The sequence below is a fragment of the Lolium perenne genome, chromosome 4 (genome assembly GCF_019359855.2).
Source record: "Lolium perenne isolate Kyuss_39 chromosome 4, Kyuss_2.0, whole genome shotgun sequence".
Classification (NCBI taxonomy): Eukaryota; Viridiplantae; Streptophyta; class Magnoliopsida; order Poales; family Poaceae; genus Lolium; species Lolium perenne.
The window spans coordinates 241,985,936-242,058,024 of NC_067247.2; the positions used below are offsets into that span (position 1 = coordinate 241,985,936).

Consider the following 72,089-nt stretch of genomic DNA (forward strand, 5'->3'; position numbering starts at 1 on the left):
CGCCCAAAACCGCCAGTATGCCGCTCGCGTCGCGACCATGCGCGCCATGGACGCGCACTGGCCACGCGCCACCCCGCCAGTACACGCAGCCCCTGGACCCCCTGCGAGCACCTTGAGCCTCACCGTGACACCGCGATGCCGTTGGACACGCCCTCGACCACGACCCGCACCCGCCGTCGCCGGAGAAGCCAACCCTGGTCCGCCGCGGGCGCGGCAGACACGGACACAATCCCACGCCATACCACGCCGCCCGACCGTGCCAACACCACCCCTAGCTTCGCCTGGACGAGGAGAACCCGACAGCATCGCCGCCTAGCTCGACAGCTCGCCGGAGATGCCGCGCGCGTGCCGACTTCTTCTCTGCCCCGCAGCACCCTCGCGTCGCTATAAATAGAGCACTCCTCTGAGCCATCTGAGCACACCATCGTCTTCCCCTCTTCTCACTCGACCACCTGAGCCGCTCCACTGCCTCGATTAGCCACCGCCGCCGCTCAATTGCTACACCACTACCCGTGATCGCCGCCGAAGCTCGCCGTCGATTGGAGCCGCCCCAGGACGAGCCGCCGGTACCAGGAGAACCGCCGTCGTCCACATCTACCTCGCGCATATTGCCATCCCTTGCTGGAGCCGCCGTAAGCTCTCCCACCCCCTACCTGAGCCGCCGGTGAACTCCCCTCTCGCCGGCGGGACGATGAACCTCGGCCGTTAGATCTTGATCTAATCCTACGCCCCAGCTTCGCCCATACCGTTTCGGGTTTGAATACCCACTGACGGGTGGCCCCCGCTGTCAGGCAGCCCGCGCGGCACTGGACCGTGGCTGGGCTGGCCTTGGGCCGTTTTTAAATCTTTGAGCCCACCTAGCTTTCCCGCCGGCCTTTTAATTCAAATTCGATTCAAATAATTCCCAAACAAATTCCTTACAGCACGAACTTTGAATTTAAATAGTTCCAATTTGGCTAAACCAAATTTAGTGAACTTTATATTGTTGGAAAGCTAGAGAAATGATCTACAACATGCCACTGGTCCCCTGACCAGATTCGTTGTAGAATTAATGTGATAAAAATAACAAGGCAGGGACTTTTCCCTATTCAAATAATTATTAAAAATCAACCAAAATAGATATTAAGTTAATTCCACCTCTAATAGCTCACATTTGACTTACACTAATTGTTTCTGCAATAAAATGGTGTGGTCACTTTGCATGATCATGCCCTTGTTTAATTAATGGATCATTTGACTAGTTTAACTAGTTGATATTGTCCAAAACTATTAGAGTAAAATATGTGGAGTCTTACACTTCATTTAAACTTGTCTCACATGAATTCATGGGATGTTTGGACCCCTGGTCCCAAACTCTCTTATATGAATTACTTGAGATTTAAATCAAATGTAGTGTTATTTAAATAGTATGAGGTGATCTACCTCATTTAAATCATTTTCCCAAATGATGATGATGAACATTTGACTTAGGTCAATATGAGTTCATACATGATTGTTTGAGAAATTAAATCTTAAGAAGATTTCAATGAGAGGAAATTATTTCTCAAGAACCCTATGGAAACTATCATTTACATATGAAATACAAAGAAGTGAATTCTATTTAAACCCCACAACCCATGCACCTAAGTAGATTATTTTGTGTGCATAGAATAGTTTGTGTGTTTATATGTGATGTGTGGAATAGCTATTGAATTAGTGAGTAATTATACTCGTATTCAAATTTAGACGGTAGCACCGGAGAGTACGCCGAAGAAGAAGGTTGCTACCAAGAGGAGGAGGAGGAACAGTTTGAGAACTACCAAGGCAAGCTAATATTCTTGCAAAGTGCAAAGCCCCTTGGGGCAAGGCACCATGTTTCTTATCTTTTCTTACATGAACCCATCCCAAGTTTTTACTTTACAAGTTTTTACTCGTTTTCTAAATGAGTTACTTTTATAGTTAACTTTGGTCAAAGTACAAGTTGGTTACTAGAGTAGTGAGTTAGTCTCTTCCAAGCAAAGCAAGATAGCACCCCTCATGAATTAGAGCTAGTGCTAATGAACTAAACTTGACTACTCTAGATGGGAACAATGTGATTTTGAAATGATTTTGAAACCTTGGAATGATGATGCATTCCATTGAATGATTTATGAAGGTGAATGTGAACAAGAGAACATGGTGATTTTTGATAAAACAATGGTGTTGGTTTGAATGCGATACCTTTCCAATTATTAAGTACCCCCACAATACCTGATTATGGGTAGGGCTTAACTGGAAGTTTACGCGTCTTAGTATGGGTTCCCTCTAAACAAGCGTCATCGGGGTTATGCCGAAAGCTGCCTCTACAACAAAAGAAATGATATGATGCGAAATGAGGTGAATGTCCGGCCCAAGCCTGTGCAGTTCCCAAAGTTGACGCTTGGTCTTCACTGGGAGGCCAAGCTCATGGGGAGAGGTGCTCATACTAGGATTTGTAAGTGAAAGGTTATGGTTGATGATCCGCGTACTGTGTTACGATGATTCGGGGAAATCCCGGCGGATGAAATCAAATGTTGTGGCACAAGTGTGCAACCTCTGCAGAGTGTAAACCTATTCGAATAGCCGCGTCCACGGTTACGGACGGTTGGAAAGGCCATACAGTTTCCGATGCCATATCTTTGAAAATGATGTTGAAAGATGATGGTGAAATGACTTGTGGTGGATTGAATTGAAATCACCACTTGAATGGTGGGAATGACACTAATGTTCCCACTTGAGTTAGTTAGCACTTGAATAAGCTTTTCTCCAACTTTGTGAACTAAAACTAGCTTTATGCAAATAAACTAGAGCTTAGCAAACAATACTAGAATGTCTAGCACTTACATTAGTATTAGTTTGCGAGTACTCAACGTACTCACGGCTTTGTCCCTGGCTATTCAAATGGCCAGAGTATGAAGATGACCAAGGAGATGACCAGCAGGACGCCTACGACAACTAAGCGCCTTCCGACGTCAAGCGTTGGCCTGTGGACTAGAGAGTCCTTGTATCTTACGCTTCCGCTATGTTGAACTATGAACTTGTGTTTGTTCGTTGATGAATAGATCAACTATTCGTGTAATATGGATCATGTGATTCCAAATTTGTAAGACTTATGGGTTGTAATGAATGATGACTGTGATACTTAACTATTATGCCTCGCAACAACAATATTCCTGGGATTGCGATGTATGACATAATAGGCATTCGGACTTAAAAATCCGGGTGTTGACAAGTTGGTATCAGAGCCATTGTTTGACCTTAGAAGACCTTAGTTAGAATGGGCGTTCTGAAAAACATAACTTTGAAAGCAAATGAAAGAAAATATTTATGAAAATTTACTACACTCTTGTCTTGGAGACTTTGCCAAAATTTGATGAATCATGTTCTATCTTATTTGAATCAACTTAAAATTTTGCCACACTTTGCACTCTCTAACTTACTCATCCAATTCTCTTTCAGATGGAGCCGAATGAACCCATCAACACCAAGTTTTATCAGCTTGGGAACGGAGGAAGCTTGATCTTCGAGCGCGACCTCAACGCCGTCTCTGACTTCCTTGGGCGCCCACACCCCGAGTTTCACGGGGTTCAGCTGGACGACACGCCCGGAGGAGAGTTGCAGTGGGTGATCACTGCCGACTTGAGGGGCAAGATGGAGCCTCCCACTTCGGAGAGGATCCTCTTCTCCTTCCGCGAGAGCAACTGGCTCGACGGACTCGCACGTGGCCTACAGGAGGCACTTGCGCGCCTCTGTGGACAGAACGTGGTGCGCCTCCTCGCCTCTCGCTACGCCCACCTTGTGAGGCGTGATGCCACGGGAGTGCCCATGGAGCTGCAGCCGCACCCGGAGTTGAGGCACCATGCTGAGCACCTGGACTTCATGCTCTACCAGACTCAGAAGGACCTCGACGCCTCCCACGCTTACGTGAACCAGACCCATGCTCACATCACCGAGCAGGGTGAGGCGATCAAGCTACTCAACAACGACCGCAAGAGCCTTCGCCAGCAGCGTGCCAAGAAGGACGCTACGATTCGTCGCCTTCGCGCCCGGATCGCGTCACTTGAGGCCACTGTCAAGGCCCAGGAGAATCAGATTCGTCAGTTGGAGGATGATGATGGAGGCATCGACATTCAGGGAGGAGACGCCTTCCTGAGCGACGACAACGACTTTGAGGATGACGAGAACACCGAGGAGGAGGACTACGAGTTCCTGGAGGCAGGACCCGACGACTACATCCCGATCGATGTCGATGATGAGGAGTAGTTGCACTAGTTCCACTTATAGTAGGTGTGAGTTGTATCCCGTCCCTTGTATCGTAGCCTGAGTATGGTTCTTAAAACCATGGGAGTATGTGGTAGTTTGTACTATGTGTTGCATGAATGAATGAATGTTATGTTTGTCATGAAAAGATTACAAGTTTTCAAATGTTTTTCAAACTTAACCAAAATGAACCATAGAATGTTCCCTCTTATCTCATCATCTTCTACATCTTCAGATGGCCCCTCCGAATCGCACCAACGACGCGATGCTGCAACTGCTGCAAACCCTGCTTGCGGACCGGGAAACCGAAAGAGCCGAACGCCAAGCTAACCTCACCGCCTTGCAGAACATCGCCAACCAAGGCCATGGAAATCATGACCACCCCGGATCCAAGCTCAAGAACTTCCAAAACACCAACCCTCCGGTATTTAGCAAGACCGAGGAGCCCCTCGACGCTAAGGATTGGCTCCAGACTATGGAGAACAATCTGGAGGTAGCCGGAGTAGAAGCCAACGAGAAGGTTTTGTTCGCCACTCACTATCTCGCTGGACCAGCCCGCGCTTGGTGGACAAGCACCCGTGCCATGAACGGAGGTCAATTCATGACTTGGGAGGATTTCAAACTCAAGTTCAGCAAGTACCATGTACCCCCGGTCTTATCAAGAAGATGAGGGATGAATTCCGTGAACTGAAACAAGGTCGCATGACGGTGGTTGAATACCGCGACAAGTTTCTCACTTTGTCGAGGTATGCCCCTAATGAGACCGACACCGTTGAGAAGAGGAAGGAGAGATTCCTGAACGGACTGCATGATGAGATGCAGACTGTCCTCGTCAACATCCCCTTCGCCGACCTCGAAGCCCTTGTTGACTCCGCCATCCAGATGGAGGGCAAGTTAAACCAAGCCAATGAGAACCGCAAGCGCCGCATGGCGAATCAGAGTGGATCAAGCCACCCCCAAAAGTTTCGCCCTAGCTCAAGTGGAGGTTTCACTCCGAGAAACAACAAACCCCAGATGCAGAACTCTCGCCCCGGTTATCAGAACCGGAGTGGAGGAAACTCCAAGCCAGGAGGCTACAACAACTACAACAACAACAACAACTATAACCGCGCTCCACCCCGAGCCCCTAACAACAACAACACCAACACCAACACCGCTCCCAGAACCGGAAGCAATGCCGTTCCCGTTGCGAACAAGCAGGACAAGACCACTATCACTTGTTATGAGTGTGGTGTAGTGGGGCACTACTCCAACGAGTGTCCCAAGCGTCTTGCCAAGCTCGCCGGCAACACCGCTGCACCTGCTCAGCAGCAACGCCGTGTCTCCACCGGCAAGAAGTTCGCCCCCAACAACCGCAACGGCCGCCTCTACCACATGAACGCTGAAGAAGCCCAGGAAGCACCAGATGTTGTACTGGGTATGTTTTCTGTCAACCACATCCCTGCCAGAGTGTTGTTTGATTCCGGAGCATCTCATTCCTTTGTCACCGAAGACTTTGCATCAACAAGTAAAATTCAACCCCTCAGCTTGAAGCATGTTATGATAGTTCAAATCCCCGGATCAACCACCAAAGCCAGAAAATTTTGCAAAAATGTGCCAATCAAAATCCATGATGTAGATTTCTATGCCAATCTCATCATACTTGGAACCAAAGGTTTGGAAGTTGTCCTAGGAATGGACTGGATGTCCAAGCACAATGGATTGATAGACTGCGCCAAGAAAGCCATAACCATGACTAGCAGCACCGGTATCGTAGTTGAGCACGTCTCTGAAAAACTACCCAGAAAATTTACCTGCAACCAAAGTGTATCCAAGCCAACTCTGGATCAAATCAGGGTCGTTTGTCGCTACCCTGATGTGTTTCCGAATGATCTACCCGGTATGCCCCCGGATCGGGATATCGAGTTTATCATCGAGTTAATCCCCGGAACTGGACCCATCGCCCAGAGAGCCTACAGCATGACCGCAACCGAGCTTGTGGAGCTGAAGAAGCAAATAGATGACATGTTAGCCAAACGTTTGATTAGACCAAGTGCATCCCCCTGGAGATCCCCCGTCTTGTTTGTCGACAAGAAAGATGGTGCAAATCGTTTATGCACGGACTATCGTAAGCTTAACGATGTCACCATCAAAAACAAATACCCCCTACCCAAGATAGAAGACTTGTTTGACCAACTCACCGGATCCAGAGTTTTCTCCAAGATTGATCTTAGAACTGGATACCACCAACTGAAGATCCGAGCCACCGACATTCCAAAAACTGCCTTTACCACCAGATATGGGTTGTATGAGTACAATGTCATGTCGTTTGGACTGACCAATGCCCCCGCTTATTTCACGAATCTCATGAATAAGATCTTCATGAACTTTTTGGACAAGTTTGTCGTTGTATTCATCGACGACATCCTCGTCTACTCCAAGTCCGAAGAGGAACATGAACAGCATTTGGAGATTGTCCTAGAAACCCTTAGACAACACAAGTTATATGCCAAGTTTAGCAAATGTGAGTTTTGGCTGGAAGAAGTTGGATTCCTGGGACACATCTTGTCCGCAGGAGGAAATGCCGTAGATCCCGCCAAAATCAAAACTGTTATGGAATGGCAAGCCCCAACCACACAAACCGAGGTCCGCGCTTTTCTTGGATTAGCCGGATACTACCGCAGATTTGTAGAAGGTTTCTCGAGCATTGCTCGACCAATGACCCAACTGCTGAAGAAGGACAGAAAGTTTGAGTGGACAGACAAATGCGAAGAGAGCTTTCAACAGCTCAAGAGTAGACTGACAACAGCCCCAATACTGATCATGCCAGATATCGCAAAGCCCTTTGACGTATATTGCGACGCCTCCAAGACTGGACTTGGATGCGTGCTTATGCAAGAAGGCAAGGTTGTATCCTACCTTTCAAGACAACTCAAGTAACATGAACAGAACTACCCAACCCATGACCTCGAGCTTGCAGCCGTGGTCTTAGCCCTGAAAGTTTGGCGTCATTACCTCATGGGTAATCGATGCGAGATCTACTCCGACCACAAAAGCCTCAAATACATATTCACGCAGAAAGAGTTGAACATGAGACAACGCTGATGGATCGAATTGATCAAGGATTACGACATGGAGATTCACTACCACCCCGGCAAGGCCAATGTGGTAGCGGATGCTTTGAGTCGACTGCCGTGCCAGTTGAACTCCATGCTCGCAACCGAACAGCCCAGCTTGCATCAAGAGTTTGAACAGTTCAGACTTGAACTTGTTAGTGAAGGTTTCCTAGCCAGCATAGAACTGCAACCCACCTTGGTTGATCAAATCAAGGAAGCCCAGAAGGACAACGCTAGCATCGACGGAATTAAGAAACAGATAAGCGCAGGAAAAGCCCCCGGATTCACCGTAGACGAAGCCGGAGTTCTTTGGTACAAAGAACGTCTCTGCGTACCATCGGACTCTGACTTGAAACAAGTCATTCTGCAAGAAGCCCATGACACCCTTTATTCAATCCACCCCGGAGGTACCAAGATGTACCAAGACCTGAAAGAACAATTTTGGTGGCACGGAATGAAGAGAGAGATCGGTAGCTATATCGCTAAGTGTGACATCTGTCAGAGAGTCAAGGCAGAACACCAACGACCCGCCGAACTGTTACAACCCCTCCAGATTCCAGAATGGAAATGGGACTCCGTAGGAATGGACTTTATCACCGGACTGCCCAAATCCAGCAAAGGCAATGATTCCATATGGGTAGTGGTCGATAGATTGACCAAAGTCGCCCATTTCATCGCCGTCAAAACCACCTATCAAGGCCCAAAGTTAGCTGAACTTTACATCTCCAGAATAGTCGCTTTGCACGGAACCCCCAAATCGATAGTATCAGATAGAGGATCACAGTTCACCTCAAGGTTCTGGCAGAAAGTGCATGAAGGACTAGGCACTCGCCTAAATTTCGGCACCGCCTATCAACCTCAGACCGACGGACAGGCTGAGAGAGTAAACCAGATACTGGAAGACATGCTTAGAGCATGCGTACTGGAATACGGATCCAAGTGGGAAGACTGCCTACCTTACGCAAAATTCTCTTACAACAATAGTTACCAAGCCAGCCTACAGATGGCCCCCTTTGAAGCCTTGTACGGAAGGAAGTGCCGTACCCTCCTGAACTGGTCAGAAGTCGGAGAGAGCCAAGTTTTCGGCCCAGATGTTCCTCGTGAAGCCGAAGAGAAAGTCCACAAGATCCGAGAGTACCTCAAAACGGCGCAATCCAGACAGAAGAGCTACGCCGACAAGAGACGTCGGGAGATGACCTTTGAGATCGGAGACTTCGTCTATCTCAAAGTATCCCCCTTGAAAGGAATGCAAAGGTTTCAGCTGAAAGGAAAGCTTGCACCCCGGTATGTCGGACCTTTCAAAGTCCTCAGTCACCGAGGTGAAGTATCTTATCAACTGGAGTTGCCTGAAGAAATGTCGGCTGTGCACGACGTGTTTCACATCTCACTTCTCCGGAAATGCCTTGAAGTCCCGGAGAAGACCGAAGTGTTCAAGAACATCGATCACCGATCGGTGGATATCAACAAGGATCTGACTTACCGCGAAGTGCCGATTCACATCCTGGAAGAAGCTTACCGAACCACCCGCACCCGAAGCATCAAGTTTCTGAAGATCCAATGGAGCAATCATACCGAGGATGAAGCCACATGGGAACGCGAAGACTTCATGAAGAAGGAGTACCCAGATCTCTTTAGTACCTAACTTTCTTTTCGATCTCGGGACGAGATCTTTTGTAAGGGGGAAGGGTTTGTAACACCCCAAATTTCAATAAAAAGAAAGTTAGAGAATTCCAGAAAAAAACAAAATTTCAAACCAACAAAAACTTTTCTTTTTGCATATAGTACCATGCATAGGACTTGTGCATTTGAGTGATATGCCATGATGATTGTTATTACTTGTATTTGATACTCTAAAACCCTAGTGTGATCATATGAAGATCACCAACCAAATAAATCAAAGAGGAAGAAATTCCATTCAATGGAAAACCCTAAAAACCCTCACATATGCCCTATGGCATTTTTATACATTTTGACCCTAGACCTATTTGGTCTTCACCACTAGTTGAGTAATTTTATTAAACACTTACTACAACTTTTGGAATCAAAGATTCACAATTCAAATGGATTTCAAACACAAATCCCACTCACATATGATAATGGTCAATTTTGACAATTCTAGTCTGATCACCACTTTGAGCCCTTGCCATTCAATTTTCCCAAACCAACCCTGGCTAACCCTTTGCACCATTTCAAAGTCAACATCAAGGTGAACAACTTTGGTGAAGAGCACCATGCCAAATTCATCTTTGATCACGAGCAAGGCTCATCCAAAGTTCCAACTTTCTCACATATGCAACATTCCCCACTTAGCCAATTTTGCAAATTTTTGAATTCTAAAATTTCCACCACCACCTCTACTCATCTCTGGTCAAATACAACTTATCTAAACCCACACATTTCAAATAGATGCACCATTTGAATTAATTCAAATTTAGACATTTTTCACAATTTCCAAATATGGCACTATTGACACACTATAGCAAATAGTGATCTAACCCAACAAATCTACCCTAACCTACACCATTTGGTCCCCTGGTCCCCTCTCACTCTCAATGCAGCATAGAAACCCTAGAGGGGCAAGCATAGCATGCATGTGCATGGCCATGCCGGCCATGCCACACACGTTGAGCTCTCCCCTCCCCTCTTCTTCCCTGGCCGTGGCCACCTTGCCAAACCGCACTAGCACACCACCCTAGCGCCGCCTAGCACCGCCCTGTTCGACGAGGACGAGGACGACGCCCGGAACACACGCGCCCAAAACCGCCAGTATGCCGCTCGCGTCGCGACCATGCGCGCCATGGACGCGCACTGGCCACGCGCCACCCCGCCAGTACACGCAGCCCCTGGACCCCCTGCGAGCACCTTGAGCCTCACCGTGACACCGCGACGCCGTTGGACACGCCCTCGACCATGACCCGCACCCGCCGTCGCCGGAGAAGCCAACCCTGGTCCGCCGCGGGCGCGGCAGACACGGACACAAACCCACGCCATACAACGCCGCCCGACCGTGCCAACACCACCCCTAGCTTCGCCTGGACAAGGAGAACCCGACAGCATCGCCGCCTAGCTCGACAGCTCGCCGGAGACGCCGCGCGCGTGTCGACTTCTTCTCTGCCCCGCAGCACCCTCGCGTCGCTATAAATAGAGCACTCCTCTGAGCCATCTGAGCACACCATCGTCTTCCCCTCTTCTCACTCGACCACCTGAGCCACTCCACTGCCTCGATTAGCCACCGCCGCTGCTCAATTGCTACACCACTACCCGTGATCGCCGCCGAAGCTCGCCGTCGATTGGAGCCGCCCCAGGACGAGCCGCCGGTACCAGGAGAACCGCCGTCGTCCACATCTACCTCGCGCATATTGCCATCCCTTGCTGGAGCCGCCGTAAGCTCTCCCACCCCCTACCTGAGCCGCCGGTGAACTCCCCTCTCGCCGGCGGGACGATGAACCTCGGCCGTTAGATCTTGATCTAATCCTACGCCCCAGCTTCGCCCATACCGTTTCGGGTTTGAATACCCACTGACGGGTGGCCCCCGCTGTCAGGCAGCCCGCGCGGCACTGGACCGTGGCTGGGCTGGCCTTGGGCCGTTTTTAAATCTTTGAGCCCACCTAGCTTTCCCGCCGGCCTTTTAATTCAAATTCGATTCAAATAATTCCCAAACAAATTCCTTACAGCACGAACTTTGAATTTAAATAGTTCCAATTTGGCTAAACCAAATTTAGTGAACTTTATATTGTTGGAAAGCTAGAGAAATGATCTACAACATGCCACTGGTCCCCTGACCAGATTCGTTGTAGAATTAATGTGATAAAAATAACAAGGCAGGGACTTTTCCCTATTCAAATAATTATTAAAAATCAACCAAAATAGATATTAAGTTAATTCCACCTCTAATAGCTCACATTTGACTTACACTAATTGTTTCTGCAATAAAATGGTGTGGTCACTTTGCATGATCATGCCCTTGTTTAATTAATGGATCATTTGACTAGTTTAACTAGTTGATATTGTCCAAAACTATTAGAGTAAAATATGTGGAGTCTTACACTTCATTTAAACTTGTCTCACATGAATTCATGGGATGTTTGGACCCCTGGTCCCAAACTCTCTTATATGAATTACTTGAGATTTAAATCAAATGTAGTGTTATTTAAATAGTATGAGGTGATCTACCTCATTTAAATCATTTTCCCAAATGATGATGATGAACATTTGACTTAGGTCAATATGAGTTCATACATGATTGTTTGAGAAATTAAATCTTAAGAAGATTTCAATGAGAGGAAATTATTTCTCAAGAACCCTATGGAAACTATCATTTACATATGAAATACAAAGAAGTGAATTCTATTTAAACCCCACAACCCATGCACCTAAGTAGATTATTTTGTGTGCATAGAATAGTTTGTGTGTTTATATGTGATGTGTGGAATAGCTATTGAATTAGTGAGTAATTATACTCGTATTCAAATTTAGACGGTAGCACCGGAGAGTACGCCGAAGAAGAAGGTTGCTACCGAGAGGAGGAGGAGGAACAGTTTGAGAACTACCAAGGCAAGCTAATATTCTTGCAAAGTGCAAAGCCCCTTGGGGCAAGGCACCATGTTTCTTATCTTTTCTTACATGAACCCATCCCAAGTTTTTACTTTACAAGTTTTTACTCGTTTTCTAAATGAGTTACTTTTATAGTTAACTTTGGTCAAAATACAAGTTGGTTACTAGAGTAGTGAGTTAGTCTCTTCCAAGCAAAGCAAGATAGCACCCCTCATGAATTAGAGCTAGTGCTAATGAACTAAACTTGACTACTCTAGATGGGAACAATGTGATTTTGAAATGATTTTGAAACCTTGGAATGATGATGCATTCCATTGAATGATTTATGAAGGTGAATGTGAACAAGAGAAGATGGTGATTTTTGATAAAACAATGGTGTTGGTTTGAATGCGATACCTTTCCAATTATTAAGTACCCCCACAATACCTGATTATGGGTAGGGCTTAACTGGAAGTTTACGCGTCTTAGTATGGGTTCCCTCTAAACAAGCGTCATCGGGGTTATGCCGAAAGCTGCCTCTACAACAAAAGAAATGATATGATGCGAAATGAGGTGAATGTCCGGCCCAAGCCCTGTGCAGTTCCCAGGTTGACAGTTGGTCTTCACTGGGAGGCCAAGCTCATGGGGAGAGGTGCTCATACTAGGATTTGTAAGTGAAAGGTTATGGTTGATGATCCGCGTACTGTGTTACGATGATTCGGGGAAATCCCGACGGATGAAATCAAATGTTGTGGCACAAGTGTGCAACCTCTGCAGAGTGTAAACCTATTCGAATAGCCGCGTCCACGGTTACGGACGGTTGGAAAGGCCATACAGTTTCCGATGCCATATCTTTGAAAATGATGTTGAAAGATGATGGTGAAATGACTTGTGGTGAATTGAATTGAAATCACCACTTGAATGGTGGGAATGACACTAATGTTCCCACTTGAGTTAGTTAGCACTTGAATAAGCTTTTCTCCAACTTTGTGAACTAAAACTAGCTTTATGCAAATAAACTAGAGCTTAGCAAACCATACTAGAATATCTAGCACTTACATTAGTATTAGTTTGCGAGTACTCAACGTACTCATGGCTTTGTCCCTGGCTATTCAAATGGCCAGAGTATGAAGATGACCAAGGAGATGACCAGCAGGACGCCTACGACAACTAAGCGCCTTCCGACGTCAAGCGTTGGCCTGTGGACTAGAGAGTCCTTGTATCTTACGCTTACGCTATGTTGAACTATGAACTTGTGTTTGTTCGTTGATCAATAGATCAACTATTCGTGTAATATGGATCATGTGATTCCAAATTTGTAAGACTTATGGGTTGTAATGAATGATGACTGTGATCCTTAAGTATTATGCCTCGCAACAACAATATTCCTGGGATTGCGATGTATGACATAATAGGCATTCGGACTTAAAAATCCGGGTGTTGACAGTCGACCCGCGCCTGTGTTGCTGTATCTCTTGCCGTGCTTGCTCTTGGAGGGTCCTGTACTACCACTGTGGGTCGTGGACTATTTTGCCTTGGAGCACTTTCGGGAGGTGTACTTGTGCTCGCGAACGCTGTTCCCATAACTCCAACTCCTGTTATAGCCATGTTGTACAATGCTTCTCTTGGATCTCCTAGAGGTGGCCTGTTCGCCAATATAAAGGCCTGAGTCGCAGCCTAGACCTTCCCCTATTACGGGCTGCTCTGTGATTGGATTTTGAAGTTCCTGAATGTCGGCTGAGCTCTGCCCTTCTTCGGCTTGACGCAGAAGCTGCGGCCCTCCTCCTATCAAGCTCGGCCTTCTGTTTTTCGAGTTCTCGTCCAACACGGGCGAGTTTATATTGGTACGGTTGCAACTCTTCGGCTGTGGCAGTCGTAGTCATCGGCTCTGTGCGATCCATGGCTTTTGCCGCTCTGTCCCAAGCCGCTTGCGGAAGTTACACCATCTGTCTCGTTGCAGGCCCGACATACTTGGTGCCTAAACCTCGCATAAGATCAGCGGGATCGATGTATGGATTTCCCAAATCATCGAAAGCCTCTGACGTCTCCTCCTGTGGGCGATTCGTTTCTCCAATTACATAAACTTGATGATATTTTGGAGTTTGATTTCCATCGGGGTTGGTGACACCGTCGCATAGATCGGTGAAGACCTCCCGACCATAAGTAGATTTATTGATGAAGTCGAAACTGTCGACGATGTCTAAGTCGCTACTTATATTGGAGTCCGCAGACGACCCGAAGGACATGCTGCCGAAGATCTTGATGAGTTTTCCGCTTGTCGCAGACTTGACGAAGCGTGGCGACGAGATTTCCTCGGCGCCCATTGATACGCGTTCAACACGCGTCCGTTGGGAACCCCAAGAGGAAGGTGTGATGCGTACAGCGGCAAGTTTCCCTCAGTATGAAACCAAGGTTATCGAACCAGTAGGAGCCAAGAAGCACGTTGAAGGTTGATGGCGGCGGGATGTAGTGCGGCGCAACACCAGAGATTCCGGCGCCAACGTGGAACCTGCACAACACAACCAAAGTACTTTGCCCCAACGAAACAGTGAGGTTGTCAATCTCACCGGCTTGCTGTAACAAAGGATTAACCGTATTGTGTGGAAGATGATTGTTTGCAGAAAACAGTAGAACAAGTATTGCAGCAGACTGTATTTCAGTAAAGAGAATTGGACCGGGGTCCACAGTTCACTAGAGGTGTCTCTCCCATAAGATAAACAGCATGTTGGGTGAACAAATTACAGTTGGGCAATTGACAAATAAAGAGGGCATGACCATGCACATACATATCATGATGAGTATAGTGAGATTTAATTGGGCATTACGACAAAGTACATAGACCGCCATCCAACTGCATCTATGCCTAAAAAGTCCACCTTCAGGTTATCATCCGAACCCCCTCCAGTATTAAGTTGCAAAGCAACAGACAATTGCATTAAGTATGGTGCGTAATGTAATCAACAACTACATCCTTAGACATAGCATCAATGTTTTATCCCTAGTGGCAACAGCATAACACAACCTTAGAACTTTCTGTCACTGTCCCAGGTATCAATGCAGGCATGAACCCACTATCGAGCATAAATACTCCCTCTTGGAGTTACAAGCATCTACTTGGCCAGAGCATCTACTAGTAACGGAGAGCATGCAAGATCATAAACAACACATAGATATAACTTTGATAATCAACATAACAAGTATTCTCTATTCATCGGATCCCAACAAACGCAACATATAGAATTACAGATAGATGATCTTGATCATGTTAGGCAGCTCACAAGATCCGACAATGATAGCACAATGGGGAGAAGACAACCATCTAGCTACTGCTATGGACCCATAGTCCAGGGGTAGACTACTCACACATCACTCCGGAGGCGACCATGGCGGCGTAGAGTCCTCCTCGGAGATGAATCCCCTCTCCGGCAGGTGCCGGAGGCGATCTCCTGGATCCCCGAGATGGGATCGGCGGCGGCGTCTCGCAAGGTTTTCTCGTATCGTGGCTCTCGATGCACGGGGGTTTCGCGACGGAGGCTTTAAGTAGGCGGAAGGGCAGGTCAGGAAGGGGCACGAGGGCCCCACACCCTAGGTCGGCGCGGCCAGGGCCTGGGCCGCGCCGCCCTATGGTGTGGCCTCCTCGTGGCCCCACTTCGTCTCCTCTTCGGTCTTCTGGAAGCTTCGTGGCAAAATAGGACCCTGGGCGTTGATTTCGTCCAATTCCGAGAATATTTCGTTACTAGGATTTCTGAAACCAAAAATAGCAGAAAACAAAGAATCGGCACTTCGGCATCTTGTTAATAGGTTAGTTCCAGAAAATGCACAAATATGACATAAAGTGTGCATAAAACATGTAGATAACATCAATAATGTGGCATGGAACATAAGAAATTATCGATACGTCGGAGACGTATCAGCATCCCCAAGCTTAGTTCTGCTCGTCCCGAAGGTGTAAAACGATAACACGTATAATTTCTGGAGTGACATGCCATCATAATCTTGATCATACTATTTGTAAAGCATATGTAGTGAATGCAGCGATAAAAACAATGTATATGACATGAGTAAACAAGTGAATCATATAGCAAAGACTTTTCATGAATAGCACTTCAAGACGAACATCAATAAGTCTTGCATAAAAGTTAACTCATAAAGCAATAATTCAAAGTAAAGACATTGAAGCAACACAATGGAAGATTAAGTTTCAGCGGTTGCTTTCAACTTATAACATGTATATCTCATGGATATTGTCAACATAGAGTAATATAACAAGTGCAATATGCAAATATGTAGGAATCAATGCACAGTTCACACAAGTGTTTGCTTCTTGAGGTGGAGAGAAATAGGTGAACTGACTCAACATTAAAAGTAAAAGAATGGTCCTTCATAGAGGAAAAGCATCGATTGATATATTTGTGCTAGAGCTTTGATTTTGAAAACATGAAACAATTTTGTCAACGGTAGTAATAAAGCATATGAGTTATGTAAATTATATCTTACAAGTTGCAAGTCTCATGCATAGTATACTAATAGTGCCCGCACCTTGTCCTAATTAGCTTGGACTACCGGATCTTTGCAATGCACATGTTTTAACCAAGTGTCACAATGGGGTACCTCCATGCTGCCTGTACAAAGGTCTAAGGAGAAAGCTCGCATTTTGGATTTCTCGCTTTTGATTATTCTCAACTTAGACATCCATACCGGGACAACATGGACAACAGATAATGGACTCCTCTTTTATGCATAAGCATGTGGCAACAATTATTATTCTCATATGAGATTGAGGATATATGTCCAAAACTGAAACTTCCACCATGAATCATGGCTTTAGTTAGCGGCCCAATGTTCTTCTCTAACAATATGCATGCTCCAACCATAAAGGTGGTAGATCTCTCTTACTTCAGACAAGACGGACATGCATAGCAACTCACATGATATTCAACAAAGAATAGTTGATGGCGTCCCCAGAAAACATGGTTATCGCACAACAAGCAACTTAATAAGAGATAAAGTGCATAAGTACATATTCAATACCACAATAGTTTTTAAGCTATTTGTCCTATGAGCTATATATTGTAAAGGTGAATGATGGAAATTTAAAGGTAGCACTCAAGCAATTTACTTTGGAATGGCGGAAAATACCATGTAGTAGGTAGGTATGGTGGACACAAATGGCATAGTGGTTGGCTCAAGTATTTTGGATGTATGAGAAGTATTCCCTCTCGATACAAGGTTTAGGCTAGCAAGGCTTATTTGAAACAAACACAAGGATGAACCGGTGCAGCAAAACTCACATAAAAGACATATTGTAAACATTATAAGACTCTACACCGTCTTCCTTGTTGTTCAAACTCAATACTAGAAATTATCTAGACCTTAGAGAAACCAAATATGCAAACCAAATTTTAGCATGCTCTATGTATTTCTTCATTAATGGGTGCAAAGCATATGATACAAGAGCTTAAACATGAGCACAACAATTGCCAAGTATCACATTACCCAAGACATTTATAGCAATTACTACATGTATCATTTTCCAATTCCAACCATATAACAATTTAACGAAGAAGAAACTTCGCCATGAATACTATGAGTAGAAACTAAGGACTTACTTGTCCATATGCTACAGCGGAGCGTGTCTCTCTCCCATAAAGTGAACTAGGATCCATTTTATTCAAACAAAACAAAAAACAAAAACAAACCGACGCTCCAAGCAAAGCACATAAGATGTGATGGAATAAAAATATAGTTTCAGGGGAGGAACCTGATAATGTTGTCGATGAAGAAGGGGATGCCTTGGGCATCCCCAAGCTTAGACGCTTGAGTCTTCTTAGAATATGCAGGGGTGAACCACCGGGGCATCCCCAAGCTTAGAGCTTTCACTCTTCTTGATCATGTTGCATCATACTCCTCTCTTGATCCTTGAAAACTTCCTCCACACCAAACTTAGAACAACTCATTAGAGGGTTAGCGACAATAAAAATTAACATATTCAGAGGTGACACAATCATTCTTAACACTTCTGGACATTGCATAAAGCTACTGGACATTAGTGGATCAAAGAAATTCATCCAACATAGCAAAAGAGGCAATGCGAAATAAAAGGCAGAATCTGTCAAAACAGAACAGTTCGTATTGATGAATTTTATTAGGCCACCAGACTTGCTCAAATGAAAATGCTCAAATTGAATGAAAGTTGCGTATATATCTGAGGATCATGCACGTAAATTGGCTTAATTTTCTGAGCTACCTACAGGGAGGTAGACCCAGATTCGTGACAGCAAAGAAATCTGTTTCTGCGCAGTAATCCAAATCTAGTACTTACTTTTCTATCAAAGACTTTACTTGGCACAATAAAACACTAAACTAAGATAAGGAGAGGTTGCTACAGTAGTAAACAACTTCCAAGACACAAAATAAAAACAAAGTACTGTAGGTAAAAACATGGGTTGTCTCCCATAAGCGCTTTTCTTTAACGCCTTTCAGCTAGGCGCAGAAAGTGTGTATCAAGTATTATCAAGAGACGAAGTGTCAACATCATAATTTGTTCTCATAATAGAATCAAAAGGTAACTTCATTCTCTTTCTAGGGAAGTGTTCCATACCTTTCTTGAGAGGAAATTGATATTTTATATTACCTTCCTTCATATCAATGATAGCACCAACAGTTCGAAGAAAAGGTCTTCCCAATATAATAGGACAAGATGCATTGCATTCAATATCCAAGACAACAAAATCAACGGGGACAAGGTTATTGTTAACGGTAATGCGAACATTATCAACTTTCCCCAAAGGTTTCTTTGTAGAATGATCAGCAAGATTAACATCCAAATAACAATTTTTCAGTGGTGGCAAGTCAAGCATATTATAAATTTTCTTAGGCATAACAGAAATACTTGCACCAAGATCACATAAAGCATTACAATCAAAATCTTTAACCTTCATCTTAATGATGGGCTCCCAACCATCCTCTAGCTTTCTAGGAATAGAAGCTTCGCGCTCTAGTTTCTCTTCTCTAGCTTTTATGAGAGCATTTGTAATATGTTGCGTGAAAGCCAAATTTATAGCACTAGCATTAGGACTTTTAGCAAGTTTTTGTAAGAACTTTATAACTTCAGAGATGTGGCAATCATCAAAATTGAAACCATTATAATCTAAAGCAATGGGATCATCATCCCCAATGTTGGAAAAAATTTCAGCAGCTTTATCACAAAGTGTTTCAACGCTTTTAGCAGCTTTAGTGCGGTTTCTCGCGCTTTGCATTAGAAGTGGAAACATTGCTAACACCAATTCTTTTATTAGTATTAGTAGGAGGTGCAGCAACATGTGTAGCATTAGCATTACTAGTGGTGGTAATTGTCCAAACTTTAGCTACATTCTTCTCTTTAGCTAGTTTTTCATTTTCTTCTCTATCCCACCTAGCACGCAATTCAGCCATTAATCTTATATTCTCATTAATTCTAACTTGGATGGCATTTGCTGTAGTAACAATTTTATTATGATGATTTTCATTAGGCATAACTTTCGATTTCAAAAGATCAACATCAGCAGCAAGACTATCGACTTTAGAAGCAAGTATATCAATTTTCCCAAGCTTTTCTTCAACAGATTTGTTAAAAGCAGTTTGTGTACTAATAAATTCTTTAAGCATGGCTTCAAGTCCAGGGGGTGAACTCCTATTATTGTTGTAAGAATTCCCATAAGAATTACCATAGCCGTTGCCATTATTATAAGGATATGGCCTATAGTTGTTACTAGAATTGTTCCGGTAAGCATTGTTGTTGAAATTATTATTTTTAATGAAGTTTACATCAACATGTTCTTCTTGTGCAACCAATGAAGCTAATGGAACATTATTAGGATCAATATTAGTCCTATCATTCACAAGCATAGACATAATAGCATCAATCTTATCACTCAAGGAAGAGGTTTCTTCGACAGAATTTACCTTCTTACCTTGTGGAGCTCTTTCCGTGTGCCATTCAGAGTAGTTGATCATCATATTATCAAGAAGCTTTGTTGCTTCACCAAGAGTGATGGACATAAAGTTACCTCCAGCAGCTGAATCCAATAAATTCCGTGAAGAAAAATTTAGTCCTGCATAGAAGGTTTGGATGATCATCCAAGTAGTCAGTCCATGTGTTGGGCAATTTTTAACCAAAGATTTCATTCTTTCCCAAGCTTGAGCAACATGTTCAGTATCTAATTGTTTAAAATTCATTATGCTACTCCTCAAAGATATAATTTTAGCAGGGGGATAATATCTACCAATAAAAGCATCCTTGCATTTAGTCCATGAATCAATACTATTCTTAGGCAGAGATAGCAACCAATCTTTAGCTCTTCCTCTTAATGAGAAAGGGAACAATTTTAATTTAATAATATCACCATCTACATCCTTATACTTTTGCATTTCACATAATTCAACAAAATTATTAAGATGGGCAGCAGCATCATCGTAACTAACACTGAAAATTGCTCTCGCATAACAAGATTCAAGAAAGGTGTTTAATTTCAAAGAATTCTGCTGTAGTAGCAGGTGGAGCAATAGGTGTGCATAAGAAATCATTATTATTTGTGGTTGTGAAGTCACACAACTTAGTATTTTCAGGGTTGGCCATTTTAGCAACAGTAAATAAAGCAAACTAGATAAAGTAAATGCAAGTAACTAATTTTTTGTGTTTTTGATATAGCAAACAAGATAGTAAATAAAGTAAAACTAGCAACTAATTTTTTTTGTATTTTGATTTAGTGCAGCAAACAAAGTAGTAAATAAAACTAAGCAAGACAAAAACAAAGTAAAGAGATTGAGAAGTGGAGACTCCCCTTGCAGCGTGTCTTGATCTCCCAGCAACGGCGCCGAGAAAAAGCTGCTTGATACGCGTTCAACACGCGTCCGTTGGGAACCCCAAGAGGAAGGTGTGATGCGTACAGCGGCAAGTTTCCCTCAGTATGAAACCAAGGTTATCGAACCAGTAGGAGCCAAGAAGCACGTTGAAGGTTGATGGCGGCGGGATGTAGTGCGGCGCAACACCAGAGATTCCGGCGCCAACGTGGAACCTGCACAACACAACCAAAGTACTTTGCCCCAACGAAACAGTGAGGTTGTCAATCTCACCGGCTTGCTGTAACAAAGGATTAACCGTATTGTGTGGAAGATGATTGTTTGCAGAAAACAGTAGAACAAGTATTGCAGCAGATTGTATTTCAGTAAAGAGAATTGGACCGGGGTCCATAGTTCACTAGAGGTGTCTCTCCCATAAGATAAACAACATGTTGGGTGAACAAATTACAGTTGGGCAATTGACAAATAAAGAGGGCATGACCATGCACATACATATCATGATGAGTATAGTGAGATTTAATTGGGCATTACGACAAAGTACATAGACCGCCATCCAACTGCATCTATGCCTAAAAAGTCCACCTTCGAGGTTATCATCCGAACCCCTCCGGTATTAAGTTGCAAAGCAACAGACAATTGCATTAAGTATGGTGCGTAATGTAATCAACAACTACATCCTTAGACATAGCATCAATGTTTTATCCCTAGTGGCAACAAGACAACACAACCTTAGAACTTTCTCACATGTCCCAGTGTCAATGCAGGCATGAACCCACTATCGAGCATAAATACTCCCTCTTGGAGTTACAAGCATCTACTTGGCCAGAGCATCTACTAGTAACGGAGAGCATGCAAGATCATAAACAACACATAGATATAACTTTGATAATCAACATAACAAGTATTCTCTATTCATCGGATCCCAACAAACGCAACATATAGAATTACAGATAGATGATCTTGATCATGTTAGGCAGCTCACAAGATCCGACAATGATAGCACAATGGGGAGAAGACAACCATCTAGCTACTGCTATGGACCCATAGTCCAGGGGTAGACTACTCACACATCACTCCGGAGGCGACCATGGCGGCGTAGAGTCCTCCGGGAGATGAATCCCCTCTCCGGCAGGGTGCCGGAGGCGATCTCCTGGATCCCCCGAGATGGGATCGGCGGCGGCGGCGTCTCATTAAGGTTTTCCGTATCGTGGCTCTCGGTACTGGGGGTTTCGCAACGGAGGCTTTAAGTAGGCGGAAGGGCAGGTCAGGAAGGGGCACGAGGGCCCCACACCCTAGGTCGGCGCGGCCAGGGCCTGGGCCGCGCCGCCCTATGGTGTGGCCCCCTCGTGGCCCAACTTCGTCTCCTCTTCGGTCTTCTGGAAGCTTCATGGCAAAATAGGACCCTGGGCGTTGATTTCGTCCAATTCCGAGAATATTTCGTTACTAGGATTTCTGAAACCAAAAACAGCAGAAAACAGCAACTGGCACTTCGACATCTTGTTAATAGGTTAGTTCCAGAAAATGCACAAATATGACATAAAGTGTGCATAAAACATGTAGATAACATCAATAATGTGGCATGGAACATAAGAAATTATCGATACGTCGGAGACGTATCACCCATCTCGAACGATGACGATGATTCCGAAAAATCGGAATCGGCCACCGACGATCCCGACGAAACCGAAATCTCGAGACGATGCGATCCCTCTTTTCCAACGCGGAAGTGGAACCTCCCGATCATCATCTCCATAGGCTCCTCCAGATACGCATATGCATCCACACGGGAGGGCGGGTGAGGAACAAAATCGACTAGATCAGTTTCGATCTGTTTACCTCTGTCCATCGCGTTGCTTGCTACCGAAGATGTCGACGATGTTGAACGTGCCATCGAGATCAGCTCCTTTTCGCCTCTAATTCCCACAGACGGCGCCAATTGATAAGGTATCGACTTGTCAATGCCTACGGATTGTAGACTAGGGTTTTCAGGGAGGTAGAGGGCAAGTAGATCTCGAGGGTTCAGCCGGAAAAGTACTTGACTGCTAAAAACTAGGGTTGTGTTGACAATGAATCGATCCTCTCTTTCTCCCTCGACCCCCCCCCCCCCTTATATAGGAGGCGGAGCCGAGGGTTTCGTGATGTACAAGTTACAAAGTTCGAGAGACTCTTTGAGTTCATCCCGTAATAGTTACAAGTCATTATTCCTAATACAACTCTATCTTTCCAAATCATCGCTTAACTGGGCTTCCGGGCTTCATAAACTTCGGGTCATGGGCCTTCAGTAAAACCCCGGGTACCATCTTTGGCAGGCCCATTGGGGATGCATATGTCACTGTGTGCGCAACATATCTAGTTAGTTTTCATGTTCGTTAGTGTGATTTCAGGCTAGATTTTTCCGATTTAGGGTTGTTATAGATGATTGATGCTCTAGTGCATTGTTGGGGCCTTAACGCGATGAATTTCCGTCTTTCTACTACAACAAGTTCTACTATGATGAGCATTATCCGGCTCTGGTGATGGAGATGGAGGGGCGAGGATGGCAGCGCCTTTCGTCTCGCTAGTGTTTGTAATTATCACTAGATGGTACAAAGACCTATTTGTAAAAAAAAACTTTTGAAGCTATTTATAGTATCGTTGATGATTATTAATAGAATGGTGGTAAAGGTTGTCTGTGCCTATACCTACAACGGATGAGCGGTGGATAGCTCCACTGGCTGGTTTTGTGAAAATCAACGTTGACGTCGCTCACAAGAAAATGGGTAAAGCGGGACCAATGGCTGCAGTTTGTCAAGCGGTGAACCGAGATTCCTTTGGAGTCTCGGCACTGGTCGTGCATGGAATCAGCAATCCTGCCATCCTTGAAGCAATAGCGTGCCAGGAGGTCATAGCCTTAGGTGTGGACCTTAACATATAAGGGCACGAATCGACTCTGATTGCATGGGGTTTGTGAACAGTGTGAAGGGGACATATCTAGGCAAGTTCACTAGTGTTATGAACGACATCTATAGTAGATCTCGAGAGCTTGATGAAGTTGATCGGTTCACGAGCAAAGATATTTGAACAGAGAAACGCATGGCCTCACGAGGCCCTCAGTCTCCCGTGATACCGGCTGCTATATGTGTGGTTAGTTCAAAGGCTAGATGAGAATTATATCCCTATGTCTATTATAGTTTAAAAAAATTGTGCTACTCCTTTTTTTTTTGCCCAACCTATCCATAGAAATGCTTCCTCCCGTTAGGTGTCATTTTTTTCATTGTTTGAAGCAACATAGCGTAGCACCGCGGCTACCGGCCCACCAATGGCCAAGCTTCTGCTCCCTATTCGGCCTCAACTCATGTCGTCACCTATAGCCCTGCCACGACCAACAACGCCATGCTTGCTTCTCTTCTCGAGGATGGAGGTTTTGAATACTGAGCTCGGGGAGACGTAGACTAAGGGGAATGGGTCTAGGGTCGCTGGATAGGTACCGACGGCTCGACGAGCTGGATTTATCGCTTGCGATCCCCAGGTGGCCATGTTGGTGCTCTACAAACGAACATTAGTGATTTACGATATTGCATATGTTGTTTTGTCATGACGTAAGCTCGTGTGAGTTTTTGGCCATGACTCTAGGTGTTACTGCAAATGTTGTGTTCATATTTCAAGTGTGCTTCTACGGTGTTTCAAGCATTGGCCTCAATGTTGCATAAGTGATGGTTTTCACGACAATATGTTGCAACCAATAGAACTTTGTTCGATACATATAATTTTCTTATTGCATAGGTGTGTCTCAAAGGCTGCAATGTTTTCAGATGTTTTTGACATACCACAAGTGGCACAATTTCAAAGTCAAGTGGCAAATTTTTATCATGACACACAACCTCAATTTCCTCGCAAAAATTTTTTTTCCCGCGGGTGGATTTTATTTATAATGAGTGTGGTTACTAGTTAGGAGAATCAAACAAAACCGGCTTTAATTTCCTAAGATACAAATGCTGTTTGTCATCAATGTGCGTTGCCTTACAAGCTCCTTAGGATCATTGTTCCGTAACCTCTCATTGTCCATGTAGTGGTTGTTTGAATCAGCATTTCCATTTCTTGCATATCACAAAAGATATACTAGTACCATCTAAGTGGCTGGGGACTGGGTGATGCTACCGATCATGTCCAGAGCAATGCATGGCTGGTTAGCAGGCACCTGAAAGCGCAGACAACACAGGGGGGAAAAGGAACAAATTAAGAAAAAGGGCATCCATCATACGGAATCACGGATGGGTGTTGAGAAACTTACAAAGTGTCCAGCTCCAAGGATCCAGTAAAAGTGCAGGTTCTCGTAAGATCTGACGAATGCCTGGGTGAGCTTGGAAGATCCACAGCTTAGAGGCTGCCTCGGCAGGCTCGTGAAGTTCTTCAGCCCATCCCATCTGAAATGCATGATTTAGTCAAAGGTCAGGCATTTCAAACTTCAGAGAAGAAACGTGAGTGATTTAAAAGGCTCACTTGAGCTTCTGAACCCAGGCTTCTGCGCCACTCGTTGAGCAGATCACGTCGAGCTTCACAAGGATTAAATATTTTTTAGTACTATAGATATACACGTCAAAAGATTACTATGAAAAATCGAAGTCATATACGGATGTCTATTGACGAACTTGGCTTGGACTTTCTCTTTTTATTATGCGAGAATTGTACGCCCATAAGGTGAAAAACATTTAAGTTTTACTACTAGCAGAATTCGCCGGGGACAACAAAAAGGGATTGGAGAGCACGAATCACCTGGCCATTGTATACTGTCACACTCACGCCGTAAGACAGCAGCTCGTCAATCTGTGCGGAGCAAAAGAGCGCATTAGGGTATATATAGAGCGTTAATTGGCCAACGCCATGGATTTCATGCCATTTTTGAAGAAAACATCACCAAATTCCATCCGCTGATCCGACAGCTCACTCACCTCGTCGATCCTCGGCTTCATGATTTCGCTCTTCAGCGCGCCATAGACCCTATACGACAGCTCTTGCCACGTGAGGTTACCGGGGATGATCTTGAGCTTCTGCTTGACTACTCCGTTCATGATACCGCCGATGGCGTTGGGGTCAGAAGCGGCCTCCTGGTTGCTGAGGTATCTTGAGTACTTCGTCAGGTGGGTATTGCTGGCCGCTGCCGAGGTAGTCGTGGACACCGGGTCCATGCCGCTGTCAAGCAAGAAATTGTACACGTCCTGCATGCAGAGGTAACAATTAGCTATATGCAATGTCATGGTACAATTAGTTATATACAGTACGTGTCATGAAGAAGGGGAATGATACAGAAAGCTAGCTGTGACAGTAGCTAGTGATTATAAACACTTACGACGCTGGCACTCTTGGAGTCGATAAACTGCAGCAAGTTATTCCACGAGCTCCACGCTTCATAGAACTGCCCAGCCGCGATCTGTTGCTGCGCCGTAGCCGCCATCCTGAAACAAGAAGGATTCGGCTGGTGATGGGAAGGTTCCCTAACCTCTTTGTACGTAGGCATATATTCAGAACTAATGTTTACGCTTTGGCGGCGTCGCCGGCATTGTCGTCCAGCCTCGACACCTCCAGGAGCAGCGGAGCGTACGAGAGCTGCATCGCTCATTGGTTTCAGCAGGTTCTTATCCACGCATTAGGAAGATCCAAGAAACGGCCGATTTTGCTGCTCACCGTGAAATCCTCGGGCGAGACGAAGCTATCGCCGAGCGCGACGCCGCCTAGGGTGAGGTTGAGCTGGCCGGCGCGGATCGCCCTGGCGAGGGAGACGCCGAGCGTGGCGGCGTACTTGCCACCGTAGGATTCGGCGACGAGGAAGAGCGGGCTACCCTGCTGCAGGGCGGGCACCTGCGTGGCGAGCGACTTGACGAGCGCGGTGGCGTCGGCGGCCGCCTCCCAGTCGGTCTTCACCAGCAGGCTCGGGTCCTCCACGTAGCTGTACCCGACGCCCACAGGGTTGTCCTGCCATGCCATGCACACAACACAACACAAGGAATACGTTACCACTTGGCCGGCGCTACATCGAAACGGCTAGCGAGGAGAGGAATGTGGGATTCCTTGAGTACTGAGTACTGACCACAAAGATGAGGTCGGCCTTCTGCAGCCAGGTCGAGTTGCGTGGATTCAGCCCGACGTCCAGCGGTCCGATCTCCAGGAAGTTGCCGATCCCGACGCCCGACGCTCCCTGATCCAACACAACATACGATTAGCTTTTTCCCGGTGTCAAATTCTCCCTTACTAGCATGAGACAGAAATGTATGGATCACATACTGGGCCTCCTTGCAGCCAGAGGACGGTCGGCCATGGCTTGGACGGCGTCGACACCCTCTGGGGGCTCTTGTAGTACCACCAGAACAGGTTTGCCTCTATAGCGCAAAAGAAAGAGAAAGAGCTTCAGAATTCTTGGGGATGAAATGATGGATCCATAGCCAGCAAACAAGGGATTATGCATTTATGCGTGTTAATTACTTGGCCGGACTTCGACATATCCCCAGAGCTCACTGCCGTCAGGGGCGCCGGTGGTGACCGTGGCGGCGGAGCTGGCGCCGAGCAGAGAGAGCATCAGGAGGGAGATCAGAGCTAGAGGACGGCAGTACGTGTCCATTTTCAAATTGGCACTTGCAGATACTGTGGTGCAGCCAGTAACAGGCGTTTACGCGTCTAAATAGGAGCCGCGATTGCCGTCCTATCCTTTACGTTGCGTATAAACAAGTGTTTCATCGGGAAATCTAAGGCGCACGGCAGCTGGCCAGCAACACCAGTAGTAACGCCGTCCGGCCGGTCACACTTATGCCGGCAATTCCTAGGCCGCAGCGACGCCAGTGGCCTCTCTCGGCGGCCGCGGCCGCAGACAAAGTTTGATGAGTTGAGTTCTCTTCCTTTTTCACCGAGCTGTATCTTGTACCGGCGTCAACAATGTTATACCAAATGCCAACGCGGATCCTGTTTTGAGTTGCCGCCCGCGATCTAGTCTAGGCAATGCAAAGCAGATTTATTTGAAAAAACTCTTGTCTATTTTAGTGTCGATGGCAAGCAGGGCATTTCCATCTCTCAATTCAATCAATCAAGTACTCCTTTGGTTTCCCAAATTAATTGATTCAATTTTGTCTAGTACTTATGTATGTTGATAAAGCTGAGCCAATTAATTTGGAAGGAGGTAGTAACTCTAAAGAGCGTATTGACCTAATTTCCCACAAAAGAGTTGAAAGCCGTTGACTATCGCTAAAACCATGAACCGCGTTTAAGGCTTTCGAGGATCTTTACGTGTACAATTTAAGCTCCAAAAAAGTTAATTTTGGCAAAACTAACCTATATCTATAAAGAACACACAAAATAACCTATCCTGAAAAAAATTCACACGAGACAGGAGCCATTCTCCACCGAACGACGATGTGCTACCATAAAACCACAGTCAATGGTGCCAAGATGACGCCGACGTGGCGGTCGTAGTCATAAGTGTGTCCCATTTCATGTGAGCTTGGCTCCGTTGACCATGTAGCCGTGCTATAGAGCTTGGCTCTGCCCGTGATGGAGCCATGCCCCTTCGGGGAAATAACTACCAAACCCGTGGTTAGGTTGTCCTAACCAACAAATCTACTCGTTTTCTTTCACCTCCCGACCTCGACCACTTCTCTCTCTCTCTCTCTCTCTCTCTCTCTCTCTCTCTCTCTCTCTCTCTCTCTCTCTCTCTCTCTCTCTCAATTTTCCCATCAGATCCCTCTAGATCTGTTTCATTTCTTCGTGGATTTTTACTCCCCTTTGTTCCTAGAGGTAATCTCCCCCGTTCTCCCTCTTTTGTCCAATTAATTTCGTGGGATTGGATGCTTTTTGAAACAAATGGTGAAACCCTATATCTTAAATTTAGAAGGTTCATTCTTCATATATTGACCAATGGTGGGTGGTGACATAGGCATCCCAAATGGGCCTGCCGAAGATAGTACCCGGGGTTTACTAAAGGCCCACTACCCAAAGAATAAGAAGATTCGGAAGCCCAAGATATTATTAAGGAAAGCTAGAGTTGTAATAGAAAGTCTTATTTGTAATCTTGCGGGATGAGTTAGAAACCTTCTCGGATTCTGTAACTTGTGCGGCACGAATCCCTCGGCTCCGCCTCCTATATAAGGGGGAGTCGAGGGACGCAGAGATCATCGAATCATTGTTCACAAACCTTAGTTTTCATAATCGTCGAGTACTTTTCGGCTGAAACCTTCGAGATCTACTTACCCTCTACTTCCAACTAAACCCTAGCCTACAATCCATAGGCATTGATAAGTTGATACCTTGTCAATTGGCACCGTCTGTGGGAACTAGAGGCGTAAGGATCTGATCTCGATGGCACGTTCAAGATCTTCGACATCATCAACTGCAAGCAACGCAATGGATCGAGGTAAACAGATCGCTGCTGGTCCTGTCGATTTTGTTCCTCACCCACCCTCCCGTTTGGATGCATATGCGTATCTGGCGGAGCCTATGGAGATGACGTTCGGAAGGTTTCGCTTTCGCGTCGAGAAGGAAGGATCGTATCGTGTCGAAATTCCGATTTCGTCGGGATCGTCGGCGGTCGATTCTGATTTTTCAAGCTATACATCGTCAACCGAATCAGGAGAAGAAGAAACTTCGTCGTCGCGCTACATCAGCATCAGGGCAAGAGAGAAACTCGCCAAAATCTTCAGCGACATGTCGTTTGAGTCATCTGTGGACTCATATATAAGCGATGGCTCAAGCAGTGTCGATAGTTACGACTTCATCGACAAATCTACTACAGTGGGCAAGGTCTTCACCAATCTCAACGATGGTGTCACCAAACCCAACATAGATCTGAATACAAAATATCATCAAATTTATGCCATTGGAGAGCCAAGCAATGATCAAGAAGAAACATCTGAGGCTTTCGACGATCTGGGAAATCCATACGTCGATCCCTCCGATCTGCGACGAGGCTTGGGCAATAAATACGTCGGGCCACAGCCGCGACACAGAGTTCAACTCCCGCAAGCAGCATGGGATAGAGCCGCGAGAGCTATGGACGGCTCAGAACCAATGGCTACTACAGCCACGCCAGAGGAACTACAACCATATCAATATAGGCTCGCACGAGCGGCAAGGGAATTGGAAAAACAGATAGCTGAGTTAAACAGAAGAAAGGAGGCAGCTTCTGCATCCAGCAGGAGAAGAGCAGATCTGAGTCAACAATCTAGAACTTCGGGTGATAGCCACAGGGAGGCTCGGAACAGAGCGAGATCAAGGTTACAACACATACCCGAAGCAGAAAGAGAGCACCTTGTCCAAAACCTCGACATGTCCTTTATGTCAATAGACACAAGAGGAAACATCTTCCCTAAAACACCAGAGGCTGGGTATATGGCGACACATGCTTTTATCCTCGCATCTAAACCACCTCCATGAGATCCAAGGGAAACATTGTACAACATGGCGATAGCAGGAGTTGGAGCTATGGGGACAACGTTTGTATCAACGCCTCCCGAAGGAGCGGCAAGGCAAAATAGTCCACGACCTGCAGCAGCAGCAGCGGCAGCCCCTGAAGGACCAAGTGGAGCAAGAGACACGGCAGCACAAGCAAGGGTCGACAGAGCGCGGCAAAGCAGAAGGGAACATCGGCAATCCCCAGAGCTTAACGACGAGGACATGTGTGGCTTGCCGTGCTTCACGAGGAGAGTCCGAAAAACTCGAGTCCCTTCAGGATTCAAGTTACCTGACAACTTCAAGAAATTCGACGGCCTTCAAGATCCAGAAGACTGGCTAGTTGATTATCTTGAGACGGTGAAGCTCACAGGAGGAACCAGGGCAACAGCTATGCAAAGCATCCAGGTGCATTTAAGTGGAGCCGCACGATCTTGGATAAAGAAACTTCCTCCAGGATCTATCGACAGCTGGGAAAACTTCGAGGACGTTTTCGTCAAGAACTTCCGGTCCACATGCAAAAAACCTGCGTCGTTGGAGGAGTTGAGAGCATGTCGACAAAAGCCGGACGAGCCAATGAGAAAATATATCCAAAGGTGGAACATCATCAAAAACTCGGCAGAAAATATATCTGATGAGAGAGCGATAGATGCGTTTGTCGCAGGAATCAGGCGTGGAGATTTTGTCGAGCACTTGGGAAGGACCAACCCAAAGACAGTATCCGCGTTAATGGAAATAGCAAACAGACGGGCAGATGGAGAAGATGTTGTCCACAACAAACGGCACAGGTCGCCAGAGGAGGACCGTGGTCGAAATTATCAACCGAGGCGACGATTTCCTCGGCAGTACCCGAACTATGATGCTCCAGGACAAATTTCGGCAGGTTTTCGGGCAAACACAGGAGGAAACAACAGAGATGATTATCAGAGAAGCAATGAGCAGCGAGGCGATAATAGAGACGATTCTCGAAACAATAGGCAAAATAGCGGGCCTAGGCCTTTTGTGTCTCCCGAAGAGATGATGAATGGGCCGTGTCAGATGCACTTTTTCCTCGACAGCAACGGAAAAAGACAGTCAGGACACCTGCAGAAAGATTGTCGCAATTTCCAGACAATGTTAAGGTGGGCGGAGCACGCTAACGCTCGGGCAGCACAGAGAAATCCTCGAGAACCCAGGAGCGAGATTCACTTGCCACCTCCCCCCGCGATAACAGAAGACAATCGACATCAGCTCAGAATAGCGGCAGCACCTCCACCACCACCTTACATTGACCCTAACTCCAACGGAGCGGTGTCGATGATTCAGAAGGGAAGGCCATCCAATAGAGCTCAGAAAGTAATCTCACGACAGGTGTTCATGGCAGAAAAAATGCCTCCACCAACAGTCGAGTATCTTAATTGGTCAGGGCAAGATATTGGCTTCACCATAGCAGATCATCCGCAGCAAGTTCCTCGACCAGGACAGTCAGCACTTATCTTACCAGCAGTTATTGCGGGATTTGATGTCTCTCGAGTGTTCATAGATGGCGGCAGCAGCTTAAACCTTATGTATGCATATACATTGAGGAAGATGAACATATCCCTAGCAAACTTGAAGCCAACAGACACGAGGTTCCATGGTATCACACCGGAGAAACCAAATTATCCATTGGGGAAGATCAATCTCGACGTTCAGTTTGGAACCCGAGAGAATTATAGAATCGAGAGGCTGGAATTTGAAGTTGTGGATTTTCCGTCGCAGTACCACGCTCTGTTGGGACGACCAGCATATGCTAGATTTATGGCGGTGCCACACTATACATACCTGTTGTGGAGGATGCCTGGACCGAAGGGACCAATCACAGTCAAAGGAAGCTTCGCCTTAGCCGATAAGTGCGATAAGGATTTTCATCGGATATCAGAAACTTTCGGGATGCAAGCTGAGTATTTGGCTTCAAGGAGTATGACTGACTACGACGTGCTGCCAGACGTTGGAAGGCCAAATAAAGAATCAACTTTCAATACCGAGAAAAATTCTAAGGAGGTATAGATTCACCCGACAGACCCGAAAAAGACGACGTCCATTGCAACAAATATGGATCTCGCATAGGAAAGCGCGCTCGTCAAGTTCCTCCATGAGCACTGAAAAATCTTCGCATGGTGTCCAGCTGACATGCCAGGAGTACCCAGGGAACTTGCCGAGCACCACCTCAACTTGGATCCTCTCGCGAGACCAATCAAACAACCCTTGCGGCGTTTTTCGGAACCAAACCGCAAAGCTATGCTATCAGAAATAGATCGACTTAAGGATGCTGGTTTTATCAAAGAGATATCTACAGAAGCCACATGGGTAGCTAACCCAGTGATGGTGCCGAAGAAACACACGACAGTCCTTCGCATGTGCGTCGACTTTACGTGTCTCAATAAACATTGTCCTAAGGATCACTTTCCCCTCCCAAGGATCGATCAAATCATCGACTCCACGGCAGGGTGTGAACGTCTTTCCTTCTTGGATGCATACTCTGGTTATAACTAGATCAGACTAAAAGAAGACGATGAGGCCAAAACAGCGTTCATAACACCTTACGGTGTGTTTTGCTACAGAACAATGCCCTTTGGTCTAAAAAACGCGGGAGCAACATATCAGAGGATGATGCAGAAGTGTTTGGTGACACAGATTGGGAAAAACGTGCAAGTATACATCGACGATGTTGTCATAACGTCAAAAAAGGGGGCAACGCTGATCGAGGATCTCAAGGAAACCTTTGACAACCTCGACAAGTTCTGCCTCAAGCTGAATCCGACGAAGTGTTCTTTTGGCGTTCCAGCAGGAGAACTTCTGGGGTTTCTAGTTTCAGCAAGAGGAATTGAAGCAAATCCCGACAAAATACAAGCTATCGTAACAATGAGGAAGCCAACAAAGTTGAAAGAAATACAACAGCTAATCAAGTAGTCGCAGCTTTGAGCAGATTCGTCGCCAGGTTGGGAGAAAAAGCGTTACCATTTTACGCTCTGATAAAGCAAGGAGAAAAATTCCAGTGGAACGAAGAGGCCGACAGATCTTTCGAGGATTTGAAGCGCACAATCTCGACACCACCAATCTTGGTGGCGCCGAAGGAAAAGGAACCTCTCCTGCTGTATATTGCAGCCACGCCCCAAGTGGTTAGCACGGTGCTAGTTGTTGAAAGAGAAGAAGAAGGAAAACTCCATGGAGTGCAAAGGCCAGTATATTTCATCAGTGAAGTTTTATCGCCTTCCAAACAGCGGTACCCGCAGTACCAGAAACTAGCATATGGAGTAATTGCAATGGCAAGGAAGTTGCGCCACTATTTTTCGGCACACCCGATAATAGTAGTCAACGAAGCACCTCTTTCAAATATACTGAACAATCCAGAAGCTACAGGGCGTGTCTCCCTTTGGGGAATAGAACTTTCCCCTCGGGACATCACGTATGAAAAAAGAAAGGCAATCAAGTCGCAAGTTCTGCCAGATTTCATTGCAGAGTGGATGGAGCTACAAAACACGGGACCCCCAGATTTGTCGAGAACTTGGACCATGAACTTCGATGGGTCCAAGAGAATAGAAGGAGCTGGCGCAGGAGTAGTACTTATATCACCTGAAGGCGACAAGTTGAAATACGTCCTTCGGATGACGTTCCCTAACGCATCCAACAATGAAGCAGAATATGAAGCCCTCATACACGGGATGAAGATGGCGAAAGCTTGTGGTGCAACTCGACTAAAAATCTTTGGCGACTCACAATTGGTGGCTCAGCAAGTTATGAACCAATGTGATGCAGTCAATGATAGCATGATGGCATACAAGGAGGTGTACAATGAGCTCGAAAAGCTGTTTGATGGATGTGAGGTAAATCACATCAGTAGATTGAGCAATGATGAAGCCGACGTTCTCGCAAACATCAGGTCGCAGTGCCTCCTAATCCCGCCAGGAGTATTTTGGGAAGAAATAGCGGAGAGATCCACGAAGCCGAAAAAGGTGCAGAAAAAAGCAAAGGAAGAGAAAACTTCGGCGCCCCTCAAAGAAACCACGGAGGATGAAGAGGACCAAGAGCTTGTGATGATGATAGAAATTCCTTGGATGCAAGCATATATATCGTATATCCTCAGGAAAGAAATACCCAACGATCCAGTTGAGGCAAGGCGAGTTATTCGACGATCCAAAGCTTTCACAGTGATCAAAGGGGAATTATACAAGCGAAGTATTTCAGGCGTCCTGCAAAGGTGTGTCACACCCGAAGAAGGAAGAATAATTCTGAAGGATGTACATGAAGGAATATGTGGCCACCACGCAAGTAGTCGAGCTATTGCAGCCAAGGTTTTTCGGGCAGGATTCTATTGGTTGACAGCAATTGAGGATGCCAAGGAAATAGTACGAACCTGCGACGCGTGTCAAAGGTTTGCCGCAAAACCTCACTCTCCAAATGCGTAACTAACACCAATACCATTGTCATGGCCCTTTGCCCAATGGGGACTCGATATGGTGGGCAAGTTGCACAAAGCTTCGCCTGGAGGGTATGAGTACTTACTGGTCGCTGTCGACAAATTCACCAAGTGGGTAGAAGCGAAGCCAATAAATTCACCAGATGCAGCGTCGGCAATAAAGTTTGTGAAAGGCCTCGTTTTTCGGTTTGGGGTGCCTCATAGCATTGTTACAGATAATGGTTCAAACTTCACATCCAAGGAATTCAAGGAATACTGCGCAGAAGTAGGCATTAAATTGCACTTTGCGTCAGTTGGGCACCCGCAAACTAACGGACAAGTCGAGAAAGCCAATGGTATCATCTGCAACGGCCTCAAAAAGCGCCTGCTAGGACCGCTTGAAAAAGCTCGACATACTTGGCCAGAGGAATTGCCAAGTGTTCTGTGGAGCATCCGAACCACACCAAATACGGCGACACAAGAAACTCCGTTTTTTCTCGTCCACGGAGCCGAAGCAGTACTACCAATTGAAATAGAGCATGATTCTCCAAGGGTAACAGAGTATGACGAAGAAACATCACAAAAAGCCCGGGAGGATGATATGGATGCACTCGACGAAGCTCGAGATGAAGTACTTTCACGAGTCACCAAATACCAGCAAGACCTCAAAAACTACCACAGTGGACGGTTAAGGCCAAGGTCCTTTCAGGTCGGGGATTTGATCTTGCGGTTAAATCAAAAAAGTACTGAGAAGCTCGAATCACCATGGCTAGGCCCTTACGTCATCACGGAAGTCATCGACGGAGGAGCATACAGGATCAAGGACAAGAAGACGGGGGCTCCTGAGAAAAACCCCTGGAACGTAGCACAGCTCAGGCGGTTCTACGCTTAGAGTCAAAATATAGTCCTTCTCTGTAAAAATATAATGTACTGAAACGCCCGCGAGTTTTCAGACGCACTCTTTTCCTTTTCGGGGCACCGAGTGGGGCCGGAAAGGTTTTTAATGAGGCGGGCTCGCGGTGCTGCAATATAATAAAGATAGTGGAGATATATTTCTTATTCTTCGACACGCTCGGGGGCTCAACGCCTTCAGGTCTCAAAATACGTACAATATAGACAAACTAGACTTACCAAAATATTTCGCCTTGGTATACTAAATACCTCGCCAAATATAAAAATTGGAAGCTAACAATTATAAATATAGTGTACACGTCAAAAATCTTATTGCTTTGGTCCAAGAACCTCGCAACAAAAAATATAGAACTTCGCAACAAAGATATCTTATTACAACAGAAGGGAAAATCTTCAAAACAATATAAACTCCAGCCAAAAGCTCGGGGGCTCGGTGGTTTGAAATAGGAAACATACAGAGTTAAACAGCCTTACAATATAGATTGTGTTTACAAATACACAAGAATGTATCAATGATGGAAATACAGCAAGGAGAAGAAAAAGTATTCAAGGGAAACCTAGCACATGGTCTATGGTTATTCGCTCAGTAGAAGGACGAGTACTATGCTCAGCATAGCTTCCCTTCACGAAGAATTCAGAATCCATCCAAAGAAGCTCATCCATCATATCTTCGGCAACAGGAGTAACCAAATCATCAATCTTGCCCATATTTCTCTTTTTCTTTGCCATTTTTGCCAGGCAAGTAGGAACAATTTGGTCTATGGGCAATTTTGGATGACAAATCATTATCATCATCATGGCAAATCTAGCGCCAGCAGAAAGTTGAGCTCGCACAAAACCATGGATTCGAGGAGCATCTCGAAATTTTTCCATTAAAGCTGGAAGGGTTTCTGGCATCTTATTCCGAGGGAACATGGTCCCATAAACTAAGAATAAAGTTTTCGTACAGAAGTCAAGGAAGTCACGAACCTGAGCCACGCGATCTTGAAATCTAACGATTTGGCGAGTACGCTCAGGAGTAACCCAAAAGTTAGATCCATGTTGCGCAGCCAGTCTTAGCAAAACAGCGGTTCGAGCTTCAACACGTTGGTCTTCGGCAGCAAAGATATCAGAAAAGAGCCTCGGCACAATAAAACAAAATATCAAGGAACGAATAAAAAAGAACAACATCCAACACGGTCATGAGCAGGAAACATACCTGTCATATCCAAACTAGCGTCAGTCATTAGCTGAAGCATATAATTCTCGCGAGAAGAAGTTTCAGCAGCCTCAGCAATAGCAGCATCCTTCGCAGCGATGGCCTCCTTTGCCTGTTGAAGAGCAATTTTCTCTCCTTCAGATGCTTTTCGAGATTGTTCCATCATTGCCAGAGTCTGTTTCTTCATGGATTGAAGTTGTTGTCGAAGTTCTTGCAACTCTTCCGGCAAATGTTTGCTTGAAGAACCTTCGAGGGGATTATCATCGACTAGTATTTTCTTCGAGAAGGAAGAAGCAGGTGAAGCATCGGCAGAGCAAGGATTGGTCGAATAGTTATCAAATATTAACTAGAAAAGAAAGCGACAGGATCAATGATAGTGCCAGAAGGAATTTCATTGATTTCTAGAAAAAATTACATACACATTACAAATGAAGTTCTCCAAAAGGACTACCAGGATAATTGTCGCCACAGCTAAATTGGCGACAAGGACAAAAGAGAGAGAGAAAGCAAAGAAAAAAAGAGGCATGCAACTAGACCTCCGGCCTCGATGAGCTAGGAGTTGAAGATGGCTTGATCCCGAGATAGGCCAGAATTTTCTTCGTATTGGGCTTGGCTGCCTTGATCAAAGACCGCCATTTTGCTTGCTCTATCTGCTCGGTGTCGCCAACCTTCATCCAGTCAACAGTTTGTTGGCTGTCAGCGACCAAGGCAACAATGCTCTCGACAGCAATCTTCATGTTCTCCTGGCGCATTTTCAGCCCAAGGTCCTCTGATGGATTGAAGCTCTGGGCAAGGGCAAGGAAAGTCTTGGGCTCCTCTTTCTTCGGGAAGAAGTAGGGGAATAGCTTTGACAATCCTGCGTCAGCATTCACCACGCCTTCACGAATTTCGGATCCGTGAAGCTCCAAATAAGAAAGTGTGTCCAGGAGAGGATCATTGTCGGGATTCTCCAGATCAAACTCTTGGTTCGTTTGGCCTGCAACAGGAAATAAACGTTGGTCAAAAGCAAGAAAAAAGCAGGTCCTATAAAAAATAGAAGGGATCGATAACATTACCTTGAAAGCGCCGATTTTGCGATTTCAGGCGTTTGAGGATCCCCTGTTCACGAGTAGCCTGGGCGGCTTTGTGTTCGTTTAAAGCAGTTTCAGCATCTGCAAGTCTCTTCTGCAGTTCCTCGACACTAGCAGCTTTTGCCTTGGCTTCATTAGCCTATGCTTTGGCCTCGCTAGCAACAAGTTCGGCTTTTTTGCGGGCCGCTTCACTTTGCTCTAGTTTTTGAGCAAGAGTGTCGGCAAGCTTGTTGGCCTCTGCAAGTTTCTCTGTCGAAATAAAAAAGAAAGGTCAAAATTGCGACAAAAAACAGGAGCAAGAAGTCAGAAACAACGACAACAAAAAAGTTATTACCTTCAGTTCTGCTGGCATACTCACGGTACCCAATGAATTGGGATCCGATGCGAATAAGCTCTTTGATCATGGGCTGTCAAAGAAGAACAAAGAAAGAGAAACATCGGTATGGAAAAAGAATGAAGGCGTAAAAAAGCAAATAGAGGAAATATAGATATTGGCAAGAAAATTAAAAAACTTACATCATCCAAGAGCGGAGTAGAAGAGCTACCCAATTGAGGGGCAGGCTCAATGATCGTTTCAATCCTTGTCCTTTTTGGTGAAGGAGCAAGGGGGCTTAATGGCGGAGTAGTGGTGACGACGTTTTGTTGAGGAGGCGAGGATTCTTCTCCTTCAACTAGCGTATACGAGACAAGTAAAGTATGTGACGTGATCGTCCGAGGAGCCACGTCAAAAGTTGGTACTTCTTCCTCATCATCGCTGTGATTAAAAATCGACAGCATAAAAAGCAAGATAAGACAAAAATTTCGAGTACAGAAATAAGGAGAAATAAAAATGACTTACGAGCAGACGAGGGATTCAAGATAAGGATCATAAGTTGCCTTCTGATGTGAAGGATCAACTTCTTCGGCTTTGGAGGTGCCGGAATCTTCCACGTCATTCCTTTTCCTTTTGCCTTTTGGAGAAATAGCGGGAGGAGAAGATAGTGCCGACGCAGTGCCTTCGGAAGATCCCGCAGATTTTCGAGAATCCACGGGTTCATTCACAAAAGACGGAGCTTCTTGATTGTCATCAGTGACAATGGCCCTTTCTTCGACTTCTCCACCTTCAGGAAGAGGAGGAAGCGAGACAAGGTTTGGATGATTCTGTGCAAAATAAAACAGGGAGAGACGTCAGAAAAGAAGTTAGAAAAAAGATAGCAAAGCAACAACAAGACAATAGACAAAGATTACCTTGGGGAGTGGATTGGAGGCGCTGAATGGTTTTACACGACAAGAAGCAGGGACAGGATCTTTTTTGCTGAGAGACGAGATTTTTCGGACAAGCTTTTCCAAGTCTTTGACCTCCAAATCCACCGACAGCCGATCTTCATCCTTCTCGCCAGCATATTTCCAGAGAGGATACTTGCGAGCTTGAAGTGGCTGCACTCTAGTCCTAAGAAAGTATGCAGTGATTTGGATACCCGATAATTCTTTGCCGCGAGTATTTTGTAACTCGTGGATGCGAGCTGATGCTGTCCAGGACTGGCGCGTGGTTGACGAGGGAGGAAATCCCTGTTGTGTAGCTTTCTGGTCCCCGGCAACGGCGCCAGAAAATAGCTTGATGTCTACTTCCCCCTCCTTTTCCTGTAGACAGTGTTGGGCCTCCAAGAGCAGAGGTTTGTAGAACAGCAGCAAGTTTTCCCTTAAGTGGATCACCCAAGGTTTATCGAACTCAGGAAGGAAGAGGTCAAAGATATCCCTCTCATGCAACCCTGCAACCACAAAGCAAGAAGTCTCTTGTGTCCCCAACACACCTAATAGGTGCACTAGTTCGGCGAAGAGATAGTGAAATACAGGTGGTATGAATATATATGAGCAGTAGCAACGGTGCCAGAAAATAGCTTGCTGGCGTGTAGTTGATGGTGGTAGTATTGCAGCAATAGTAACACAGTGAAACAGTAAACAAGCAGTAGTAACGCAGCAGTATTTAGGAACAAGGCCTAGGGATTAGACTTTCACTAGTGGACACTCTCAACATTGATCACATAACAGAATAGATAAATGCATACTCTACACTCTTGTTGGATGATGAACACATTGCGTAGGATTACACGAACCCTCAATGCCGGAGTTAACAAGCTCCACAATTAATGTTCATATTTTAGTAACCTTATAGTGTAAGATAGATCAAAAGACTAAACCAAGTACTAACATAGCATGCACACTGTCACCTTCATGCATATGTAGGAGGAATAGTACACATCAATACTATCATAGCAATAGTTAACTTCATAATCTACAAGAGATCATAATCATAGCATAAACCAAGTACTAACACGGATGCACACACTGTCACCATTACATCGTGCAGGAGGAATAAAACTACTTTAATAACATTGCTAGAGTAGCACATAGATAAATTGTGATACAAATACATTGCAATCATAAAGAGATATAAATAAGCACCTCACTATGCCATTCATCAGTGAATAAGTATTCTGTGAAATATAGCCTAAGAGACCCACACGGTGCACACACTATCACCTTTACACACGTGGGACAAGGAGTCTCCGGAGATCACATAAGTAAAACTCACTTGACTAGCATAATGACATCTAGATTACAAGCATCATCATATGAATCTCAATCATGTAAAGCAGCTCATGAGATTATTGTATTGAAGCACATAGGAGAGAGATGAACCACATAGCTACCGGTACAGCCCCGAGCCTCGATGGAGAACTACTCCCTCCTCATGGGAGCAGCAGCGGTGATGAAGATGGCGGTTGAGATGGCAGCGGTGTCGATGGAGAAGCCTTCCGGGGGCACTTCCCCGCTCCGGCAGCGTGCCGGAACAGAGACTCCTGTCCCCCAGATCTTGGCCTCGCGATGGCGGCGGCTCTGGAAGGTTTCTGTGGTTTTCGTCGTACGCCTCAGGGTTTTCGCGACGGAGGCTTTATATAGGCGAAGAGGCGGCGCAGGAGGGCTTCTGGGGGGCCCACACCATATGGCGGCGCGGCCAGGGCCTGGGCCACGCCGGCCTATGGTTTGGGGGCCCAGTGCCCCCCCTCTGGTCCTTCTCGTGTGTTCTGGATGCTTCCGGTGAAAATAGGAACCTGGGCGTTGATTTCGTCCGATTCCGAGAATATTTCGTTACTAGGATTTCTGAAACCAAAAACAGTAGAAAACAGGAACTGGCACTTCGGCATCTTGTTAATAGGTTAGTTCCAGAAAATGCACGAATATGACATAAAGTGTGCATAAAACATGTAGATAACATCAATAATGTGGCATGGAACATAAGAAATTATCGATACATCGGAGACGTATCAGCATCCCCAAGCTTAGTTCTGCTCGTCCCGAGCAGGTAAAACGATAACACAGATAATTTCTGGAGTGACATGCCATCATAACCTTGATCATACTATTTGTAAAGCATATGTAGCGAATGCAGTGATCAAAACAATGTATATGACATGAGTAAACAAGTGAATCATATAGCAAAGACTTTTCATGAATAGCACTTCAAGACAAGCATCAATAAGTCTTGCATAAGAGTTAACTCATAAAGCAATAATTCAAAGTAAAGGTATTGAAGCAACATAAAAGAAGATTAAGTTTCAGCGGTTGCTTTCAACTTGTAACATGTATATCTCATGGATAATTGTCAACATAGAGTAATATAACAAGTGCAATATGCAAATATGTAGGAATCAATGCACAGTTCACACAAGTGTTTGCTTCTTGAGGTAGAGAGAAATAGGTGAACTGACTCAACAATGAAAGTAAAAGAATGGTCCTCATAGAGGAAAAGCATCGATTGCTATATTTGTGCTAGAGCTTTGATTTTGAAAACATGAAACAATTTTGTCAACGGTAGTAATAAAGCATATGTATCATGTAAATTATATCTTACAAGTTGCAAGCCTCATGCATAGTATACTAATAGTGCCCGCACCTTGTCCTAATTAGCTTGGACTACCGGATCATCACAATGCACATGTTTTAACCAAGTGTCACAAAGGGGTACCTCTATGCCGCCTGTACAAAGGTCTAAGGAGAAAGCTCGCATTGGATTTCTCGCTATTGATTATTCTCAACTTAGACATCCATACCGGGACAACATAGACAACAGATAATGGACTCCTCTTTTATGCATAAGCATGTAACAACAATTAATAATTTTCTCATATGAGATTGAGGATATTTGTCCAAAACTGAAACTTCCACCATGGATCATGGCTTTAGTTAGCGGCCCAATGTTCTTCTCTAACAATATCCATGCTTAACCATAAGGTGGTAGATCTCTCTTACTTCAGACAAGACGAACATGCATAGCAACTCACATGATATTCAACAAAGAATAGTTGATGGCGTCCCCAGAAACATGGTTATCGCACAACAAGCAACTTAATAAGAGATAAAGTGCATAAGTACATATTCAATACCACAATAGTTTTTAAGCTATTTGTCCCATGAACTATATATTGTAAAGGTGAAGAATGGAAATTTAAAGGTAGCACTCAAGCAATTTACTTTGGAATGGCGGAGAAATACCATGTAGTAGGTAGGTATGGTGGACACAAATGGCATAGTGTTTGGCTCAAGGATTTTGGATGCATGAGAAGTATTCCCTCTCGATACAAGGCTTAGGCTAGCAAGGTTATTTGAAACAAACACAAGGATGAACCGGTGCAGCAAAACTCACATAAAAGACATATTGTAAACATTATAAGACTTTACACCGTCTTCCTTGTTGTTCAAACTCAATACTAGAAATTATCTAGACCTTAGAGAGACCAATTATGCAAACCAAATTTTAGCATGCTCTATGTATTTCTTCATTACTAGGTGCAAAGTATATGATGCAAGAGCTTAAACATGAGCACAACAATTGCCAAGTATCATATTACCCAAGACATTATAGCAATTACTACATGTATCATTTCCCAATTCCAACCATATAACAATTTAACGAAGAAGAAACTTCGCCATGAATACTATGAGTAGAAACTAAGGACATACTTGTCCATATGCTACAGCGGAGCGTGTCTCTCTCCCACACAAGCATGATGTAATCCAATTTATTCAAACACAAACAAAAACAAAAATAGACAGACGCTCCAAGTAAAGTACATAAGATGTGACCGAATAAAAATATAGTTTCAGGGGAGGAACCTGATAATGTTGTCGATGAAGAAGGGGATGCCTTGGGCATCCCCAAGCTTAGATGCTTGAGTCTTCTTGATATATGCAGGGGTGAACCACCGGGGCATCCCCAAGCTTAGAGCTTTCACTCTTCTTGATCATAGTATATCATCCTCCTCTCTTGACCCTTGAAAACTTCCTTCACACCAAACTCGAAACAAACTCATTAGAGGGTTAGTGCATAATCAAAAACTCACATGTTCAGAGGTGACACAATCATTCTTAACACTTCTGGACATTGCCCAAAGCTACTGGAAGGTAATGGAACAAAGAAATCCACCCAACACAGCGAAAGAAGCAATGCGAAACAAAAGGCAGAATCTGTCAAAACAGAACAGTCCGTAAAGACGAATTTTAAAATGGCACCAGACTTGCTCAGATGAAAATGCTCAAATCGAATGAAAGTTGCGTACATATCTGAGGATCACTCACGTAAATTGGCATAATTTTCTGAGTTACCTACAGAGAATTAGGCCCAGATTCGTGACAGCAAGAAAACAGTTTCTGCGCAGTAATCCAAATCTAGTATTGACTTTACTATCAAAGACTTTACTTGGCACAACAAAACACAAAACTAAGAGAAGGAGAGGTTGCTACAGTAGTAAACAACTTCCAAGACACAAATATAAAACAAAGTACTGTAGCAAAATAACACATGGGTTATCTCCCAAGAAGTTCTTTCTTTATAGCCATTAAGATGGGCTCAGCAGTTTTAATGATGCACTCGCAAGAAATAGTATTTGAAGCAAAAGAGAGCATCAAGAGGCAAATTCAAAACACATTTAAGTCTAACATGCTTCCTATGCATAGGAATCTTGTAAATAAACAAGTTCATGAAGAGCAAAGTAACAAGCATAGGAAGATAAAACAAGTATAGCTTCAAAAATTTCAGCACATAGAGAGGTGTTTTAGTAACATGAAAATTTCTACAACCATATTTTCCTCTCTCATAATAACTTTCAGTAGTAACATGAGCAAACTCAACAATATAACTATCACATAAAGCATTCTTATCATGAGTCTCATGCATAAAATTATTACTCTCCACATAAGCATAATCAATTTTATTAGTAGTTGTAGTGGGAGCAAATTCAACAAAGTAGCTATCATCAAATATAGGAGGCATATTGTAATCATAATCAAATTCACTCTCCATAGTAGGTGGAACCAAAAGACCACTATCATTATAATCATCATAAATAGGAGGTAAAGTATCATCAAAGAAAATTTTCTCCTCAATGCTTGGGGGACTAAAAAGATCATGAAAACCAGCTTCCCCAAGCTTAGAACTTTCTATATTATTAGCAACAATGGTGTTCAAAGTATTCATGCTAACATGTTCCATGGGTTTTTAAATTTTCGGATCAAACCATCCATGTCTTAACTCAGGAAATAGAATAAAAAGCTCATTGTTGTCCATTATGCCAAACTAGTGTAAACAAGAAACAAAAAGTTGCAATTGCAGGATCTAAAGGAAATAGCTTCGAGTACTTACGACGCCGGGAAATAGCTTAGTAGCCGAGATACGGAGTGTGAGTACCTTTTACCTTTCCTCCCCGGCAACGGCGCTAGAAAATACTTGATGCTGTCCAGGACTGGCGCGTGGTTGACGAGGGAGGAAATCCCTGTTGTGTAGCTTTCTGGTCCCCGGCAACGGCGCCAGAAAATAGCTTGATGTCTACTTCCCCCTCCTTTTCCTGTAGACAGTGTTGGGCCTCCAAGAGCAGAGGTTTGTAGAACAGCAGCAAGTTTTCCCTTAAGTGGATCACCCAAGGTTTATCGAACTCAGGAAGGAAGAGGTCAAAGATATCCCTCTCATGCAACCCTGCAACCACAAAGCAAGAAGTCTCTTGTGTCCCCAACACACCTAATAGGTGCACTAGTTCGGCGAAGAGATAGTGAAATACAGGTGGTATGAATATATATGAGCAGTAGCAACGGTGCCAGAAAATAGCTTGCTGGCGTGTAGTTGATGGTGGTAGTATTGCAGCAATAGTAACACAGTGAAACAGTAAACAAGCAGTAGTAACGCAGCAGTATTTAGGAACAAGGCCTAGGGATTAGACTTTCACTAGTGGACACTCTCAACATTGATCACATAACAGAATAGATAAATGCATACTCTACACTCTTGTTGGATGATGAACACATTGCGTAGGATTACACGAACCCTCAATGCCGGAGTTAACAAGCTCCACAATTAATGTTCATATTTTAGTAACCTTATAGTGTAAGATAGATCAAAAGACTAAACCAAGTACTAACATAGCATGCACACTGTCACCTTCATGCATATGTAGGAGGAATAGTACACATCAATACTATCATAGCAATAGTTAACTTCATAATCTACAAGAGATCATAATCATAGCATAAACCAAGTACTAACACGGATGCACACACTGTCACCATTACATCGTGCAGGAGGAATAAAACTACTTTAATAACATTGCTAGAGTAGCACATAGATAAATTGTGATACAAATACATTGCAATCATAAAGAGATATAAATAAGCACCTCACTATGCCATTCATCAGTGAATAAGTATTCTGTGAAATATAGCCTAAGAGACCCACACGGTGCACACACTATCACCTTTACACACGTGGGACAAGGAGTCTCCAGAGATCACATAAGTAAAACTCACTTGACTAGCATAATGACATCTAGATTACAAGCATCATCATATGAATCTCAATCATGTAAAGCAGCTCATGAGATTATTGTATTGAAGCACATAGGAGAGAGATGAACCACATAGCTACCGGTACAGCCCCGAGCCTCGATGGAGAACTACTCCCTCCTCATGGGAGCAGCAGCGGTGATGAAGATGGCGGTTGAGATGGCAGCGGTGTCGATGGAGAAGCCTTCCGGGGGCACTTCCCCGCTCCGGCAGCGTGCCGGAACAGAGACTCCTGTCCCCCAGATCTTGGCCTCGCGATGGCGGCGGCTCTGGAAGGTTTCTGTGGTTTTCGTCGTACGCCTCAGGGTTTTCGCGACGGAGGCTTTATATAGGCGAAGAGGCGGCGCAGGAGGGCTTCTGGGGGGCCCACACCATATGGCGGCGCGGCCAGGGCCAGGGCCGCGCCGGCCTATGGTCTGGGGGCCCAGTGCCCCCCCTCTGGTCCTTCTCGTGTGTTCTGGATGCTTCCGGTGAAAATAGGAACCTGGGCGTTGATTTCGTCCGATTCCGAGAATATTTCGTTACTAGGATTTCTGAAACCAAAAACAGCAGAAAACAGGAACTGGCACTTCGGCATCTTGTTAATAGGTTAGTTCCAGAAAATGCACGAATATGACATAAAGTGGGCATAAAACATGTAGATAACATCAATAATGTGGCATGGAACATAAGAAATTATCGATACGTCGGAGACGTATCACGGGCCATCAAAGCTTCTGTCGACGTTTTTTCTTCATCGGTAGCCTCTGCATCCCAGGAGTGGCGGCGAAAGATTTTCTCGGCACCATCAAAAGGAGGGATGTTGTCCTCAGCACATCCATAGTTTTCCTCCTGAATGTACAACCACTTCTTGCGCCATCCTTGAACTGAGTCAGGGAGTTTAACATTGAAGTAGTCGACAGTGGACCGGACAGAAATTACAACGCCGCCTATATTATAGGCGACATTGGGAGAGCCATTACGGCGACAGAAGAAAATGCGCTTCCATAGCGCCCAGTTAGGCTGGACGCCAAGGAAGGCCTCGCATAGAGTGATGAAAATGGAGATGTGAAGAATGGAGTTTGGCGTGAGGTGGTGGAGTTGTAGACCGTAGATAAAAAGCAGTCCACGGAGAAAAGGATGAATGGGGGCGGACAGACCACGGATGAGGTGATCGACAAAACTTACCCGGTACCCCATTGGAGGGGTTGGGTAGCTCTCCTCCTTGGGGAAGCACAATGCCTTGGGTTTCTTGTTGATCCCCAGCTTCTTCAGCATGTTGATGTCTTGAGTGGAAATTTTCGATCTTTCCCACTCCGCCGCCCCAAGATCCACGGCGGCCATGGAGGAATCCGGCGTGTTGTGCCTTGTCAATCGGCGAGGTGGCATCAGCAATGGCACAGGATTTGCAGCCTGGGGATGAAGGGCTTGGATGGCGCAGGATCGCAGGAGGAATTTGCAGATGAGAGAAGGAGAACGGCGCGAGCGGAAGTGCTCAAGGAAGAAGAAGACGAACTTTTAGGGGTGCGGTGAAACGACGAACCGTTGGATAAGGAAAATGTGTGACAGATGATAGCCACGTGGCAACAAGGGTAAGATAGTAATTCAACGTTGGGGAAGTTACGGTGCGTGCGCCAGAAAAAGTGGAGGACGTGTCTCCCCCACTTGCACGACGTGTCAAGAAAGTGGATCAATTGGGCCCGCATGGCAGCGAGAACAGACTTGTCGCAAATTTCTGTCTAGCAATCGTGGTTATCATCAGCAATAACGTCACGTTGGCAAAAGGAAAAATTCGACTCAACAGCTTCATAAAAGGCGACACGGAAAAATAATGTTGCGCCTTTGATCAAATACAAGTTTTTGATCAAATGCTCGGGGGCTACTTTGGAGAAAAGGAAAAGATCCAGAAGGACAAGATAGAAATGGCGTGAGCCTATGACCAAATATAAATATTTGTTCATAGCCTCGGGGGCTACTCCCATCGGGAGCGCTGTTCGCGCACCCGAGGAATTATAAAACTTCGGGAGATAAAAAAGAAAATATAGCGGCATAAGGCGTGGAGCCTACAACCAAGTACAAGTCCTTGGATGTAGCCTCGGGGGCTACTCCCATCGGGAACGCTGCTCGCGTGCCCGATGAAATCATAAAAAAAAGAGAGAAGACAGAAGACGAGAAAAGAATGAAAGAGCAAAAAGAAAAATAGCAAAGCAAAAGAGTATATTTCGAGTTATAAATAACTCTGCATATACTCCCATCGGGAGAGCAATATAAGTTATCTTTGACTCGATAAAATGTGCCATTCCAACAGCCGGAAAAGCACTCGACAATATATTCTCAGAACGCCAAAGTTGCGATCAATTTCTGAATGCCGCAAATTTGTGAAGGTAAGACCCCAGATCCGTTCTGCTGGGCGTGGCATCGCCGAAGACTGCGCTCTGCTACTTTTATCCGTATCAACAGATACGAAGAAAAATCCTAACGGACGCGTTAGGTACCCGATAAATTTTACTGGGACTCGACAGAATGGTAAGACCTTAAGCGGCACCTGTCGAAGTTTACACCAGTATCCCGAGGTCATGTCCAGGGACGTGATCTTGAAGTAGGTTTTTGCGGATTGCCACGAGAGCAGTTAACTAGTACCTGATCCGTCAGATGAACTAGCCCCAACTACCATTTTCCCTGTACAATATAGAAGTTTATGAGAAGAAATATAGAGAAGTTGAAGTTGTCGAATAAAAATAAACAGTGGAGATTTTCCTTAACTCTGCGATTCAAGCAAAATCTTGGGGGCTACTGACATAGGCATCCCAAATGGGCCTGCCGAAGATAGTACCCGGGGTTTACTAAAGGCCCACTACCCAAAGAATAAGAAGATTCGGAAGCCCAAGATATTATTAAGGAAAGCTAGAGTTGTAATAGAAAGTCTTATTTGTAATCTTGCGGGATGAGTTAGAAACCTTCCCGGACTCTGTAACTTGTGCGGCACGAATCCCTCGGCTCCGCCTCCTATATAAGGGGGAGTCGAGGGACGCAGAGATCATCGAATCATTGTTCACAAACCTTAGTTTTCATAATCGTCGAGTACTTTTCGGCTGAAACCTTCGAGATCTACTTACCCTCTACTTCCAACTAAACCCTAGCCTACAATCCATAGGCATTGATAAGTTGATACCTTGTCAGGTGGTTAGATGGTTATGGAACATTAGGTGTTGGAATTGGTGCTTAGAGTTAGGGTTTTGTAAGATTTAGTTAGAGTAAGAGTTTGTAGGTTACGGTTATATTTTTATCAAACTTTTCATAACTTCTTAGATATATTTTATTCAGAATGCTTTGGAATTATTCTTGATGCATTTCATTTGTTGTCATTCTTTATTTAGATGGCAAGGATCGTGAATGTTCATCATGTGGAAAAAGCGGCTTTCTTGAAAGGCAATGCCAAGTGTGTTCATCCAGAGGAGGCAGTCGTGGTGTTTGTCACTAGTGAGGTTGTGGAAAGAGGTAGGTTGGGTTGAAGTGGATGGATCCAAGTGATGCATGTGAATTGGTTGCAAGGTATAATGCCGGGTTTGAACATCACAATCGCTTGAAGATAATGCCCGTTGACTTCGAGTTGAATTGGAGTTCATACAAGGAGATTGTAGCAGGCTCCAAAGATAAGTCTCTCGAGCTATTTGCCACAAGGAAGGTTGGTGCTCGGTTAAATATTGACTTGAACCAACACACTTCAATGAGCCAAGCTCCAATGAGCCCAGTTGGCAATGACCAATATGAAGAGAAGGAAATAGAGGGTGTTGACTATTTTAAATCATACTATCTGGATTAGACTAACCAAGATCATGATTAAAAGCACTAGACCCTCATTCCTAGCTTCTCAATCCAAAAGATTGCCAACCAACTTGAACCGCACATCCATCTTCCGCTAGAGCAAGTCTCGTAGCCACAAGTCCAAAACTAGCCACCATGCATGTCTTGTTTCGACGTCCTGATGTTCGCGATTCCCTCTAGGGATGTTGGCCGCTCTCACTTCAACATGTATCAATTTTGTGTTTAAATTTTGGAAAACTACCTTTTTTCGAAAAAATCGCAAAAATCTGCATCTTTACAACTTTTTTTTTTGCAATTTGCACTAATACTCGAATTAATCCAAGGAGATTTTTGTTGAGGTGGACCGAGTCCCACTTGTTAGCCCAATTAAAAATGTAAGATATTCTAAAAATATATATAAAAAATCAGGAGAGTCATCTCCTCCCACAGCTCCGGCAAGGGCCGACCAGGAGGACCTACGGCAGAGGCCGGGGCCACGCGAGGGGGTGACGAGGACGCCCTCCGGTAGGGGCCGGCGTGGGCGACTCCGCCACAGGCTAGCGCCAGGGCGGCGCGAGCGACCACCTTGGAACGAGTCGTTTGGGGTGTGTGGGTGGGTGGGTGGGGTGGTCTATTGGTTGTTGAAGCACATCCCATACTTTAAAAGATACTTTGAGTCAAATAGGGCTTTAAGCATTAAGTTGTCGTGATTTTATGTGTCCTTCGATATTTTTTGCGAGGGACAACTCTCATTTTCCCCCAACACCGCTCTCGCGAAAGAAGATTTTAGAGTGATTGGGAGAGGGGAGGCCTGGCCTTCGCTGTATATAGTGTTGTGATAAAACGAGGTTGTTTTCCCCAAGTGGAGTATGGTAGTAGGTCACTGGAGCTTGGCGGCTCGCTTTGGTGCGGCCTGGGTTTCCTCCTCATGGCATGGCTCTGGCAAGAGTTGTCGCCGGCGGGAGAGGGGCTCCTAGGGATCTCCGTCAATAAAACCGTCCTTTGGAGCTTGATACGTCTCCAACGTATCTATAATTTCTGATGTTCCATGCTTGTTTTATGACAATACTGACATGTTTTGTTCACACTTTATGTCATTATTATGCATTTTCTGGAACTAACCTATTGACGAGATGTCGAAAGGCCAGTTGCTGTTTTCTGCTGTTTTTGGTTCCAGAAAGGCTGTTCGGGCAATATTCTCGGAATTGGACGAAATCAACGCCAAACCTCCTATTTTTCCCGGAAGGCTCCAGAACACCGAAGAAGAGTCGGAGAGGGGCCAGGGGGCCACCACACCATAAGGCGGCGCGGGCCAGACCCTGGCCGCGCCGGCCTAGGGTGAGGCCACCCTGTCAGCCCTCCTGCGCCGCCTCTTCGCCTATAAAACCCCATTCGACCTAAAAACGCAGTACCAATTGACGAAACTCCAGAAAGACTCCAGGGGCGCCGCCACCGTCGCGAAACTCCAATTCGGGGGACAGAACTCTCTGTTCCGGCACCCTGCCGGGACGGGGAATTGCCCCCAGAGCCATCTCCACCACCGTCTTCACCGCCATCTTCACCGCCATCGCTGCCTCCATGATGAGGAGGGAGTAATCCACCCCCGAGGCTGAGGGCTCCGCTGTAGCTATGTGGTTCATCTATCTCCCATGTACCTCAATACAATAATCTCATGAGCTGCTTTACATGATTGAGATTCATATGAGTTTTGTATCACTACTATTCTATGTGCTACTCTAGTGATGTTATTAAAGTAGTTTTATTCCTCCTACACGGTGTAATGGTGACAGTGTGTGCATCCGTGTTAGTACTTGGCGTAGGCTATGATTATGATCTCTTGTAGATTATGAAGTTAACTATTGCTATGATAGTATTGATATGATCTATGCCTCCTTTCTTAGCATGAAGGTGACAGTGTGCATGCTATGTTAGTACTTGGTTTAGTCGTATTGATCTTTCATGCACTCTAAGGTTATTTAAATATGAACATTGAATTGTGGAGCTTGTTAACTCCGGCATTGAGGGTTCGTGTAATCCTACGCAATGGTGTTCATCATCCAACAAGAGTGTAGAGTATGCATTTATCTATTCTGTTATGTGATCAATGTTGAGAGTGTCCACTAGTGAAAGTCTGATCCCTAGGCCTTGTTCCTAAATACTGCTATCGCTGCTTGTTTACTGTTTTACTGTGTTACTACCGCTGCGTTACTACTGCTTGTTTACTGTCCTGGGCAAAGCACTTTTCTGGTGTCGTTGCTACTTATTCATACCACCTGTATTTCACTATCTCTTCGCCGAACTAGTGCACCTATTTGGTGTGTTGGGGACACAAGAGACTTCTTGCTTTGTGGTTGCAGGGTTGCATGAGAGGGATATCTTTGACCTCTTCCTCCCTGAGTTCGATAAACCTTGGGTGATCCACTTAAGGGAAACTTGCTGCTGTTCTACAAACCTCTGCTCTTGGAGGCCCAACACTGTCTACAGGAAAAGGAGGGGGCATAGGCATCAAGCTATTTTCTGGCGCCGTTGCCGGGGAGGAAAGGTAAAAGGTACTCACACTCCGGATCTCGGCTACTAAGCCATTTTCGCCATTGTAAGTACTCGAAGCTATTTCCTTTAGATCCTGCAATTGCATCTTTTTGTTTCTTGTTTTTATTTTCACTAGTTAGGCATAATGGAAAACAACAAAAAAATTGGTGAGCTTTTTAATCTTTTTCCTGATTTAGAATTGTTTGATGCGAAAATTTAAAAACCTATGGAACCTTATTTGCATGCTAGTAGCGATGTTATTAGTATGAATGCAATTACTACTAATGCTATGGAGAAGTCTAAGCTTGGGGAATCTAGTTTATATAAAAATAATCTTTTTTGCTCCTCAGCTTTGGAAGAAATATTTTGCTCTGATAATGCTTTATCTCCCATATGCGATAACTCTAATGATGCTTCTGATATTTTAAATCCACCTGCTGAAAGTATTCCGTATAAAATACCTATGAAAATTATTGAACGTGTTATGGATAACCACTATAAAGGGGATGGAACTGTCCATCCTAGAGATCATTTACTGTTTTTGCATGAATTATGCGGGTTATTCAAGTGTGCAGGTATCTCTATGGATGAAGTGAGGAAGAAGCTATTCTCTGTTTTCATTGCCTGGTAAAGCGGCGCATTGGTATAAATTGTTGGAGAATAGTCATTCTCTTGGTTGGGAGGAAATTGCATCTCTCTTTTATTCTAAATTTTATCCTCCTCATGAAGTGCATATTGATAGGAATTATATTTATAACTTTTATCCTCGTGATGGAGAGAGTATTTATCAAGCGTGGGGGAGATTGAAATCACTAATGCTCAAATGTCCCATTCATGAGCTCCCCCGTAATGTTATTGTTAATAATTTTTATGCGAGGCTTTCAGGACAACACAAGGACTATCTGGACGCGTGTTCGGAGGGATCTTTCACAAGCAAGGAGGTTGAAGCTAGGTGGGATCTTCTTGATCGGATTGAGGAGAACACCGAAGGATGGGAGAATGACAAAGGTAAAGAGTCAGGTATAAATTATGATTATGAATGCATTGAAGCTTTTATGGATACCGATAAATTTCGAAATATGAGTGCTACTTATGGTCTTGACTCTCAAGTTGCTGCAAATCTTTATAAAGCCTTTGCTTTTCATTTTGAATTGCCTAAAAATAATTTTGATAAGTATCATGAACCTTTTAAAGAGACTTGCATGAAGAATGAAATTGTTGTTAATTATTGCAATGAGCATGCTCAAACTCCTAAGAATGCTATTTCCTATAAGCATGTTAATTTTTGTGGAATACATAGACCTTGTGGAATTAATCAAATCAAAGATGAATATTGTATCCATCATGCTAATGAAAAAACTAGAAAGTGGTTTAGGGCTCTAGATGATCTTGGTAAAAAAGTTTGTGCCCTCTATCCTTTTATTTGTGAAGTTTGCCATGAAGTGGGTCATTTTAATTTTCAATGCTCCTCCAATGATAATTTGAACCCAATGAGTGCTGCAAATTTGTATTGTGATGATGAAATTACTCCTAATCAGCATGATGAACTTACTTTATTCTTGGGGTGTGAAGAACTGTCGAGAAAAATCTCTTTGTTACATATGAGTGATCTTGATGTTGATGATGTCCTGCATGGGTGTTTTTCTTATTGCATTGATAATAGCCATACAAATACTTACATACAAAATATTTTAGAAGATGACACCTTGCCAAAATATGATAGGACCGCTGTGTGTTTTCAACTAATTAATGAAAAGGAGGGATCCTCCCAAGTTTCTTCTATTGTTTCTGAAAGTAAATCAGGTTATGCAGACAAGCCACCCTTCAAGCCTCTCCCTCCTGAAGAAGGGAACGAGGAGAAGGAAGAGAAGAAGAAGAAGAAGAAGAAGAAGAAGAAGAAGAAGAAGAAGAAGGAGAATAAAAAGAAAGAGGTAACGGCGTATCCCCGCGTGAATGAGATAACGCTAGGTAACCGTAAGTATGTTGCTCCTAATGATTATTGTGATAATGAATCTGAATACGATGATCTTCCTATGCCCTTTACATACATTAGCAATCATGATTTGAATGAGCACACTACTTTTGATATTGCAAATCTCTGGGAAACTAATTCTGAAAATGATGATGACAGTAATTGCCATAGTGTCAGTGCTATCCATGCTTCCTCCCATAATGATATAGAAAGCTCTAAGCTTGGGGAAGAGGTGTTTGAAAATCCTTTTGCTACTGGTCATTATGTTCTTGATACATCTCCTTCTAATAACAATGATGGTATGGACACAGATAAACCGACTGTGAAAGATAACTATTATATTTCTTATGATGACACTGTGCCTCCGATCTTTGATGATTATTATAAAGAATGCTATGATATAGGTTATAACTATCCTTATGAAACTTGTCATAGTCATGATTGGATTACCAAAAACAATTCCCTTAATATGCAACTTGTTTATCATGTTCAAATTCTTGATAATAATCTTGCTCCAATTACTATTAATGAGAATAACTTTTCTTATGCCAAATTTAATGATACTTCTATGCATATGAACCATGATAAGAATGTTTTAAGTGATGGGTATATTGTGTATTTCATCAATGATGCTACTGAAAGTTATTATGAGAGAGGGAAATATGGTTATATGCATCTTAATAATATTAAGTTTCCCCTCTTTATGTCGAGAATCTTGAAGTTACTCGTGTTTTATCCTCTTATGCTTGTCACTTTGTTCTTCATGAATTCATTTGTGTACAAGATTCCTCTTCATAGGAAGCATGTTAGACTTAAATTTGTTTTTAATTTTCCTCTTGAAGCTCTCTTTTGCTTCGAATACTATTTCCTGCGAGTGGATCATTAAAACTGCTGAGCCCATCTTAATGGCTATAAAGAAAGAACTTCTTGGGAGATAACCCATGTGTTATTTTGCTACAGTACTTTGTTTTATATTTGAGTCTTGGAAGTTGTTACTACTTTAGAAACCTCTCCTTATCTTATTTTATTGCATTTGTTGTGCCAAGTAAAGTCTTTGATAGTAAAGTCAATACTAGATTTGGATTACTGCGCAGAAACAGATTTCTTGCTGTCACGAATCTGGGCCTAATTCTCTGTAGGTAACTCAGAAAATTATGCCAATTTACGTGAGTGATCCTCAGATATGTACGCAACTTTCATTCAATTTGGGTATTTTCATCTGAGCAAGTCTGGTGCCATTTTAAAATTCGACTTTACGGACTGTTCTGTTTTGACAGATTCTGCCTTTTATTTCGCATTGCCTCTTTTGCTATGTGGGATGGATTTCTTTGTTCCATTAACTTCCAGTAGCTTTGGGCAATGTCCAGAAGTGTTAAGAATGATTGTGTCACCTCTGAACATGTGAATTTTTAATTATGCACTAACCCTCTAATGAGTTTGTTTCGAGTTTGGTGTGGAGGAAGTTTTCAAGGGTCAAGAGAGGAGGATGATACAATATGATCAAGGAGAGTGAAAGCTCTAAGCTTGGGGATGCCCCGGTGGTTCATCCCTGCATATTCCAAGAAGACTCAAGCATCTAAGCTTGGGGATGCCCAAGGCATCCCCTTCTTCATCGACAAATTATCAGGTTCCTTCTCTTGAAACTATATTTTTATTCGGTCACATCTTATGTACTTTACTTGGAGCGTCTGTTTGTTTGTTTCTATTTTTGTTTTTGTTTGAATAAATGCTTGTGTGGGAGAGAGACACGTTCCGCTGGTTCGTATGAACACATGTGTTCTTAGCTTTTAATTTTCATGGCGAAGGTTGAAACTGCTTCGTTAATTCTTATATGGTTGGAAACGGAAAATGCTACATGTAGTAATTGGTATGATGTCTTGAATAACTTGATATTTGGTAATTGTTGTGCTCTTGTTTAAGCTCTTGCATCATATACTTTGCACCTATTAGTGAAGAAATACATAGAGCTTGTTAAAATTTGGATTGCATGAGTGGTTTCTCTAGAGTCTAGATATTTTCTAGTGAGGTGTTTGAACAACAAGGAAGACGATGTATAGTCTTATAATGCTTGTAATATGTATTTTATGTAAGTTTTGATGTACTAGTTTATGCTTGTGTTTGCTTCAAACAACCTTGCTAGCCTAATCCTTGTATCGAGAGGGATTACTTCTCATGCATCCGAAACCCTTGAGCCAACCACTATGCCATTCGAGTCCACCATACCTACCTACTACATGGTATTTCTCCGCCATTCCAAAGTAAATTGCTTGAGAGCTACCTTTAAATTTCCATTCTTCACCTTTACAATATATAGCTCATGGGACAAATAGCTTAAAAACTATTGTGGTATTGAATATGTAGTTATGCACTTTATCTCTTATTAAGTTGCTTGTTGTGCGATAACCATATTCCTGGGGACGCCATCAACTACTCTTTGTTGAATATCATGTGAGTTGCTATGCATGTTCGTCTTGTCTGAAGTAAGGGCGATTTACCACCTTATGATTAGAGCGTGCATATTGTTAGAGAAGAACATTGGGCCGCTAACTAAAGCCATGATCCATGGTGGAAGTTTCAGTTTTGGACATATATCCTCAATCTCATATGAGAAAATTAATTGTTGCTACATGCTTATGCATAAAAGAGGAGTCCATTATCTGTTGTCTATGTTGTCCCGGTATGGATGTCTAAGTTGAGAATAATCAATAGCGAGAAATCCAATGCGAGCTTTCTCCTTAGACCTTTGTACAGGCGGCATAGAGGTACCCCTTTGTGACACTTGGTTAAAACATGTGCATTGCGATAATCCCGGTAATCCAAGCTAATTAGGACAAGGTGCGGGCACTATTAGTATACTATGCATGAGACTTGCAACTTGTAGGATATAATTTACATGATACATATGCTTTATTACTACCGTTGACAAAATTGTTTCTTGCTTTCAAAACCAAAGCTCTAGCACAAATATAGCAATCAATGCTTCCCTCTGCGAAGGGCCTTTTCTTTTACTTTTATGTTGAGTCAGTTTACCCATTTCTCTCTATCTTAGAAGCAAACACTTGTGTTAACTGTGCATTGATTCTTACATACTTGCTTATTGCACTTGTTATATTGCTTTGCATTGACAACTATCCATAAGATATACATGTTACAAGTTAAAAGCAACCGCTGAAACTTAATCTTCCATTGTGTTGCTTCAATGTCTCTACTGTGAATTTATTGCTTTATGAGTTAACCCTTATGCAAGACTTATTGATGCTTGTCTTGAAAGTACTATTCATGAAAAGTCTTTGCTATATGATTCAATTGTTTACTCATTGCATTTACAATGTTTCGAATCGCTGCATTCATCTCATATGCTTTACAATAGTATGATTAAGATTATGTTGGTAGCACGTCACCTCAGAAATTATCTTTTATCGTTTACCTACTCGAGGACGAGTAGGAACTAAGCTTGGGGATGCTGATACGTCTCCAACGTATCTATAATTTCTGATGTTCCATGCTTGTTTTATGACAATACTGACATGTTTTGTTCACACTTTATGTCATTATTATGCGTTTTCCGGAACTAACCTATTGACGAGATGCCGAAAGGCCAGTTGCTGTTTTCTGCTGTTTTTGGTTCCAGAAAGGCTGTTCGGGCAATATTCTCGGAATTGGACGAAATCAACGCCAAACCTCCTATTTTTCCCGGAAGGCTCCAGAACACCGAAGAAGAGTCGGAGAGGGGCCAGGGGGCCACCACACCATAAGGCGGCGCGGGCCAGACCCTGGCCGCGCCGGCCTAGGGTGAGGCCACCCTGTCAGCCCTCCTGCGCCGCCTCTTCGCCTATAAAACCCCATTCGACCTAAAAACGCAGTACCAATTGACGAAACTCCAGAAAGACTCCAGGGGCGCCGCCACCGTCGCGAAACTCCAATTCGGGGGACAGAACTCTCTGTTCCGGCACCCTGCCGGGACGGGGAATTGCCCCCGGAGCCATCTCCACCGCCGTCTTCACCGCCATCTTCACCGCCATCGCTGCCTCCATGATGAGGAGGGAGTAATCCACCCCCGAGGCTGAGGGCTCCGCTGTAGCTATGTGGTTCATCTCTCTCCCATGTACCTCAATACAATAATCTCATGAGCTGCTTTACATGATTGAGATTCATATGAGTTTTGTATCACTACTATTCTATGTGCTACTCTAGTGATGTTATTAAAGTAGTTTTATTCCTCCTACACGGTGTAATGGTGACAGTGTGTGCATCCGTGTTAGTACTTGGCGTAGGCTATGATTATGATCTCTTGTAGATTATGAAGTTAACTATTGCTATGATAGTATTGATATGATCTATGCCTCCTTTCTTAGCATGAAGGTGACAGTGTGCATGCTATGTTAGTACTTGGTTTAGTCGTATTGATCTTTCATGCACTCTAAGGTTATTTAAATATGAACATTGAATTGTGGAGCTTGTTAACTCCGGCATTGAGGGTTCGTGTAATCCTACGCAATGGTGTTCATCATCCAACAAGAGTGTAGAGTATGCATTTATCTATTCTGTTATGTGATCAATGTTGAGAGTGTCCACTAGTGAAAGTCTGATCCCTAGGCCTTGTTCCTAAATACTGCTATCGCTGCTTGTTTACTGTTTTACTGTGTTACTACCGCTGCGTTACTACTGCTTGTTTACTGTCCTGGGCAAAGCACTTTTCTGGTGCCGTTGCTACTTATTCATACCACCTGTATTTCACTATCTCTTCGCCGAACTAGTGCACCTATTTGGTGTGTTGGGGACACAAGAGACTTCTTGCTTTGTGGTTGCAGGGTTGCATGAGAGGGATATCTTTGACCTCTTCCTCCCTGAGTTCGATAAACCTTGGGTGATCCACTTAAGGGAAACTTGCTGCTGTTCTACAAACCTCTGCTCTTGGAGGCCCAACACTGTCTACAGGAAAAGGAGGGGGCGTAGACATCAGAGCTGTTCCCCTCTGGTGGACTCACGCATCACCAGTAGGTCGTCCATCCATCGAACCTCCATGATGGAGGAGGAAGGAAGAGCTCGCCTGAATAAGTGCACGTCTGTTATCACCAGAATTTAGCCAGAGTAGGAGATGGGCCGTGATCGAGATGGGCTTAGAGGACTTGCGTATAAAGTGTCTCTGAAGCGGCCTTGTACGAGAGTTTGGGCTAGATTGCCCGTGTATCTGTATATTATGGTAGATTTCGTTAGAATTAAGAGATAGAGTTTAGTTCGTACACGGTTAGGTTTATTCCCGAATTAGAAAGTCCACGGACTATAAATATGTACCTAGGGTTATTGAGAAAGGAGGACGACCACGTTCACAACAAACACAATCTAGGCGCATCGCCACCCCTTGTTTCGAGGGTTTCTTCCGGGTAAGCATCATGCTGCCTAGATCGCATCTTGCGATCTAGGCAGTATCGGTTTATTCGTTATCTGGTGTCACTCGTACTGAAGCCTTGTTGATGGCGAGTAACACCCTTATCGTAGATGTTTTGGGGCTTGCATCGATGCTTTTCTGAATATGTTTGCTTAGCTATGCTACCCCTCGATATCTAGCTGCCTTTACATCTATCTTAGGTGTAAGGGCAGCATCTTGCTTGTTCTTTATTTAGTAGATCCGATCTATTATAGTTGTTCCTTGTTCTCCAAGGATTAGTTTGATATCCGCATGGTTAGGCCTTGCAAACGGGTTGAACGATCCGGTAGTGCGTGAGGCGTGGTTTGCTAGTCCTAGAAGGGATTGTTCCGGGAATTGACTTCATGTTGGTTTTTAGGCCTCTTTTAGGACTAGTTTTCCATCATCTTTCGTATCTGCTAGGCTCAACTACGTGTAGGATGTTCCGGTTATGCGGTGAAAACCCTAAACTGTCGCAGATTGATTCAACTTTGTACTGATCAAGCAGGATCCCCATGTCATCGTAAATCCAACGTGAACCATGGGGCAATCGGCTCTTTGAGCCGATTCACAGGGCAACCTGAGAGCCGATCGGGCTCGCATTTAATGTTTACGTGTCTGTCATGCAGGAAACTAATCGAAGCAATCCATCACCTTCCTGACCAGGTATAGGTCAGGTGGCACGCCCTTGCGACCGCCAGGACGTGTGCCGAAGCATTGCGGGCCGTTGCCCGAGGGACCAGGGCCCACCAGCAGTCCTGGGAGCCTCCCGACTCTTCGTGTTGCTCGTCGCTGCTCGCCGGTGGGTTTTGGCAGGCAACACATTCTGGCACGCCCGGTGGGACACTCTACACCAACTACGTCAACATCTGCAGCTACGATGTCGAACGAACCAGTCAAGTATGAAGATCTGCCTGCGAATCACAAGAAGAAATATGATGAGCTTAAGGCTCTCTTCGAAGCCGATCTCATCGGCTCTTTCGAAAGGACCCGTGCACATGGCATTAGGTTCAAAGGATTCACACCCGAAGGCGTGCTCGATGGAGTAGATCTGTCTCTCCCTTCGGAGGAGCGCACCAGGGCTCTGCGCCAGGAAGTTAATTATATGGTGGCTCATTCTCTACACCGCCATTCTGAAAGCCTGGTGAACACTTTGGAGCGTATTGCGGTTCGCGTGGTTCAGGAAATCATGAAGCATCAGTACTCCCCGTCAGGGCCTACCCTCGGAACTCATCAGGGAGAGGCACCGTTCCACACCAGACCGCAACTGCCATTCACGCTTGCAGCTCCAGAGCCACAGGGTTCACCTGCATACGTCGTCTACAAGGTTGGAGGTGATCCTGGCGATTACCAATTCCTGTATGAGCCACCTAAAGAGATCCCACATGGATACGTGTGCACATACGTGCCGGACTGCAATAATTGGGCGCGCACGAACCAGATTACAACAGGAGGGATTTCTGGAGCAGGAGGGATTTCTGGAGCAGATGCCGATAAACAGGCGTGGCTAGCTAAATATGCCACTGGAACGAGTCATGAAAGCTCAACTCCTGCAGCTCATACCATGGAACAAATCAGCACGATCTTGAGAGACCAGTTCGGTATCCTGCCAAAGAGGAGAACAATCGGCTATTCCAAGCCGTATCCCAACGAATATGATCTGATCCCGCTGCCGCCCAAGTATCGGCTCCCTGAGTTCTCAAAGTTCAGTGGATCAGAAGGGTCTAGCTCAATTGAGCACGTCAGCCGATATTTGGCGCAGTTAGGCATGATTTCATCATCAGACCCGTTACGTGTGAGGTTTTTTGCGCAATCTCTCACAGGACCAGCTTTTGGGTGGTACACCTCATTGCCACCAGATTCAGTCCGGACATGGAAGCAACTGGAAGAGCAGTTTCATGTACAATATCACTCAGAAGCTACCGAGGCTGGCATTGCCGATCTGACGCAGGTCCGGCAGAAGCGGGGAGAGACGGTGTCTGATTACATTCAGCATTTCAAAGATCGTCAAGAACCGATGTTATTCGGTTCGTTTAACCGAGAAAGAAGCAAATCGATCCGGGCAGTGGTAGGCCTCGCAGCGCCGATCAAAGATCTGGCTTTCCAAGTGGAATACAATTCACTGGCACACATGGTTCAGAAATTAACATTATATGAACAGTGCCACCCAGAATTGTACCAAGACAAGTTCAAGCGCCCGATAGGCCTGGTCGAGGCAGAAGAAGTCGAAGACTTTGCAGAAGACCAGGAGGTAGCCGTGGCTGAATGGACTCGGGGGCAACTCCCGTGTCCTGCAAATGGGTGAAACAACAAGGGCTTGCAAAAGGGTTTGACTTCGATATAAGCAAAACCGAGCAGATATTCGATTTATTGCTGAAAGAAAAGCAGCTGAAGTTACCCGAAGGCCATAAAATCCCTACGGCGCAAGAAATGAACGGGAGACCGTACTGCAAGTGGCATCACTCGTTCACCCATGCCACCAATGACTGCAAGGAGTTGCGTCGGCAGATCCAAATGGCGATAGAACAGGGCCGTCTGATCCTCGGTCAGTTTGCCATGAAAGTAGACACGCACCCCTTTCCTGGTGTTAACATGGTGGAACTCAATCACTCCACGGGGTGCGAGCCAGGTTTCTCATTCGAGGTTAACATGGCAGGGCCTGTAGACCGCCATGGCAAGGATAAAGAAGACATCAGTCACTCCCGTGGCAAGGATAAGGAGGAGGCCGATCCACGCGACCGGCCCCGATATGATGACAGACGGTACCTAACCGAGGAACAAGTGAGAAACATGCGGTACCAACGCTCTCCGCGCATCTCCTGAATAAATATGAGCATTAGCACGACCGACGTCGGCGGTACGACATGGATGACGAAAGATATCGTCGGTCTGATGTTGACAGCAGAAAATATCGTCGGTATGATAGAAACGACGAAAGATATGAGCACTGCGCTAAGGGGAAGTCAAGAGAGCAGGAAGACATGGACAGACAATGGGATTGTCCTTTCTTCAAACACTGCTGGGACTCAGGAATGAGCCGATTGCCTACAATCGATAACTGCCCGGAATGTCGACAGCAGAAGAAGGGCGCAAGTGAGGTTTCAGTGTTCAAGCGTCTAGGGCCTCTTCCACCTCAGAACCGACGAGCTGAGTCATCTCGACAGGAAGACTTCGAAGAGTCAGAAGATGAAGAAGAAGATAGATACCACCGGCCAAGGTGGTGCCCTGATGGACTCAGTCATTCCCAAAAGCGGAGGGTTCAGAGGCTGCGCAACTTGGAGGAAGCCGAGGCGCAGTACCTGTACACGTTGAGAAAGGCACGGCCCGATCTGGCCGTAAAAATTCAGCAAACTTTGGAGACAGAGACGCGTCTACAGAAGAAAGAATGGCGCCCCAAACAAGCAAAAGCCGATGCGAAGGCATCGGCTGGCACAAACATGGTGTTCATACTCCCGTCGGAGTTTTGTGCTCCAAGCACTGAAGAAGTGCCAGTAGCACAGTTTGACTGCGGTCCACGGCCGGTTATCTTTGAAAAGCCACGAGAGAGGAGCTACAGGCACTTGAAGGCCCTGTATCTAAGAGGTTATATCAATGGGCAGCCTGTCAACAAGATGTTAGTTGACACGGGAGCGGCAGTCAATATAATGTCGTACTCCATGCTACGACGTTTGGGACGCTCTAACGCAGATCTGATCAAGACCAATGTCACACTAAGCGATTTCAACGGCCAGGCATCAGAAGCGCAAGGCATTCTGAACGTAGATCTAACCGTGGGCCGAAAAACCATCCCTACGTCATTCTTCATCGTCGACAGCAAAAGCACCTACGCTGTCCTGCTAGGGAGGGATTGGATTCACGCCAACTGCTGCATTCCATCCACAATGCACCAATGCTTGATACAGTGGGATGGATATGAAGTGGAGGTCGTTCATGCAGATGACTCGATCGAGATCTCACTAGCTGGCATGAGTATTTGGGATGCAGACGATCAAGAGCCGATCTCTGGAATCAGTTTGGACGGCTGTGAGCGCATCGAAGCTTCAAAAAACGGGGTGAGGCTGGTCTTATCCACCGGCCTGACAGAGTAGCAAGACCAGAGGAAATGGACGTACGTGGCAAGGCCGATCCCTGCGATCGGCCCCAAAAAATAAAAAGCAACGATCTCACTTCAAGCATGTCACGTAGTCGTCATAAAACACCAATAAGTTGTAAACCCTCATTGAGCAATGCAATGAAAAAGGAGACCGATTCTAGCAATCGGCCCAAACTATCCTCACCATATGTTTTGCCTGTGTTCAGCATCGATCTAGCAGGCGATGGAAAGCTAGGATATGGGTTTACATCGGCTGATGAGCTGGAAGAGATTGACATTGGTCCTGGGGATAAGCCACGACCAACATTTATCAGCAAAAAGTTAGATCCACAGCTGAGGGGCCTGATGATAGCATTGTTGAAAGAGTACCCAGATTGCTTTGCATGGGATTACACAGAGATGCCTGGGTTAGACAGGAGCATCATTGAGCATCGACTCCCTCTGAAGAAAGGATTTCGGTCGTTCCAGCAGCGAGCATGTCAGATGAAGGCCGAAATCTTAGAAGAAGTCAAGAAAGAGATCGAGAAAATGTTGAGCGCCGGGTTCATCAGGCCATGCAGGTATGCTGAGTGGATTTCTAGCATCGTGCCTGTAGAGAAAAAGGATGGCCGATGGCGCGTCGCCATAGATTTTTGAGATCTCAATAGAGCCACTCCAAAGGATGAGTACCCAATGCCGGTAGCAGAGACGTTGATCAGCAGCTGCTGGTCATAAGGTTTTGAGTTTCATGGATGGCAATGCCGGTTACAACCAAATTTTTATGGCTCCAGAAGATATACACAAGACTGCATTCAGAGTACCAGGCTCGGTGGGCTTGTTTGAATATGTGGTCATGACATTTGGACTGAAGAATGCTGGTGCAACGTACCAAAGAGCCATGAACTACATCTTTCATGATCTGATCGGCAAGTTGGTGGAGATTTACATCGATGACGTGGTGGTCAAGTCTGTTTCAGTGGAAGGACACTTGGAAGATTTGCGACACGTCCTGGACCGAACTAGAAAGTTCGGACTAAGAATGAATCCAAAGAAGTGTGCTTTTGGTGTAACGGCCGGTCAATTCTTGGGTTTCTTGGTTCATGAACGCGGAATTGAGATCGGCCTGAAAAGTCAAGAGGCAGTGCGAACAATGAAACCACCTACCACGAAGAAAGAACTCCAGTGTCTCATCGGCAAAATCAACTTCGTCAGAAGGTTCATCTCCAATTTGTCAGAACGGATTGAGCCGTTCACGGGGTTGGTAAAAATTAAAGCTGATGAGGAGTTTCGCTGGGGGGCAGAGCAACAGCGAGCATTTGACGAAATTAAGGAGTATCTAACGAAGCCACCTATGTTGGTTCCGTCCCAGCAAGACATGCCTTTCTACATTTACTTGTCAGTAGCGGACACTTCCATCACCTCAGTGGTGGTGCAAGTTTATGATGGTCTGGAGAAAGTGGTTTTCTACCTCAGCAGGAGGATGTTGGATGCAGAAACTAGGTACCCTGAGATCGAGAAGTTGTGCCTCTGCTTATTTTTCACCTGCACCAAGCTTCATCACATCTTGCTGTCAGCGGAAATTGTCATCATATGCAAATCAGATGTCATCAAACATATGCTGTCGGCTCCTGTGTTGAAAGGCCGATTCGGTAAGTGGATGTTTGCATTATCGGAATTTGATATCCGGTATCAGCCTGCGAAAGCAGTCAAGGGACAAGCGTTGGCCGATCTTATTGCTGAACGAATCAACACTGATATAGCAGCACTGTCTGTGCGTGCATGGGCAATGTTTTTCGATGGATCGGTTTGTGATGATGGTTGCGGCATCGGCATTCTACTCGTGTCGCCTCGGGGGGCAACATATTCCTTCTCCATCAGGCTACCTACCCCTTGCACCAACAATGTCGCTGAGTATGAAGCAATACGCAAGGGAATGGAGTTGCTATTGGAAGCCGGGGCAGAAGCAGTGGAACTTTTTGGAGACTCCAAATTGGTGATTTCCCAACTCACGGAGGAATACAGATGCGAGAGCGAGTCGCTCTTCCCATTATGGATGCAATGCCGTGAGCTAATGGCACAATTTAGGTACCTAAACTTCAATTGGATCCCAAGGACACAAAATACCGAGGCAAACGATCTCACACAGGTGGCGTCAGGCTACAAGGACGTAGCAGATGGAGCCGATGTTCAGGTACAGTTTCTGGAGCCAGATGACTGGAGAGCCGATATCTTCAATTACTTAAAAGATTCGGCTCGGGGGGCACCTAAACGGATAAGATACAAGGCCATGAAGTATGTCCTTATTGGGGATGACATGTTCTACAGAACTTTGGAAGGGTTACTCCTCAAATGTTTAGGAACAGCCGAATCAAATCGGCTCTTACACGAGGTACACGAAGGCGCCTGTGGAACTCACCAATCGGCTCATAAGATGAAATGGCTGATCAGACGATCGGGATTTTATTGGCCCACCATGCTTGAGGATTATTTTAAGTACTATAAAGGGTGTCAAGCATGTCAGAAGTTTGGGAGTATTCAGATGGTACCCGCATCAGCGATGAATCCCATCATCAAGCCTTGGCCATTTCGAGGTTGGGCATGGATATGATCGGCAAAATTAATCCTCCATCGAGCAAAGGCCATGAGTGGGTTCTGGCCATTACAGATTATTTCACTAAATGGGTGGAGTGTAGGGATTCGTTGCATAGAAAACAAAAAATTTCCTACCGCGAGAATGCAATCCAAGCCAAGATGCAATCTAGAAGACGGGAGCAACGAGGGGATGATCAAGACTCACCCTTGAAGATTTCCAAAACCTATAAGAGTAGGCTCTTATTGCTGCGGTAGACGATCACTTGCCGCTTGCAAAAGCGCGTAGAAGATCTTGATCACGGTGCCACGATCGGGCAGCACCTCCGTACTCAGTCACACATTCGGTGTTGATGAAGACGTCCTTCTCCCCGTTCCAGCGGGCAGCGGAAGTAGTAGATCCTCCTTGGAATCCCGGCAGCACGACGGCGTGGTGGCGGTGGTGGTGGAGATCTCCGACAGAGCTTCGCCTAAGCTATGTGGGAGAGAGAGGTAGGAGGGAATCGCTAGGGTTTGGGAGAGGGGGCGCCGGCTAGGGCAGCCTTGAGGGGTGCGGCCATGGTGGTGTTGTGGTGGTCGGCCAGCCCCTCTCCTCCCCTCTTTATATAGGTGGAAGCCCCAAGGTTTAGGTCAAAGTGTCCGAATAAGACCCCAACAAAAAACCTCCCATAGGTGGGAAACCTACTCAAGGGGGGAGTCCTACCCAAGGTGGGACTCCCACCTTTCCCTTAGGTGGGGTGGCCGGCCACCTATGGTGGAGTCCACCTGGGACTCCACTCTTTAGGGTTTGTCTGGCCATGCAAGGTTCGGGACTCCACTTTCCATGGTGATTTCTTCCGGACTTTTCTAGAACCTTCTAGAACCTGCCATAAATGCACCGGATCATTTCCAAACTTGGAATATGACTTCCTATATATGAATCTTATTCTCCGGACCATTCCGGACCTCCTCGTGATGTCCTGGATCCCATCCGAGACTCCGAACAAAACTTCGAACTCCATTCCTTATTCCATATCTACTTAAACGACATCAAACCTTAAGTGTGTCACCCTACGGTTCGCGAACTATGTAGACATGGTCGAGATCTCTCTCCGACCAATAACCAATAGCGGGATATGGAGATCCATAATGGCTCCCACATATTCAACGATGACTTAGTGATCGAATGAACCATTCACATACGATACCAATTCCCTTTGTCACGCGATATTTTACTTGTCCGAGGTTTGATCATCGGTATCTCTATACCTTGTTCAACCTCGTCTCCTGACAAGTACTCTTTACTCGTACCGTGGTATGTGGTCTCTTATGAACCATTCATATGCTTGCAAGCTATTTAGATGACATTCCACCGAGAGGGCCCAGAGTATATCTATCCGTCATCGGGATGGACAAATCCCACTGTTGATCCATATGCCTCAACTCATACTTTCCGGATACTTAATCCCACCTTTATAACCACCCATTTACGCAGTGGCGTTTGATGTAATCAAAGTACCTTTCCAGCATAAGTGATTTACATGATCTCATGGTCATAAGGACTAGGTAACTATGTATCGAAAACTTATAGCAAATAACTTAATGACGTGATCTTATGCTACGCTTAATTGGGTGTATCCATTACATCATTCACATAATGATATAACCTTGTTATTAATAACATCTAATGTTCATGATTATGAAACTAATCATCTATTAATCAACAAGCTAGTTAAGAGGCTTTACTAGGGACTCATTGTTGTTTACATAACACACATGTATCAATGTTTCGGTTAATACAATTATAGCATGGTATATAAACATTTATCATAAACATAAAGATATATAATAACCACTTTTATTATTGCCTCTTGGGAATATCTCCAACAGTCTCCCACTTGCACTAGAGTCAATAATCTAGATTACATTGTAATGTACCTAACACCCATGGCATTATGGTGTTGGTCATAATTTGCCCTAGGGAGAGCTTTAGTCAACGGTTCTGACACACTCAGAAACGTATGTATTTTGCAATTCATTTGCGTCTTCACGCATCACTCATTTTCCAAATGAGTCGGCATTAAATATGTTTGGTCTTCTGGTGGAACCTTAATTCCGCGGTCTGAAATATGTCACTAATATAGTCATACACAAAATAGTTTCAAACTTCTGACACTATCGGAACTACACCAAGTTCTCAAAGAACCTCTTGACTTAACATCCTCAGTCATTGTCAAAACAACGACATATTCTGCCATCGTTTGTAGAATCCGTCACAACATTTAGAACTCTTCTAAATCTAGCATTGTGCTACCTTTTAAACAACACTTAGCCTAATTTTGAGATTGAAATTTTATTTTTATATGTGACAAAACCAATATCGGTGCAACACCTTACAGCGATTTGTTTGTCATTTCTCCATACAAAACTATTTATATATCCTTGGTTCTTCTAAAGTACACAGGGATATTCTTACTGTTTGTCCAATGATTATCACATGAATCATTCTGGTATATGCTCCTAACATTTTAGAGCACAGGACATCTGATTGTGTACATATTAATTGTGATCTAAATCACTCATGTGTTTTTACTCATTGAGTGTCAGATACACTCAAGTTTTGTTAAAACTTCACATGACAAGAACATTTTCTTAATATTTCTATATTGAACTACTTCAATATCCTTTCTATGTACTTTGACTTAAACTTATTATGTGTTTCAATCTATCTTCATAGATCTTGACACTAAATATGTTTCAGTCCATATCCTTTCATTGAAGTTAATTCTCAATGAAACCTTTTATAATCAAGTATATAATTACATCATTTATAACCAACTATATGTATCTACATAAAGTATTATAAATATGTCTCAGCGCTCCCACTTAATTTCTTGCAAATGCAAGCCTCTTCATCATTTCTGATGAAATTAAAAACTCTTTGACTATTTCATCCGGTGAAGATTCCAACTCCGTGATACTCACTTCATCCAATTGAAGTTCGTTTACCTATCTAGTATTCCACGGACTAGCAAAACAATTGGTTGTATCTTGTATACACCTTTAATACATACTTCTGTCAAGTAATGTATTTTGCCATCCTACTATCATATCTCATGAAAGAAATATGTAGCGATTACTAGAATAATCCACATAGACTATAAGCATTGCTACGGAAGATCTAATCTTATCGTAGTCAACTCTTTGAACTTTGTCGTAAACAACTTTTCGACAAGTCGAGCTTATTCAAGGATATTCCATCCAAGTCCATCAATTTTATAGATCCGTTTACTTTCAAAAAAATATTCATCTATCTTGGATTTCATGGCGTATAGTCATTTTAACGGAGTCAGGGCCCATCATAACTTCTTTGTATGTAGTTGGTTTATCATTGTTCAAAAACAAACCTTTGTTCACAAATCATTTATTTGATCACAAAGTAAACCATACCTACAAGGTTCAATAAGTACTTCGATCTCCATGACTATAACATTTTGTAGACATGGGAGCCATGATCGTCGTGGCTGCTTCCGGAACCAATTCCGATGCTGCGGTACTCTGATCATTATGCTCAGGTTCATAAACCTTATCAAGTTTTATTGTCCTCCCACTCAAATACTTCGCTAAAAACAATTTCTTGGAAATTAGTAAGAAACATCGACAAACACTTTTGTCTTTGTCTCCATAGTGGAAAGAATTCCCAATCAATTCTGTGGGATAACCAACAAAGACATTCATCCGATTTTGGTTGTAAACTTATTTACTTTATGCTATGCATTCCAAAATTTAAGAAAGGACTATTAAGGTTCATACCCATACCATAACTCGTATGGTGTCATTTCAACGGATCATGATGATGCTCTATTTAGTGTAAAAGCGGTAGTCACTAAAGCATAATCCACAAAAATATATTAGCATCAATATTTTATCTCATCATTGACCCAACAAGGTTTGGATACATCTCTCGGATACTCCATCATCTCTATGACACTCCAAGAAATGTGAGTTGTAGAACAATTTCATAACTCTCTTAGATGTTCGCTAAAACTCGTAATTCAAATGTTTCCACTATGATCCAATCATAGATATTTGACTTTTCTATTACGATGATTTCCACCTCATGCTGAAATTTATTTGAATCCATTCAAATGTTTCAAACTTCTTCCTTATCGAATATATCCACATATATATACTCAATTCATTGTTGGAAGTTTTCATGAAGTAGAAGAATCTCCCGCACAACCTATGCCGAGTGAACCACATACATCATCATGTATTTTTCCACTAAGTTAGTTGCCCGTTCAACTCTTGGCCTATGAACGGTATTTCAGTCATTCTCTTTAGAAAAGATTTGCAAGCGCCAAACAATTCAAAAATCGAATGACTCCAAAAATCCATTTGCATGGAGTTCCTTCATGCGTTCCTTTCTAATATGACCTAAATTGCGGTTCCACAAATAAGTGGAATTCAAATCATTTGCCTTATGGCATTTTAGCGTCAGTATTATGTATGTGTGTTTCACCATTAAGATTTATAATAACTTTATCCATCGTACATGGAGTAATGTCATAATTTGAACAACTCATTGTTTTCATTTGACCAGAGCAAAATAACAATTATTAAGTTCTTTATTATAAATTCTAAGGGCTAGATAGGATGCCAACGACGAACATAATAACACTTTATTTTTGTTCCGTATGCATTCCTATCATATTCCTTGTTAGTCACTTAGGCCATTGTATTCTTGTATTGCGTTGTTTTGTATGACATTTCATACCAACCAATATGGTACTAATACCCAAGAATTTCATTGTGTGACCAAACTAGGAATACAACCATAACATGTATATCATGTATATACACCTGAGCTAGCCTTTCTAGTCTTCTCTTTTCTTTCTGCCAAAATATCTTTTGTAGTTTCTCTTTTAGCTTTCCTCATTATTCAGAAAATACTTCACCTTCAATAACTTCTAGGTTTGTTGGTCAAATACCAATAACCTTGAGGTTCTTACTTTGAAGTTGATCATCATATGACAAGTGTTTCAGATTTCACTATTAGTAACTTTGTAATATGATGAACAATTTCACTCATAATTTTATCCATCATATCATGATGACTTTTCCGAGACCATGTCTGTACATGCTAGGCTCGTAAAGTTTAACCTCAGTATTCGCATGTGCAAATCTGGCTTGCACCCATTGTATGCACACGTAGAATCTATAACACCCGATCATCACGTGATGCTACGAAACGACGAGTCTTAGCAACGGTGCATACTAAGGACGATCACTTCATGGATATGCGAATATCGTTAGTGCCCCAATAGTTGGAGGATTGGGACGCCTTGCGTCTTCAACCTTCCTACATTCCCATAAAACTTATGAGTTTATGTAGTCTCACCAAATTATATTCTATCATCTTGCAATAAGGTCTTAGATATCACATATATCTCATACCTTGATTATTTCTGAAAACAAAATTTTCAGCTCCTTACTTTTCAAACAGATTTGAACTTCAAGTTTCACGGAGACAAGATAACTTTAGGTACTAATTGAAACCATAGCTCTTTGAATCAACAATGTGAGGTTTACTAAAAGTTTGCAATAGGACTTAATCATTTCTTGATTCTTTAACAATACGGTACCATCCGTAAAGTTTCTTGTCGATTTTAACAAGATTTCTATCTCAATTATAAGACTAGCGCTTGGTAGAAAACGGATGCCAATACTACAAATTAATTCAAAATACTACTCAGTCTATGTTTATGATAATTAGTTCATGTTTTAATCTAATTACTAATGAACTCCCACTTAATACAACATCCCTCATAGTTGTTAAGTGGTACACGATCCACATCCACTACACCAAAACCGATCATCACGTGAGATGATGTAGCTTCAATGGTGAACATCAACATGTTGATCATATCATCCATATGACTCGTGTTCAACCTTTCGGTTTCCGTTGTCCCGAGGCCATGTCTCAGACATGCTAGGCTCGTCAAGCAAACCCAAGTATTCCGCGTGTGCAACATGGCTTACACCCGTTGTATGTGAACTTTGAGTCTATCACATCCGATCATCACGAGATGCTTCAAACGATTTAACCGTGCAACGGTGCATACGAGGGGAGAACACTTTATTATCTTGATATTAAT

The 72,089-nt window shown here is 44.3% G+C and overlaps 1 protein-coding gene and 1 long non-coding RNA gene across 2 annotated transcripts; both read right to left on the minus strand.

Moving 5' to 3' along the window:
• Positions 1–24,632: 24,632 nt before the first annotated feature.
• Positions 24,633–27,318, minus strand: LOC127328514 (serine carboxypeptidase-like 51). The gene is made up of 11 exons (XM_051355108.1): positions 27,183–27,318; positions 26,985–27,079; positions 26,791–26,898; positions 26,388–26,675; positions 26,242–26,309; positions 26,053–26,158; positions 25,655–25,921; positions 25,479–25,529; positions 25,206–25,258; positions 24,997–25,129; positions 24,633–24,903 (listed from the first exon to the last, which is right to left on the minus strand). Exons 1-11 carry the CDS (start codon positions 27,316–27,318, stop codon positions 24,835–24,837), a joined length of 1,374 nt encoding a protein of 457 aa, XP_051211068.1. The 3' UTR covers positions 24,633–24,834.
• A 10,613-nt stretch (positions 27,319–37,931) lies between these two features.
• Positions 37,932–38,335, minus strand: LOC139838964 (uncharacterized). The gene is made up of 3 exons (XR_011756757.1): positions 38,248–38,335; positions 38,066–38,138; positions 37,932–37,980 (listed from the first exon to the last, which is right to left on the minus strand). It is a non-coding gene; the product is annotated as an uncharacterized lncRNA (long non-coding RNA).
• Positions 38,336–72,089: the final 33,754 nt, after the last annotated feature.

Coding starts and splice junctions, on each gene's coding strand:
- LOC127328514 (XM_051355108.1), bottom strand. CDS start 27,318: ATGGACACGTACTGCCGTCCTCTAGCTCTGATCTCCCTCCTGATGCTC. Junction 25,922..26,052: donor ACTCCAAGAGTGCCAGCGTC/GTAAGTGTTTAT, acceptor CTCTGCATGCAG/GACGTGTACAATTTCTTGCT. Junction 25,259..25,478: donor TGACAGTATACAATGGCCAG/GTGATTCGTGCT, acceptor ATCCTTGTGAAG/CTCGACGTGATCTGCTCAAC.